This window comes from Pecten maximus, chromosome 9, assembly GCF_902652985.1.
Source record: "Pecten maximus chromosome 9, xPecMax1.1, whole genome shotgun sequence".
NCBI lineage: Eukaryota > Metazoa > Mollusca > Bivalvia > Pectinida > Pectinidae > Pecten > Pecten maximus.
This window is the reverse complement of record NC_047023.1, coordinates 43,184,599-43,248,269: the sequence shown is the minus strand read 5'-3', so window position 1 is coordinate 43,248,269 and position 63,671 is coordinate 43,184,599. Positions and strand designations below refer to the sequence as shown.

The 63,671-nt window shown below is 36.5% G+C and overlaps 1 protein-coding gene across 1 annotated transcript; it reads right to left on the bottom strand.

Annotated features, from left to right (window-relative positions):
• Positions 1-2,953: 2,953 nt before the first annotated feature.
• On the bottom strand, positions 2,954-52,072 carry LOC117334027 (mucin-5AC-like). Its single transcript, XM_033893445.1, has 4 exons — positions 52,009-52,072; positions 50,250-50,773; positions 50,056-50,155; positions 2,954-3,018 (listed from the first exon to the last, which is right to left on the bottom strand). Exons 1-4 carry the CDS (start codon positions 52,070-52,072, stop codon positions 2,954-2,956), a joined length of 753 nt encoding a protein of 250 aa, XP_033749336.1.
• Positions 52,073-63,671: the final 11,599 nt, after the last annotated feature.

Sequence of the window (63,671 nt, the reverse complement as noted above, 5' to 3'; positions counted from 1 at the left end):
CGGCCTCCAAGATACAAGATTCTTATTAATTGTTTGTTTATTTGTAACTCCTTTAGAAAACATCATTTAAAGCTCCTCCGAGTACTTTGCTGAATATTTCTGCATCTGTAATTTTGTGGCACAGCATTCCAGAATGTGTAAATGCATGTATATGTCAATTTAATTAAAATGATTTGATGTTATCCCTTGTGACTTGGAAGCAACTGTAAACTGTTAATTGATCGACAAAACTCGTTGTTGAACACGCTGGGTAAATAAGTGCATGGAGACGTGATGTATTATCTCAAGGTCACCGAGAACTGTGAAAACCTTACTACTCAACAACAGGAAAATATTGAAGCGTAAACAAAGGACAAAACGGGAACATAAGAATTAACCACACGGGATTATTCGGATGTAAGAAGAAGTTATTAGGTGTTGTAAATAGATAGGCGTTGCTTGCTACATATGTATGTCGCCAATACCCGCTATATATCCACGTTTGCATTTCATTACATTATATATGCGCACCTGTGGAGATGACATATTACTGTTAAATCTTCTGATTTTATTTCATATTTAACCCAAAGAAAAAACAATTTCTAACATGGTATTGCTTTGAAAAGTTATTACCTTTCACGGGTTTAATTGCAGCGTTTCCAGGACGGTTTATAGCTAGTGCAGTGTGCCAACTAGTGGTGATCGGAGACAAGATGTAAATGTGTTCCAGTTTGTGAATGTCGTCCAATTTAAGTCCCGAAATGGACGAGATTGATGGGCATGTCAGCATTCGAGGAGCGAGAGTCATCGGTTAACATGTAACAATCAGGCTAGGGTCTACCAAACTTCCGCCATTACAGCGAAAATCCCTCTTTAGCTTTGACCAGTTTCCCGAAAGCATATCAATCTTTATCTACCAAATATCCCTCTGAATAGATCAGCTAATGTCTGACATTTTATAGATGTGCTTCGGAAGCTACCATGATGTTTTCTGGATGTTAAAATCCGTGCTGACTTCACAAACAATTGACACCGTCAGAGGAATACGGTGGTCTGCTATGATGAAAAATGTCAAATAACTTTCGGTTGGTGGGTTTGTTCCCGATTGTTGAAAGCGTGAGACTGTCCACGCGGAAAAAATATACCAGGGTGACGTATTAGACCGTACATAAAAGACTAAATAAATATATTACAGAAAATAATGACGACAAATCTAAACAGGAAATAGACCACTTAATGAAAAGTTTTTAATTCCTTAAAATAAATGTTATCTCAATTAATTGCTGTTAATGCATCATTTCGATTATGTCTCTTCATGAAAACAATTTCAATTATCGAGAAACGGTTCTAATACTAGTATATTTTGCCAGCCGCTATAATGATATCGTTATAAATCGCAGAGGAAAAATTAATAACATGTTCTACATTCCTAAAAACGTAGCATCGTGTGACCTAAAACACACGGCTAACATGAACCATATACGGTACGTGTTTTCCGTTTTAGGTGGGTATTTTACTGTCTTCCTCTCTCAAAACAAGAAAATGGGTAAACAAGCATTAAGGTCTTCCTTCTCCACCATTTTTGATGTGCACATTGCATTTCTGAGCATTCTTGAAAATGTGAAGACAAATATATTTACGGCTTCCTATTCCTCGGTTGATACAATGTTTGGTTTCTTTGAAAATATAAAAAAAAATAACCTCGTCATGACAAATTAAGTATCCACTACAGACACAATTACACTGCGATATTACTCTCCCATGATATCCCAAGGCTTCAGGTAAAGTTACAAAGTCACCATACTTATCAGACAGGTAATAGGATATATAGTATAAATTTAATCCACGACAAGAAATTGGCAAATAATCCGATTTTCTTCAGAATAGACTGGTGAATTGGTACCTATTTTGTCTATATCACGTCTGGTACTTGTTATATGACTCTCAGAGACGTCTATATCACGTCTGGTACTTGTTATATGACTCTCAGAGACGTCTATATCACGTCTGGTACTTGTTATATGACTCTCAGAGACGTCTGAATTTCACTGACGTTGTTTCTGCTTTCTTTGTCTTTATGTTGAGTCTGGTCAAACTGAGTTATTTTACTCATGCTTGATAGATACAGAGCACATTAAAACATATCATGGTGTAGGATGGTACATGTAGTTGTTTGATGAGACGAGTAAATCGTGTCCATGAACTAATTAGCCTTTTTGAATGGAAGACTGGTTTTTGTTGCCACTATCATAATTAACAATATACCTAGACTGACAAGTCAGGTGTCCCCGTTGATGCAGTGGAGACGTTTATCCTTAAGGAACATCTGGTGAAAAAGTCTTTGTACATTTTCTGTGGTTTTTCGGAAAACCAATTAACGACGTTAAATTTTAGAAACTGCATGTCTTGTTGTGGCGGTTTATCTTCACGTTATCTATATAAATAAATCGAACTTTAAATGGAATAACTTAAAAGTCAACAAAATCCTTTTATTAGCGCTATTTGTTCGGATGTTTATATTGTTCATTTTGAGTCCAGTTCTGAACTAATTCACGACCTTCTTATCATTTTTATTCATCATTCGAAAGTGAATCTTTGCATAATACGTGATAAATGATGAGTATAAACATGATGCGTGCAGGTTATTTTAGAAATGAGCAGTCAGGCCGGTGTCTATGACAATTCTATGATCCTTAATTAGTATTGATCCTGATGTAAATCGTGAAAAGTTTACATGAAGTTGACCCTTATGAGATCAGACAGTCGAGCCCTGGTCTAGACTTCAGCCCGTCTTAAATGGTATTTATAGAAACGGGCGGTCTCTGAACATGTCAGCAAATCTTACTATGAAACGACTACTCCTGATGTTAATTGTCCTTGAGGAAAGCGTCTTGTTTTTTATTTTGATTTGACTTGTGGCTTCAGTGATTATTTCAGTTGAATGCTATATATTGCAATACTGATTGCAGTTCGATTATGTATACAGTTTGGAACAATGTTTATTTGCATCATCATCATCATCATCATCATCATCATCATCTACAATGTACCAATTTTTATTTAGATTTTTATATTAAAATCTAATTTTTTTTTTTTTTAATTTTAGTTTAACGAGATATTACATGTAAGGTATAAATATAACATCAGGGACAAACATAGTGTATTTATGTACGTCCCGGATAACATGATATTTATTTTTTTCAGCTTAACAGAAATGTATCTTTTAATTTTTATCCTAAATTAATTTGACTATTCCCTGATTACTGGATAGCAACAGGTTTTATTCCATTTCTGTTACCCAGGTATCCAGTATTTCGAGTTTATGATCCGGACTTAATTCGTTATTATAAAACAAAAGAAATACCGTAACTCTAACTCAAACCTGAGGAAACTAATATCAAAACATCAGTTTGAACAAATGCAATAAGTTTTATCTCGACTTCTAGAAAGAACAAGGGAAACAACACAAGGTTGTCTCTACACACCGTTTTAGTTTATCGACTTTCACCATGTAAATCACTGTCAAACCTACCAAATACATAATAGTAGATCTATTTATTTCTCTACACATCTTGTCCCTTTTGTGAGGGTATTTAATTAGATTTAATGTTTTGGTATTCTCGTGTTGATTTCGTCCTCTGTTTGTCGATGTTGAGTTTTAATGACAGTTTCCTTTGCATGCCGGTGTTTTAGGTTTGATTTTTCTCTCGTTTGTCGATTTTTTTGCAGTTTTGTTTGTTCCCTCGCGTTGCCGATTTTGAGCTATAGTTAAGTTTTATTTGAATACACGTGTTACCGTTTTGATTTTACTCTCGTTTTGTCGATTTTCAGCTATAAATAAATGCCGGTTCCTCTGTTTTTTATTTAAACATTATCAATTTTCAGCTATAGTTACAGTTTTGCTTGAATGCGGATATTCTCTTTCTCATTTTGACATTCATTTTGTCGATTTTTAGCTATAGAAACGGTTTTGTTTGAATGCCTGTAATCTCTTTTGTTTTTACCCTCATTTGGCCGATTTTGAGCTATAGTTACAGTTTTGTTTAAATACACGTGTTCCCGTTTTGATTTTACTTTCGTTTTATCGATTTTGAGCTATAAATGAATGCCAGTATTCTCTTTTTGATTTTACTCTCATTTGGTCGATTTTGAGCTATAGTTACAGTTTTGTGTGAATGCCGATATTCTCTTTATGATATCTACCCTCGTTTTGTTGATTTCGAGGAATGGCTACGATTTCGTTTCAATGCTGGTATTCTGTTTTTAATTCTACTCTCTTTTTGTCTTGTCGATGTAAAGTTATGATTACGGGTTTCTTTGCGTACCGTTGTTCTCGTTTTGATTTTCGGTTTTGCTCGAATGTCGGTATTCTCTTGCTTAACCCCCGTTGATTTCATGCATAAGATGTTCAGCTTGACCAAACAGAGATTTCGCAGTAATCACGTATAAAGGTATGAACGCGTTTAGTGCTTCGCTTTGTAATTTTTTATTGTTGATTTTATTTGTTTTGTATTTGATTTAACTCATCATTTATATAGACGTCCTTCAAAGGTTTATGGAAAATCGCTGAACTGATATGAACCAGATGCCAGTTGACTCATATATTTATATCTCAAGGACATATCTATATAGATCAAGGACATCAATACAGGTCACGCATACATGTCGACTCCACTGGACATTTTCAAACCGTTCGGACTTTAATTCCGACGGACATCCGATCTAGCTCTCAGATAATAAATCATTTTACTGTAACCAATGTCTGTTTCCTGTTGCAGATATATCGTGGTTGCTTCATTTAATACCATTTAAGATACAAGAGACATTCTAACTGGTGTGGGATCGTATTGTCTCTCATGATAGCTAAACATTTTTGACTTAATGCGTTCAATGTTAAATCTTCTCTGACAGTTGTTTATTTCTGTTCTGATTTATCTATACGATGCGTCGTACCAGTAAAGGTCACATCATTCTGGTCGACTGGGACACCCAAACATATTTATAGTGCAAGTAAACCGGAATGGCATTTATTGTACAGGAATGTTTATCACCACCGTTTTTAAAACGTCAATAAGGAAGTTAATCAGTCGCCTAGGGTCGGTTTTAACCGAAACAATGACGTCAAGCTGCAGTCAATCAATTAAGGGAGCTAAAGTAAAAATATGAAAGGCATTGGTGCTGGTAGGGGGATCTGAGGACTGAACCATTATCCCACAACATTCGTCTCATGAACGCTGTCCATTTCTATAACCAAAAGTAAGTTGATGCAAAGAAAGGCATTAGAAAATGGTTTTGTCGTTTAATTAGTTGAGAGAAGGGGTTAATTTTGATCCTTACGAATGAAATCCCAAACACTACAATTATTTCCCCGTTAGTATTATGCACATGTAACGACTATCGGGAGCTTTTTCGTGTGTCGGTACCTGGCAAGTTGGATATTTCGTTTCTTGTGTATCAATTAGTGCAAACTTCTTTCTGAGTTGGAACCAAAACCATCAGCTGAAAAATAGAAGCTCATTTCGTCCATCCCCTTTTTTGTTTGATGGCATTGTGCTTTTGACACTTGATATACTTAAATGCAGGATTCTCCGATCTGATTTATTTAACCTCTGTCGTTTCCTTACGGAACCAAATTTGGGATACAACTTATCCATGGACAGATTTTTCTCCGTGTTATGTGTTAATTCGACTTGTTGCTTATACATATTTAACTCGTTCAATTAATACGATAATTATTCGCAATCCTGAAATGATTAAATGTTACACATCCTTAAAATAGATCGGTTCTGTTGTAATTATGCCAGTGCATTGATGTTTATTATCCCGGCTGAAGTTCAATTATTCCCTTTATGACCCTCTCGATTCAAGGTCCTAGCTGACAGGGTTCCAGACATGCGTCTTTGTGAGGATGATTCCCGTTGTATAACAGACAAAGCCCACATCCGGGCCTCTAAATTGTCTCATTATTATCCAAAGGGGAAGGATAATGGAAGTTAGACTTTGCTACCGGTCTAGTGCACGTTGATGTGTCATTAGAAGGGTGTCGAACAGTCGCCGACCAGGGAAACGGAACTGTCAATTGGACATGCGTCGACACGAACGGAAGTAACCTTGAATGTTAGAGTGATAACAGTCTGGATGTATAAATATAAGCTAAAGGCCGCCTCTCCTGAGATTGTTTTAGCGTTAATACTCGGTACGTATCTTCGTTCGCTAGACAGTAATGGGGCATTAGAATAGTCATAAGCACCTGAAATTTTCCCTGTAGGCTGATCAATGAATTTAGTCTTGTCAGCAGTTTAGTCAATGATTTTTTAGTCTTAATAAACAGGTCTTCCAGGGAAGTGAATATGTCGGTTGCGCAGATAGTTTGGTGACTATTAGAGTTATTGCGATGAAAATGAAAAAAAAATCATTTATAGTAATAGTGACCTAGCATTTGGACAGAATTATAACTACATGGAAAGTTTGTTTGGTGGGACCAATCTTGAGTTATCACAATCAAGGAAACTAGTTTTCTAGTTTTAGTAAGAGGGGCCTTGGCCTACGATCTTCGGACAGAAAAAGCGATTGAAAACAAGGCCGGTTGATAAGGAATATATGCGTGAAGTTTGAGTTTGATCAGCGCAAGGAAACTTGAGTTATCGCACGGAAACGAATTTTCTATTTCTAGTAACAGTTAATTTGACTTGACCTTTGACCTTCGGACCTGACAGGAACAAAAAGCAAACACTTTTGGTAAGGAAATTTTGCATGAAGTTTGAGTTTGATCGGAATATTTAGTGATACCTCTATGTCGCCTTCTTTTTGCAAGCGACACACAAAAACAGATGTTCAATAGATAATGTAATACCATGTGAGGATATTCTTAGAATTCGTTTTGAAAATATAAGATCCTTTTCACGGTTGATATACCCTCACAAAGTAAACCATTTCCATAGAAACTAAGGTATTTCACTTGTCAATGAACCGGCTTTGCCATGGTTAGAATTATTGTGCTCCAATTTACAAACCAATGCAGTTCTAGGTCATCCCAAACTGTATCGATCTATTGATCGGTCGCCCAGTCTAATGGGTATTCAATCACTTGCCAGTCTAGTTTTATTGGCAGATAAGATACCTATACATAAGCCGGACAATCAGCGAGATCCGGGCCTGACTCTGAGCAGTCGATGAAATGGCATGCTGATCTCAGCGAATACAGCACAATGTGTCGTGGAAATCGTAAAAGCAATAAAATGATATCCTCTGTCGTCAGTAACCCCAGGATGGCTTTCTAGGATCGCGTATTAACTTGATGAGTTTATATGTAGGGACGGGATCTTATCGCCGACGATAGATCCGGTACTTAACCAGGCTGGGGATATGATCTGACATCTCTCATACGGAGAAAGGTGATCCATACACAAACATGATAAATGCAATATTGAATTTATCATTTGCTTTAGTTTTGCCTATTTGCAAAATGCTCGTTGTTTAGAGATAGCCAGTTGTTTGGGGGTTATATGAAGGCAATGGTAAGCGGGGAAACATCATATGATGTAGGAAAGATGATAAGATGGCATACTTAACCAGTTTGGTTGATCAAGTAGTGGGAACGTAAGGGTCAGTATAAAACCAACAATTATATTGAACTGTTTACATTGTCATTGAGAATATCAGTGGATATCAGATACTGTGCATACAACATACAAAACAATGGGAATGTTGATGAATTTGCATGAATCCATTGCAAAATCGGATGATACGTCCACAGGCGGTAAGAATTCAAGATGAAAAGTCCTTCAGAACAAATGATCCTCTCCCAAAGCCGGCCCACGCCCATGTGTGTTCAGGCATTACTTCCGATAAAGTATACAACCATTTCCTGTTCCAGTATGAGAAAAAATTAATGATGAAAATCTGTACATCGATCATACTCCGAATAATAGAATTCAGACATTAACCGTCTGGCCGTGATGTGATATTTGTAAACCCTATAGAAAATCACTTCCGTCATTTATATCTTTCGTTTGCATTCTTACACCAGCCTGCGTTCGACGACTCCGGCTATGGTTCATGTATACTAAGGCTTTTCTCGCAGAGATATAAACAGACGCTAAATATAAATGTTTGGCTTTTATCTATAGTACAACATACTTGTAATGACATTAGGCAAACTTAACTTCTTTTTACCATGTACAAGGATATGTAGAGTTAACATTGCATTTGAATCAGACCACTAATGTCAAATGCCGCTTACATGTATTTTAAATTGGTAACACAGCATATGTTTTAAGTCTGAGCGTCTCAGGGTATATCAATTCTCCAAACACCTACCCGATATATTTTCAACTACTTTTTTAAATATCTATTCCATCGCAATAAATTTCCATCCCATTGCCTACTTCCAATAAAACATCAAGTATTCTTATTAGCTTCTCGTTGGCGCAGTCAAAGTTTGCTTTCATTTTTAAACACTGTAATCCTCTGCTCTTTGAAATGTCCTCAATGTCCTCTGCCCGCAGAGTCTCGGCGTAATCGAATCCCTCTTTACAGTCATCAGATTCCCTCACTCATTGTAAGAAGGAATATTGAGATGAGCCGCCCTACCCAGGTGTAGTTGTTTAATACATTTCCCTAGAAGTTACAAGCACCGCTACACTGTACGCGTGTAGGTCGTCAGGGTCTCACTGTCTCAATCAACCTCTCAAGTCGACAGGAAATACCCACGATTCCTTATCATTTAGAATCTCATCCGGAACTCTGTGTTAGGGTTATATGTTGTAGATTTCCCTTTTCATTTGGGGTATCTTTATATTGACATGGAGTTTAGGTTTTTGAATTGGGAGTTCGAAAGCTATATATCCCCTTTGAATCTTTTTCAGAAAAGCACTAAACTTCACTGTCTAGCGAGAGCTAGAAACGACTCTTCAAAAGTCCTAAGCACTGTTGAAACGTACTCACTAACGCGATCAGGAGACGCTTCCCCAAAGTTAAATGTCAATTCATCACCACAGTTCACACAAACCATAACAATCAGCTTGAACACCACTCTCACATAACCATACATCAGCCGTTAGAGTCCCCAGTAGAAACTTTACTTGTCATTTTCAATAACTTCGTCTCTCCCTCGAGTATTGTACCGTCACTTCCTTTCTCCGATGTACTTTAATTCCAAAACCTGGTCGTAGGAATATTGGAGTAATACATTCTCAAAGATGATTAGAAAAATAAAAATAAAAACTATTCCAAAAATGTCAATCATTAAAGTATTCCAGTGCATTTAGATGTCAGGGCTTTGATTTATTTCTGTTCTGGTGCTCTTGTCAAATTATGAATTATACAATAAAAGTCATGTCTTATTTTTGATATATTTTGATCATTTGCAACAACCACATATTTTTACGTCAGGAAATTAAAACTCCCGGGAATAACGTTTGACATGATGTCAAAATCTGACATTGTCATTGTCGGACAAACTTATCTTACCTTTCTATCTAAAACTACATTTTGTTATTAATTTCATTGCCAATATTTGATAACATAAAAAGTATATATGCAAAGTCAAATGTAAGAAATTACTTCGTATTTTTTTCGTTATAGATCAAAGAATGTACCCTTAGGGCACAGCAATAGACAACATTCAGTCTTGTGACTTACTCCCTAGTTTATATATATAAATTAAAGTAATATATATTTATTATTATTATTTCATGATATATCCTTGTACAACACCACTCAACACTTTCTTATTTAACATTCAACTGGAGATAAAAATAATAAGTATAGCTAACGACACAAAGATGTCCAGGAAGAGAGTGATGTAGCTTCGGAATAAGCATCCATCAAATCTAAACACAGTATTCTTTAATGGACTTTATCTTTAACAAAGCAAGCCACTCAATATTTATACTGATAAAATTACACAACCACTTATGTTATACACGAAGACGAGCTAAATCTAAGTCAACTTGTTGGTCGAATGACAAAGAGGTAATACATTTGCCTTTCCCATAGGCGCCCCTCCGAGTCAACTAGGTTGATCAATATAAGATGGTATAACTTGTTTCGCAATTGTTGTAAATTAATCAAATAAAATTACAAATAATAAATTATTGATAGTAAAGAGAAAACGAATAAGTAATGAATGAATCGAATTAGTAATGAAAGAATTGAATCAGTAATACGGTATGGATAAGGAATACAGTGTTCGAATAGGTAATGGGAACGTCTAATTATAAGTTTTGAACAATCTAAAGTGCTAATTAGTACAAAGAAACGAATAAGTAATGAGAGAATCGCAGTTGTGTTTACAAATAAAGTCTTAGTTCATGAAATGAGCCTTTGCGCATGCTCAGCTGAGGACTACGACAGAAACAAGATGACTGAAGCTACACCTAACCGACGGGTTTTAATGCGATACTTAGTAACTGCAGTTTTAAATTAAAAAAAAGAAAGAAAAAATGTCGACATGCTTGAATGTTCAAGTTATATTGGCCAAATCATCATGTTTTCTGCTTGTAGTCAATCACTCGCGCGGTCTCTATACATATATATATATAATATTTGTGTGTGTGTGGGGGGGGGGGGGGGGGGGGGGGGGGGTCGCTACCCTAGATAGGTTCTCTAAGTTAAGGGCCTATTTTTACATTTTTACATGTACATGGCTGTTAATAGGACGTTTATCAAAAAAAAAAAAAAAATGTACATGGCGAGTGTCGTCGATATAGAGCATCAACAATTTTTACGTTTGACATGGTCTCCATGTAAACCTTATTGCTGTGTCATATCTTTCCCTCGTTTTACCGAATTCTGGTTAGAATTACGTGTGTTTTTTCAGACTTGACAATCTGTTCCAACCTTTGAAATACGGCGTTGCCTTACACCGTGTTTTTAATCGCTTTGTAATTTCTCTTTTTTAATAGCTCAAACGAATACCACCTCTATTAATGTGATTGAATACCGTATTTCAACCTTGAAATTATTTTTTTCGGGAATCCATCCTGATTACTTGGAACATCCACTGTTGATAGCCAATTCCCAGTTAAATCGCCCATTTATGAGATGTCCACGAGTCGCTGTTTGAAACAAATACGAAACGTCAGTTAAAATCCAGATAAGGGTTAAAAAGTAACTAATGATGTATTAGCTGGTTATATCAATATGCTAATGAATGTTGTTGTAAATTACTTCATTCTAATCTATAAACCAGATACTTCCGTGTTCCGGCTGCCATAGGTAAATAATGAAATGGATTTTGTCACTCTGACCTTCATCTTTTATTCATGATCAATGTCTGTGGCATATCATCTTGTCATTAAAAAGGTTTCAATACAATTATATATATAAAAAAATCCCTACTTCGTTTACTTCCAGATCGCTCCTGGTAGTGAAATGTTATATCCTGCAAGAATCCATCACTCCTGTTCAAACATAATACAAATATTGATATTTGCAGAATTGTCTGAATTTAATTCATTTTGTCAACATTTGGGGGTATTCTATTTACCCGGACGAATATTAAGAGAGTGGATCTAACGGTACATTATTCATTTATCAATCATCGTGTCTAGTCATTAACTCGAGGACGTAATTAGATTTTTTTTGTAGTATTGAAGCAATACCACCTTTGGGAGAGCTGTAGGTCAGCCCTCTTCGGGGTGGTAAAACCCTGTCTATACACATGTAATTAACTATCTGTGCACTGTCATATCACGATGACATCATCATATGTAAAGAGCATCAAAGCCAAAAAAACACACAAAGATATTTATAATTATATATACTTTATATACATTTATATAAACTATTACCGTCTAAAACAGAAAATGTTATAAAAATGCCAATAACGTTGTTTGAATTCATTTAACAACATTGATTTCATGCACAGCTTTGTGGCGCCATTTTGTTTTGTTTGTGCTAAATTAATTACTCGAGGAACGGAAGCTGGTAATAATATGCTGTTCGTTTCGTTTTTTAAGCCGTAAACATGTCGGAAAATATATTAACCGACAAAGTTTGGAGTTTATGACATTACGTTTTAATGGAAGTTAAGATCTTTAAAGGATTCCAAACGCCAGAGTGTACTTTGGGTAGTGTTGAACTGCGTTGAATGACAAATATGCTCATGTTTGTGCATAAAATGCGCACCGTACCCTATGCGTGAACCTTGTTGTAAAGCTTCTGCCATATCAAGTTTAGCAGATTTACGTTTGTTTATTTCGAACTTTATCCTCCCTTAGACGCAATAGATTCATGTTGCTTTCAGTCTTTTACCGGATTCCCATCCCAGAAGACTTGTCATCACACAAGCAAGTCTGTCAGCTAACGACAAGAAATTACCCATAATACGTTTCAGCTGTCACTCCGGAAGTTGTCTGGGTAAAATGGACGCGTCACACTTTAAAAAGACCTCAGTACACTGTCAAACCCCTAGCTGACATTGGAGATGTAAAATCTCTTCAACACGTTTCAGCGGCAGACATATATAAAGTACCCCTTTGAGGATCAGCGGATCACGTTTAAAAGGCTTCAGTACTTTCGGACGCACGGGGATAACATGTTAATTGCCTTCGTATCAATCCTAAAACTTTTGGTTTCGGCGATTTATCGTAAATTCCAACATATTTATTATCTTCTGCATTCATAACAACGATTACGCCTCGCCGAGAAATTTAACGTCCATGTCCCTTTCTCGTTTGTATGAAGATGAAAGTATTGACCGAAATAGATGAAATGTCAACAAGATCATGGCCTTTCACTGAGGAACAGAATACGTATATTGGAATGACAGAAACATTTATCATGCAAGCTTTGCGTTCGAACTTACCATTTGGACATGGAGATATAAATAATTCAGAGGAATGTGTCCAGGTATATTCCTGAGATCTGTTATTGTCAGACAGGATGGTTCACTTTGTCAATATGGCGCTGTAATCCTTTTCTTTACATTCTTTTACATTCTTTATATCATATTGGAATGAGCGAATTGAGAGCAGATTTAATACGGAAAACACTACAACAGTTTGTGTTTATACTTAAATATAATGTATATACGCGGTTAGAAACAAAACCAATGCAATTTTGTTTGAAATTATTAAACAGGCAATTTCAACTAATTTGAATCTCAGAGTATCAGCTTTTTAATATATCATTATGTCCTCGCATATTGCGAAAAAAAAATAACAACAGTTTCAATATTTTAAGCAGTAGTTTACATCGGAATTCAGAGCTGCAAGCCTTTAAGTCTGAATGTGATTCTGTCGTTAGTTACATTTAAAAATTAACAAAATGTCGGTAAAATTGTCACCAGCTAAATGCCTATTCAAGTATATATGTGTTGAAATAAATTACCTTTTCCATAAAAGCAAACCATGAAAGGTAAATGGCACTGTCCGACAAAGATTTGTACAAAAGAATAACAAGATACGAGACAATGGCAACGTATAGTATTGTACAACATAAGAGTTAGAAACAGCGACGTCAATGATGCTAGGGACATCATAGAGCTGTTTTGTCCCTCTAGGACTCGTCAGTGATGCTAGGGGCACCATACAGCTGTTTAAGGACTCGTCAGTGATGTTAGGGCACGATATATTTTTTAAGTTTTAGGACTCGTCAGTGATACTAGGGACATCATAGAGCTGTTTCGTCCTTCTAGGACTCGTCAGTGATGCTAGGGGCACCATACAGCTGTTTCATCCCTCTAGGACTCGTCAGTGATGCTAGGGGCACCATACAGCTGTTTCATCCCTCTAGGACTCGTCAGTGATGCTAGGGGCACCATACATCTGTTTAAGGACTAGTCAGTGATGCTAGAGGCACCATACAGCTGTTTCATCCCTCTAGGACTCGTCAGTGATGCTAGGGGCACCATACAGCTGTTTCGTCCTTCTAGGACTCGTCAGTGATGCTAGGGGCACCATACAGCTGTTTTGTCCATCTAGGACTCGTCAGTGATGCTAGGGGCACCATACAGCTGTTTTAGGACTCGTCAGTGATGTTAGGGCACGATATAGCTGTTTAGTTTTAGGACTCGTCAGTGATACTAGGGACATCATAGAGCTGTTTCGTCCCTCTAGGACTCGTCAGTGATGCTAGGGGCACCATACAGCTGTTTTAGGACTCGTCAGTGATGTTAGGGCACGATACAGCTGTTTAGTTTTAGGACTCGTCAGTGATACTAGGGACATCATAGAGCTGGTTCGTCCCTCTAGGACTCGTCGGTGATGCTAGGGACATCATACAGCTGTTTCGTCCCTCTAGGACTCGTCAGTGATGCTAGGGACATCATACCGCCGCTCTTTCGTCCCTCTAGGACTCGTCAGTGATACTAGGGTCACCATACAGCTGTTTTAGGACCTGTCAGTGTTGTTAAGGACACCATGCAGGTGTTTCGTTTTAGAACTAGTCAGGTTTTCTCTGTGGTTTTTAAACGTTCCTATTTTCCCATTTAAACTTTTCGCACAATGTAGAATCTTAGAATTTTTACAGGGTGAGTTGACGCGCAAAGAGAACTCCACGCACTAATATGCATTTACAATATTGTTGAGCACTGACAATTTGGCGCACAACATTCATCTCTAAAAGCTCTAAAATACTGTCGCACCTAAAATTCTAGGATTATTATATCTGTTAAACCCACATGGTCTATCATCCACACATGAATCGAAAGCATTCGTATACGAATTAAGTTTATTTTCGTAACCTCTGATATTTTCCAGTTCACTCCTTATCCGCCATGGGGCGTTACTTTTAACTACATTGTACCAACCCATCAGTCGTTATCTTTTAAAATCGGCTTATCGGTATCGGCTTATTGGTAGATCCTCCATGAAGTCATAGACGTGTAGTTTTGACGATATGAAGGTCTAAGACATACCCGGATGTATTATATTGAGATTGCTTAATAATATTAGCAACTATTATACAAATACATCATGGGTATCTGTACTATATTCCAGAATATTTGACCCTCAGTACTGCTAATCGACCGATGTTCTATTGCACAAGGCCGAAGGCCGTGGGAAACAGTTCATCGGGTTGGTACCAATAACTCGACATGAAACAACTGTTTTGTTATCTGAATAAATTCTGGTTGGAGCTTCCTTCGAACCTTTCTGACTTCGAATTAGCAGCTTCGCTTGGCATTACTAGAGATACTGTTTACAAATCACGATCGGAAAGACCCTTTATCGTAGCCAGTCAGCAGTCAAAAATATTGATTGGTCAACAGTCGAACATTCTTAATTTACATTTACATTGAGAGAAAGGTAACATTTCAAAATATTGCATATAATTAAGGAAAATCAAACGCATTATGTAAAAACAAAACTTGTATGAATACGTACCAAAAGTAATGGTTTCAGTACCGTTGTCGGCTGTCGTCGACAAACATGTACCCCTCCTTCCCCACCGGCGACAATATTTGCCGCGTTAAGCTGACCTTATCTACGTGTTGATTTGTTTAAAACAGCAGATGACACATACAAGGTGTTCCAGACTTTCAAATAAAACATTTTATTTGCTAAATTTGTAGTTATGTCGGCCAGAGTTAGATGTGGTGTTTGTGTTGCTGGTACTCACACCATGACCACAGGGACCTGAGAATGTCTTAGTCTGTGTGTAGCTGAACATTCCCTAGTGAGGTTATAGCACTTTTTCTGACGTTTGAGGTGGGATAGGGGGGGGGGGGGGGGGGGGGCGGCCTATATTTGATTTTGGTAAAAATATCACCCCATGTGTAATGCACAACGTTATTTATACCGGAACAAATTATCAGGTCCCTGTAAAAATGACTTAATGCTCCACGATCACTTCGGAGAGCAACGTCTGCAACGCTGTGTTGTAGTCAAAGCGACTTTAAGATCTAACTTAGTGAATTCAAAATATGTACCTACATGTAGCTACCTAGTGTTGTAAAATTATCGAGATTGATTCTCCAAGCAAAATATGCGAAGTAAAGCATCAAAAAGTTTGTTCAACTTCAAGTGCCTCAACTTTAACTAATACTGAGTACTTTGTAATAACTAATACAGTTACATGAACAGTGTAGGTATACTACGTGTTATAAAGAATTAAGTTTTGCTGAAAAGATTAAAGCATCTTAGTAAAGTTAGCAATAAATGTCGCCACGGATTAGAATTGCATTTGTTAAAATACAATAAAATAGCATCCAGTCAATACCGTCGCGTCGTGAAACCATATATTCTGAACTGTTCAAGGTCACCTGATCGGAGCCCTATCATATGTTCAGGTGGTGACGTCGTGTGTCGACCATAACGTTTAGGTATCAGGGATTGATGATTACGCCGTCAACAGCTGGCTGGATATCATATCGGGCGTCTGAAGTTGTTTTATACCCTTTCATATCGTAGTATTATGGTATACTTTTTCTAAAATTGGATCATAAAGAAGGACCATATGATATAAGAACTGCTTATAAATCAGGTGTTTAAATGTATTATGTTTTTATGGATGTATGGGAACCCTCCCCGATCGTGATTGGTATGTCTTGTCTGTACTTGGGTAACATGTAATGTTCACGACGTCGTGTCATAATTACGTAAACCGAATTCGTCATAACACAACAATACTACAATTTAATATTAAAACATACATCATGTATAGCATGTAAATGATGCGCCTGAACAAGTCACATAATAACTGTAGTTCAACCTTAGATAATAATTCATATATAATCATACACAAATTGATAATAATATTGCCGACGCACTCAAATTTTACCGTGTTTTCATATTTACACAGGTTAGCGCATTGATGGCATGGCGCGTTAAAATAAATTTCTAATAATAGAACATCAAAATTTCTGTTAGCACAATCATGTTTAAGCACAGTGCTTTCAGCGCTAAAATACCTTTACCACAAAAAATCTATTTTACAGTATATATCAGTGCGCTAAAATACGTTTACACATCGCTAAAATAGGTTTACCACTAAAATATCTATTTTACAGTATATATCAGTGCGCTAAAATACGTTTACACATCGCTAAAATAGGTTTACCACTAAAATATCTATTTTACAGTATATATCAGTGCGCTAAAATACGTTTACCACTAAAATATCTATTTTACAGTATATATCAGTGCGCTAAAATACGTTTACCACTAAACTATATATTTTACAGTATGTAACAGTATTGTAATCCTGTCCAGGTTTTCTCCGCCTATGTCCTTACTTATCATTTAACTCCCTGGAAGGGTGTCCTTATATCGATCTCTATTACACACATCTCTGATGATCCATTAGATATTTATTTATATATTTCCAATCAAGAAAAACACGACCAAACCGACATGAGAGGAGTAGATTATATCCCAATATAAGTCACAACTGTCGGTGAACCCTTCCGGAAATACGAACCGACATTATACCATATAGACTGTCTGGACCACGATTTCTCCAAGAAATCTTCTCTGTCCAAATCAGATTATTTCTGGACGTTTGTCAGTTTCGATAAGGCGAGTCGGAGTTGTCCATCATTAGGCTAGGTCATGGATCAGGATGTGTGCGTGGCGGTGTGCGTGCGTGTGTTTATCGGTGTAAAACAACGTTAAATGTTCCTAACTTTGCTACCTATAATATGTATTCAACCAATTTTTCATCAGACCAAAAGTAATCCCATCAAATCTATAGAGCGGCATGATTTTGGCATCAATAGTACATCGTTAATTCTTCAAAACAATAAAAGTGCTGCTGACCTGTGTTAGGGCGTACACTCTAGAGGTGATCCAAATGTTCGTGTTGTTCCTGAAGACACGTATTATATATGCGTCATCATGCATCGCCAAAGACTGCATGGCATTGCCTGGAATAGCAGGTTTTCCGAACTGGAAAACTATCGGAGATGTGATTTGGAAATCGTCCAGGATATTCTCACTAATCAAAGAAAGCTGACGTTAAGCTTTGTCCCAGATGATTTAAGGAAGTATAGCCTACAAGCTTAAATTATCCTGTTGTAGTTCTAAATATCTCGACGCGTATACAACAACACGTGAACATTTGTTGACGACCCGGATCGATCTGACGTTATCATCAGAGAAATTTCTAATTGAGAAACACGCCCTTCTTTATCGAGAAAATGTTTTTGATTGTTATCTAGGCTACCGTAACATGTCTATTAACACACTACAGTATAAAGTCAATGAAAAATCACGTCCATCGACGTCATAACTGATGAAATGAAGCATACACAAACTTTTTTTTGTTTTAAAACTTCAGTTATAGAACACATGATGATGACATCGCTCTGTTCAATTAAGCTGTTAATTTTGATGTGGTTTTATAATTTCTATTTTGTGTTTCAAATTCCAAAACCCTTGTCGAGCTAAATAAGTATAACTTTTCAGTAAATAGACGAATTTTAAACTTTGATTGCAGAAATTACCTATATGACCTGTTACCAAACTAATCAATTTATTTATTTTTCCTGTGTTTACGCTTACGTTAGCAGACTGCTTTCCTCTAATTTTCCACCTAATTTCCCCCCTCATTTCTCTCTAATTGCTTTATTGCCGTGCTTTAATTTTACTTAGTTTCACTGAACTTTAGATAATGATTCTCAGGGATTTGAAGGAACAAGTCCTACAGCGCAAGACAACTGACTGTTTATGTCCTTGATCAACTGTCTGTTTATATCCTTGGTCAACTGGCTGTTTATGTCCTTGGTCAAATGGCTGTTTATGTCCTTGGTCAGCTCTGTTTATGTCCTTGGTCAACTGGCTGTTTATGTCCTTGATCATCTGAGTGTTTATGTCCTTATCAATTGTCTCGGTTCATGACGTCTTTGTCATTTAAGTCCGTGGGTGATGCTAGATGCCAAAATTGTGAGAAATCATGAAGATAACTCAGCAAAGATTCTATGATGTAGAAGGCGACCTTTTAACAGACAATGGGAATGAATTCAGGCCATGTGGTTTACTTTATCATAAGTCATATTATCGCTAGTGCTCAAATATGATAGTTCAGTATTAAGTGCGATGTTTTTTTTTAATTAAGATATCCCCATTATTATTAGTCATCTAACCTTGATTTTTGTTCCTCAAAGTTTCAGCTCCTGATTAATTGTGTTCGTATTCTTGAACATCGTGACCACGCTTCTGGTCACTAGCACCACTGAGGAGTCCTATAAGAATATCTGAATGTCACACTTTGGGTCGCTATTCAGCGTATACAGTATCTGTAACTGTAGAAAATGCTAAAAAATCTCTATCCTGTCGCTGTTACTAATACTTAACGATAACAACAATTGTTGATGTGTATATCTGTATATATCTCTTTAAAACGTCAGGAATATTGAAATGTTATGTCAAACTAGCCTATGCGAAACTCCTATGTTCCTATGCTTCATACTGTTTTCACTATACGTTTAGGCAATGCATCGCTTATTTACAAAACTAAACACGATTTAATCAATTACGGGCATGCTAGCTTGGTGTGAACTAGACGCATGTCCTCAGGTATCTCTTGCTCAGTCCTCATGTGGTCATGACTACTGGTGTCTCCAGAGTCACTCTCATATGGTCATGACTGCTAGTGTCTCTGGGGACACCCAATCTCATATGGTCACGTCTGTTTGGGTCTCCGTAGACACATCTGTCGTTCTCGACACGTTTACTGATATCACTGTGTACACAGTGATGATGTGTCTGACTATGATCTTGGCTGTTGGTGTTCTGTCTCACTATGACCCTCGCTGTTGGTGTTCTGTCTGACCATGACCCTGGTTGTTGGTGTTCTGTCTGACTATGACCCTGGCTGTTGGTGTTCTGTCTGACTATGACCCTGGTTGTTAATATCTGTGGGACTATGACCCTGGCTGTTGGTGTTCTGTCTGACTATAACCCTGGCTGTTGGTGTTCTGATTGACTATAACCCTGGCTGTTGGTGTTCCTGGTTACCAGATCTCGTATTAGCTTGCCGTTGTCGTTTCATCCTTTTTTTTTTCCAATACCCAAATAATTTTGAGGCCTTTTTGTATATTTTGCACTATGGACCTTAGTTTGCAGGGCAAGTGAACATTCCGATGCAAACAAATATACGAAAGTGATTTCGAGGATTACATTTGAATTTTGAAACATTCAATCTTACTAATAACGTTTGTATATGTATGTATGCATACTTCAGACCAGATTGAATTCATTTATATCAGTGGGTGAGGATGATTGTGAAATTAATGCGATACGAATTAAACTCATACGCCTAGACCTGCCAAGTTGAGAACGGAAGGGGGTAATCAGTTTCAGCACGACAGACATATATACAGTCACGTTAGCTGTCACTAGAGTACATTTTGATGTCAATCAATTAATCAATTTCGTTTTGCTATACAGATTTCATTTCATCGCGTATAAGTACGAAAAAAACTAATATACCTACCAAGTGAGAATGGAAACGCCCCTTTACAATTCCCTTCACCTGTCCTAGACTTTTGTGTAATCCACAAACAGAACACTGCCAGAGACATATTTGTTCAAGTACAGCTAAGTGTCAATGAATTTATCAATTAGTTTGAAACAAACATTTGGCCTCAAACAGGACAAAGCAAGAACTATGGTATCAAATTAAAGTGACCACTTATAGACGCCTCCTTTCACCTTTGACCAAACAGACCAAGTGTAATATGTCAATATGTTCGGATGTCAATCAATAGTGCTGCAATATACATTTCAATGCCGAATAGGTCACGCAAAATTTTACTTCAGACATTTTTCTAAGACTTTACAATTCCAAAATCAAAAGCATATGGTTCAATACATGTATGACATAGTAACACAATTGACGAAGAAAGGTAAGTTAATGACTCGTGCCTTGACCGAGCCTCTAATTCACGATATACGGTATCTAATCGCCTAGCCTGAAATACCCACAGCTTATACCACTGCGCCATTTCCACTTTTTTCTTTTCTTTTTTAGTGTACTATAACAACGAAAATAATTCCGATGTTTTTAATAAGATAACGTCTGATCGTGAGATCAATAAAAAAAAAAGGACAGTTTACACATACCATTTAAATAGGGCTCAGTGCAACATGATTGGCTTGTCGCGTTCTTGTCTACGGTATTGTCGTGTTCTTGTTTCCCGTACTGTCGCGTTCTTGTTTCTCGTATTGTCGCGTTCTTGTTTCCCGTATTGCCGCGTTCTTGTTTCCCGTATTGTCGCGTTCTTGTTTCCCGTATTGCCGCGTTCTTGTTTCCCGTATTGTCGCGTTCTTGTCTACGGTATTGTCGCGTTCTTGTTTACCCAATTGTCGCGTTCTTGTTTCCCGTATTTTCGCGTTCTTGTTTGCGGTGTTGTCGCGTTCTTGTTTACAGTATTTTCGCGTTCTTGTTAACTGTGTTGTCACGTTCTTGTTTCACATATTGTTGTGTTCTTGTTTACCCAATTGTCGCGTTCTTGTTTCCCGTATTTTCGCGTTCTTGTTTGCGGTGTTGTCGCGTTCTTGTATCACATATTGTTGTGTTCTTGTTTACCGTAATGTCGCGGTCTTGTTTACCGTATTGCCGATTTCTTGTTTCCAGTATTGTCGCATTTAGTTTCCCCTAATGGCGCTTTCTTGTTTGCTTAACCGTGTTGTCGCGTTCTTATCTACCGTATTGTCGCGTTCTTGCCTACCGTATTGTCGCGTTATGGTTTACAGTATTTTCGGGTTCTTGTTTACTTTACCATGTTGTCGCGTTCTTGTTTTTTAGTATTGTTGCCTTCTTGTTAACCGTATTGTCGCGTTCTTGTTTCCTGAATTGTCTTGTTCTTGTTTACCCAATTGTCGCGTTCGTGTCTACCGTATTTAATACGGTATTTCGCGTTCTTTTGTCGTATTGTCGTGTTCCTGTTTCCCTATTTTCGCGTTCTGACGTTCTCGAGTTGACGTATTTTCGTATCGTTGCCTCCTTGTCTTAGTTCTTCTCTAGCACTGAATTGAAATCGAGATAACAGAAGTTCGATATGGGTTTGTTTGTAGGTTTTTTTTATTATTATTATTATTTAATGTCTGTTACTTTCTGACAAATAACCCCCGTATTTATTTGTCAGAAAGAACTGAACTAATGATCATGGGTGAAAATACAAGAACATTGGACCTCTTGATATGACGAACAACACTTGACAAAATATCAGACAATTACATTACTACGTCACATTCAGAGATAAAGACATCAAACAGCATGGCTATAGACGTAAATAAGACGGTGAAAACATACACGAAAATCGATGACGAAATACACGGCAACACAATTATTTGACGATATCAAACTCAACTGATATAAAGCATAACAAAACATGACAAGAATTGAAAAACAGGAGAGAGGAAAATGATGTAACTCAATATATCATATAACAGAAGATGTTGTCAAGAAATTGAAAACAACATAAATATAAAGACAATGTTGAGATGGAAAATGGCAAAAATGAGAAATTGTATTAGGAATTTGATACCATTTGTTTGAGTAACAATGTTTTAGAATATGTTTTATTATCTGTCATGTAGGGAAGATGCCTGGGTATTGTAAGTCACGAACAGTGATATAATTGAATTCCTTCCTGAGAAATTATTTACGTTTATCTGTGTTGAGAACAGAAAACAATTCAAGAATAATAGAAATATTAACTTTACCCGATGATTGAATAGGTATTTATCAGAGAATAGGATTGTCAAATCTCCGAAAACATGTTTTGATCATTCCCTGTCGTGGGTCTTCAATGTTTAAGGAAACATGAAAAAGTCTGAAATTTAATTATGTATTTGGTTAGAACAATAACGACCGGTTTAAGGATTTTAACTCTTCTCCGTCAGTTCTTTCTACCCGGAAACATTTAATGATTGATAACGACACAACAATAGTCAAATACTTAATCTCAAAACAACTAATGCATTAGTTTTGTGATGTGGACAAACCGAGCAATTGTCATTATACATGTAGATAGTTAAAATACCATTATAACTAAGACATTCCTGACAGGAAAGGAATAGGATGCTTTAATTTCCTCCTGACCTTCATCAATATCCCTCAAACACCACACACTTAAAACACTTCTTTCAATTTCACTCCACACACTCTTAAAACAATTCCAATTCTATCAATTTCACTCCAAACATCCTAAATCAATTCCAATTCTATCAATTTCACTCCATACACCTTAAAACAATTCCAATTTTATCAATTTCACTCCATTCACCCTAAAACAATTCCAATTCTATCAATTTCACTCCATACACCTTAAAACAATTCCAATTTCATCAATTTCACTCCATACACCCTAAAACAATTCAAATTCTATCAATTTCACTTCAAACATCCTAAATCAATTCCAATTCTATCAATTTCACTCCATACACCCTAAAACAATTCCAACTCTATCAATTTCACTCCATACACCTTAAAACAATTCCAATTTTTTCAAGTTCACTCCATACACCCTAAAACAATTCAAATTCTATCAATTTCACTCCACACACTCTTAAAACAATTCCGATTCTATCAATTTCACTCCACACACCCTAAAACAATTCAAATTCTATCAATTTCACTCCACACACCCTAAAACAATTCCAATTCTATCAATTTCACTCCATTCACCCTAAAACAATTCCAGTTCTATCAATTTCACTCCATACACCTTAAAACAATTCCAATTCTATCAATTTCACTCCATACACCCTAAAACAATTCCAATTCTATCAATTTCACTCCATACACCTTAAAACAATTCCAATTCTATCAATTTCACTCCATACACCTTAAAACAATTCCAATTCTATCAATTTCACTCCATTCACCCTAAAACAATTCCAATTCTATCAATTTCAGTCCACACACCCTAAACCAATTCCAATTCTATCAATTTCACTCCATACACCCTAAAACAATTCCAGTTCTATCAATTTCACTCCATTCACCCTAAAGCAATTCAAATTCTATCAATTTTACTCCACACACTCTTAAAACAATTCAAATTCTATCAATTTCACTCCATACACATTAAAACAATTCCAATTTTATCAATTTCACTCCATTCACCCTAAAACAATTCCAATTCTATCAATTTCACTCCATACACCTTAAAACAATTCCAATTTTTTCAATTTCACTCCATACACCCTAAAACAATTCCAATTTCATCAATTTCACTGCATACACCCTAAAACAATTCCAATTCTATCAATTTCACTCCATACACCCTAAAACAATTCCAATTCTATCAATTTCACTCCATACACCCTAAAACAATTCAAATTCTATCAATTTCACTCCATTCACCCTAAAACAATTCCAATTCTATCAATTTCACTCCATTCACCCTAAAACAATTCCAATTCTATCAAATTTACTCCATTCACCCTAAAACAATTCCAATTCTATCAATTTTACTCCATTCACCCTAAAAGAATTCCAATTCTATCAATTTCACTCCATTCAATCTAAAACAATTCCAGTTCTATCAATTTCACTCCATTCACCCTAAAACAATTCCAGTTCTATCAATTTCACTCCATACACCCTAAACCAATTCAAACTCTACCAATTTCACTCTATACACTCTAAAACAAGTGTATCAATAAATCGTTCTCTTTGTTAACACACAGTTTCATTAACCAGTTTAACTTACCTTAATATATTCATGCAGACGATTTTGATGCTTCAGAAGTTTAATTGCCATTCGTGTTTCAAAAATTGTTTTATTTATGAAGTTTAATTTACCTAAAAACCATAAAAACGGACATATCATGAAATCAACGCACTCAATCAAGTATGGATACGTCTCTTGAGAGTTTCCGGACGATGAACGGTATGATAAATTTATGCTCCACCCGGAATTAATGGAATAACCACCAACAGTCATATATTTTGACTATTTGTGTAAGCGTGTCAATAATACCCACAACAGACAATATAATACTCTAATATTCGTCGGTATTATGTTCTGTCAAACCACGATGATGAGAACCTTTTATTCCATATAATCTATTTGTTAACATCAAACATCGATAAAAACCAATTACTGTAAAATACGGATATTTCCAGCCTGCATTTCTATATCCATGAATGTTCATTATTTCATTGAAATATTAGCATGCATTTATTTATTACCTTGCATGCAAAACGCGTGTATTTTGCACGTTATCATTAAATATCTATTTTTATAGAATACTGTGGACTAAGGATATAAACAACAGAGAATACCGACATGAAAACGACAATGTAATTCGAACATTTTCTAAAATGTTGTACGCCTTATCACAGACACCCTCAATGCTCTTCACACAAAAACAAAAACAAACAAAAACCGATATTGTGTTGCTGTAAAACTGTATCCATAAGTTATGCTTTTTCCTATGTATTTTATGTACTCACAATATCATGAATATGCAAAAGGATGAATAAAAAGATTTCAAAACTGAAAAAATTACATTTTAAACTCTGTATAACGAGGGCAAACTACGAACAATGTGACCTTGTAAAGTACAAAGAGAACAAGAAATATAGACTTACTATGAGACCCTTGTAAATTACAAAGAGAACAAGAAATATAGACTGACTATGACACCCTTGTAAAGTACAAAGAGAACAAGAAATATAGACTTACTATGAGACCCTTGTAAATTACAAAGAGAACAAGAAATATAGACTGACTATGACACCCTTGTAAAGTACAAAGAGAACAAGAAATATAGACTTACTATGACACCCTTGTAAAGTACAAAGAGAACAAGAAATATAGACTTACCATGACACCCTTGTAAAGTACAAAGAAAACAAGAAATACAGACTGACTATGAGACCTTGTAAAGTACAAAGAGAACAAGAAATATAGACTTTCTATGACACCCTTGTAAAGTACAAAGAGAACAAGAAATATAGACTTACCATGACACCCTTGTAAAGTACAAAGAGAACAAGAAATATAGTGATTGGTTACCTATTGTCTGTGACGTCACCATTCGTAGAGTTACAATTCGAGAAATAATTTGCAAACCAAATGTGATTGATAGAATTAAAGAGATCCGAGTTATTGGTCATTGTTTTGCAATTCCACGCACGGCGGCGCTGTTGCTTTGTTGTGGTGGGGAATCGATAAAATCTGAGACATACGAACATGAATGATCACAGTTTGGGTGGTGTCTTACAGTACCACCTGACCAACAGGCTAACAGTTGTCCGCTCGTTGACAAACTCAACACCAAAGTATATATCTCATAAATAAATCCCCAGTATAAATACGCGAGCTTCTACATAACCATAACTTTGCTATAACCGCTTACTTATATACCATGCTGCTCTCTTTCCCTTTTGGGAAGCGTATGCTAATTCCTTATTTGTTTTCCAATTTACCCAATGTAAGGGACCAACGTGATGTTTTAGTATCGTAAACGCTAAACATACTGAACTATCGGCAGCCAGTCGCTTCCTGTACGTATTTGTTTTAAATACATTGTAACCTTCATTGCAGCAACATATCTATATGAAATACAGTGAAAAGTACTAGCCAAATGGTATCGTTTTTTCAATTTTTGTTCCAGAGACCTCGATCTTACGACCTCTACACAGACACACTGGCATACGCCATATCGTTAGTCCTTTGTTTCTTATTTTTAGTATTGGTGGAAACCATTACAAGCTCGACATGTCCTTTTTGACACTCATGATTAATATCTTAAATCAATTATGCAAGATAGGCACAGTCGCGCTTGTTCGATGAAAAATAGGTATTATCTTTTGTTTAAAACGTTCCATACGCTAGAAATGTAAATATATATTGCTACCAGGATCCATTAAATTTTACTATCACAAAGCATCACAAACATGCAAATGGGTGACGCATGCAAGGCAAGAGACAACAGATACATATGCATTACAACCTTTCTGGGATTAAAACACAAAAACATAAGACAAACTATATCTTGCACGAAGCATTAGGTGCGTACATGACTAACAGGCTTAATTTTAATTCTAATTGATTTACCGCCATGGTGTTCTACGGAAGTCTCCTGCCTACTCTTGTTTTACTTAGCTGGGGTCGGTAACGTAATTGTCGGCATCGCGACAGCGGATTGATGCTGACGAAGTTATATGTTTGTCATAAAAATATGTTTCTTTCTATGGAAGATCATTTTCAACAAACTCGAAACATTTTCTATTAACGGTTTCTAATTCAAAAATAGTTTATTGATAATATAGTACATATTTTAATAAATGGTTAAATGAAATCAACAAATGAATGTTTAATAAGTACATTTGTATATCAGTGTTTTCGGAAATTTATAAATAAGTTTATTATAAAGTTTTCATGCAAAAAGTCTTTGTAATTTTGTTCAAATATACATTGTATATTTATATTTTGTAGCACAGGTATTCAACTTCTCTGTTTCTCATTCTCTCTTCACATCATAATGGTAGCATATGTTTCAAATCAGAGTTCCGATTGCAATAAAGATAGAAAAAAAAACATAAAAATTGTCAGAAGCATCGATGATATGTGTAGTATATTCCGACCATGTAGATAAATATCACATAATTGAATTGTTGTGTATCATTCAACTCAAAGGTATTAATTTACGATTTTTTTTATTTGACAAAGTCATGCTGAACGTAAATAAGACAAAATACGACATAACAGAACAGTTTCAATAAAAACAAACTAAGCAATCTATAAAACTATGAATTCTACAGTAATGATATGGTTAGCAGTAATGATATAGTTAGCAGTAATGATATAGTTAGCAGTAATGAGTTGGTTAGCAGTAATGATATGACTAGCAGTAATGAGTTGGTTAGCAGTAATGATATGGTTAGTAGTAATGCTATTGTTAGCAGTAATGATATGGTTAGCAGTAATAATATGGTTATCAGTAATGATATGGTTAGTAGAAATGATATGGTTAGCAGTAATGGTATGGTTAGCAGTAATGATATGATTAGTAGAAATGAGTTGGTTAGTAGAAATGATATGGTTAGCAGTAATGATATGGTTAGCAGTAATGATATGGTTAGAAGTAATGATATGGTTAGCGGTAATGTTATGGTTAGCAGTAATAATATGGTTAGCAGAAATGATATGGTTAGCAGTAATGATATGGTTAGCGGTAATGTTATGGTTAGCAGTGTAATAATATGGTCAGCAGTAATGCTGACTGAAGTAAAGGTTCACCACAAAATATCCTCCTAGAACAGCTACACGTCCTCTCCGCAGTATGGTCTCATATCAGTGATAAACATCAGCTTCTTGTATGTCGTCATTTACGCCATTGCATCACATCACCTCCCCACTGGTACCGTTTGTGTTGTGTTCCTTTCCTTAGAACAGGTCGCTTTGAAAATCTGAACCTTTGCCCTTGTTGTCAATGAATTGCTTTTGTGTCTATCAGTAGGAACACAGGTAATAACCATCAGAGCAATACACTGCAAGTCAATATAGTAAATATAGGAAGCTATTGCACTTTAGGGCGTCCCTACCTTGACTCCAAGTCTTAATGTCACTGTGAGGTCACCAGGTGCATTCTCTCTCCGGTAATCACTGTTTTAGTTCCGCCAATGACCCCGTACAATAGTTCCGGATTAGAACCTAGTGGTAGGTCTAGTCGATAGTCTCTAATTAAACAGTTAGAAAGAATTGTCAGCTTAAACAGATAAAGGATGACATAATCAACGATTGGTGAAGGATAAATATATTTATGAATATACCACGACACAAGGGCATCAATAAAATATGTTCGCAAATGTGTTAGGAAAACACAAACTAGGACATAGATAAAATATGTACGGAAACATGACACTAGGACATAGATAAAATATGTATGGAAACAAAATTAGGACATAGATAAAATATGTACGGAAACACAACATTATGACATAGATAAAATATGTACGGAAACACAACATTATGACATAGATAAAATATGTACGGAAACACAAACTGGGGCATAGATAAAATATGTACGGAAACACAACATTAGGACATAGATAAAATATGTACGGAAACACAACATTAGGACATAGATAAAATATGTACGGAAACACAACATTAGGAAATAGATAAAATATGTACGGAAACACAACATTAGGACATAGATAAAATATGTACGGAAACATGACACTAGGACATAGATAAAATATGTACGGAAACACAACATTAGGACATAGATAAAATATGTACGGAAACACAACACTGGGACATAGATAAAATATGTACGGAAACATGACACTAGGACATAGATAAAATATGTATGGAAACACAAAATTAGGACATAGATAAAACATGTACGGAAACACAACACAGGAACATTTAGATTTTAACTTTTTTTTTTCTATCAATAAGTCTATATCACTCAAAGCCTTTAGTTCAAAAATGTTATTTATTAAAACTGATACACCCTTTAACCTTAGATCTAAAATAACTGAAGTGGCATGCTTATTCCCATTCAGATTTAATGATGTTTTCCATTTCAACAGTAAAGTGGATATCTTGAATACAGTATATATTATAGTTCTTGTTTCTTAAGCACGAGAAAGCATCCCAACGCTTACTTTTTATCACACAAACCCTGGCAATTTCATGATATTATAGAAATGCCCTCCATCTTACCCTAGGGAGTTCAAAGCAATACATGTCCCATTGTCAATCCTCTGAATCCACTGGAGAGAAGAGATGAAAGAAAAGTGTTAACAATACAAATGAAATGGGTAGGAGGGATAAATTGGGTCAAGCTTACGCAAAAAACATATTTGAAAGATTAATAAAAGTACAGAATAAGTATGAAGTGGTCATACGACCAACTAACAGTCTATTCCTATGTCTCTTTATAATGAAAATGATATTTAGAAAAGTGGTGGTTTGTTTTAGAGAAGAACAAGTAACTGGAAGATAGGAGATGGTGGGATACAGTGTATTGTGATTAGGAAAGATGTAGTGAGAGTGAACCATACGTGTAATGTACATGTAGTTAGGTAAACTGTTTCTTAAGTTTGGTGTAAGGACAATAATGGAGAACAGATATAAATAGACATTACTGTAGGAACAATGGAACCATATGATTGCCCATAGACGGTAATGTTAACGTTTACCACTGTCCTGCTTAAATGGAGTCTTCAACACTGGTCCACTATCTCCTATTTTGAAGAATGCCATCTCGCAAACCTGTAAATAGAATACATCAATTTAAAAATTCTACCAATTTTAACCTTTTATATGGGGTCGCTGTCTTGTAGTGAATTCAGCACCAAATATTCACCTTTTACCAAAAAATACACACTTAATTAACTCCCCCTAACAAAAACAGGCTGGATTTTTTTCTATATATTTACATCTAAATGTACTGCCCAGCCAACACATAACATTTTGGCAACTTCTCTCACCTGAATATTCATTCAGTAGGCCCCGGTGCATTCACATTCCTATTAAATCTACTCTGCCCAAACTGGAAAACCGCAATTCTATTTTTGATTTGCTGTAGGCAACTACGAATTTGATACTTAACAGTTACAGGTTTCAACCACCTACATGGCTCCGCTTTTTGGTAGGATTCGTCCCCACTGACTGTAGTCAGTGTGTTGTCAGTGTGTTACTGGCATGCATTTGGTGTTTCGCGTGCAAAAGTGGACTATACTGCATGAATCGACCATCACATAGCAAGGGGAGGGATTGGCATCAGAGAGATAAATATACATTAAAGACAACGATACAGAGAGCAAACCAGTAAAGTAATTATATAGGGCTAAGATGAAAATACTTCTAATATGTCGAAATAGCGAGATATGATAATAATTTAACTTGTATTTATGTGTTAAATCGATTCAATTCGGAAGTTATCGGCGTATGCCACCGCCATCGGAGGTATAATAATGTAAGAACGAAACTACATCTTTCCTTATGACTACTTACGTTTTCTAGCTTGATGACTTTCCTCCGGAAGAAGCTCATGTCATAAAAACTTCCGAAATGTTTATTTTGAACAAAGGATATACTTTCTGTAGTTTCTTATGTATTTTTCGACGTGCGTCTGATCGAACTCCTGTTGGCCAGAAGGCCTGTGCACAAAACTCGTGAAAAGATATGACGATGTCATTTTAAAGCACAATACGGGGAGGTTTTAATTTCTTTGGATTATATACCATTGTCATTTATAATCATACCATTGTATCATCGTATACAATGCTATATACACTCGTTTATTTTACTCTTGGAATGATATCAGACTTATCAACTTTTTTTCAGACTTCGCAGCAAAATGTAATATATTCATATAAGAAACCCCCTCTTTTTTCAACTGTCGTCCTTACTGATAATTCAATTTACACTAGCCCCTCTTTATAGTATTATAGCTAAGATTTCTGTTGAACATATCAGCATTTTTTGGATTTTCTTTTTTATATAGCTATTTTTCCTCTGTTCCCTTACAAAAACAATTTGAAATATTATATTTATAGGTTTTTAATAATTTTGATACGCACACTATCGTGGAACAGACTCCAGTTTTGTGTTTTACGAATAGGATGACATTTAATTAATCGAAATATGCAGGTCGGTAAAGTAACTTCCTAACAAATTTGTCATATTTCCGCTAGGTGTCGCTTCTGGTGATATTTATATTATACATGCATGTATGTAAATACCAGGTGTCACTACTAGTAATTTTTATATAATTATATGTCTGTACCCCTAGGTGTCACTACTGGTAATTTTTATATAATTATATGCTTTGTACCCTATGTGTCATTACTGGTATCATGGTATAGTATAAACGTGTCTATTTAAGGAGGAGTTGATTTACCTCTGTGAATAATTGTTGTTCTGTTTCCCCTCCTTAATCATATCACAGAAATGTCCTTGTATATACTTTCCCTCCACCAAAGGGTAACTGTATCTGGCATTATACTGAACACAAGCTCAATAACTGCATTTCGTTGTTCAACATCCCTACTGGATTTTAATAGTGTTCTAAATATGTTTCTTTTTGTGTCCTTTATCTAGAAACAAATGTCAAGGACGTTTAATTCATTGTTATATATGTTTGTGCATCTGTAAATGGCTCTGTTAGTTCCTTTGAGAAAATGAAGATGGAATTTTGTAAGCAAGAAAACTTCAGTTAATTGTTACACAACAATAAACTGAAAATTTGTAAACGTAATCATCATCATTGTAAAGTCAGCACAAAATCCATATACAACGCAAACGTCTGAGTGACTCATTCGTTTTGATAGCGAAAGCATTTCAAAAGGAGAACATCGTTTTTTTTATTTGGAAAATGTTCCCTTGATCATACTCGTATGTGTCTATCGAAATTGTACCTGGTAATAATGCTTAATTGTCGGAACGAAGGTAATTTAGAGGTAATTAATGGACTATTACTCACCCAACTGTAAAGCTGGAATTACAAACATTCATCATTTACCAATTGTATTCCAGGTATGTTGTGTTTGAGATTTCCGGCTCATCAAAGTTACGCCCAACTATTTTGTAGTCACATATTGGGCGCACTTGTTTCCTCCACCAGTCTGTCAGTCTCACTTGTACAAAGAAGCACTAAACCCCTAGTTTATATATATACGTCGCTTAGTTAAAAGATCAACACATCATGTAAATCAAACGTTAATGTACGAAACTAATATCAATCCTAAGTATCGAATGTTCTATCAAGCCACAATTACATACTACTCATGGACATCACATGACGAGTTTGAAGTGTGGCGGTGTAACTATTGGAGATTCTGCGAATGGAATGGACTTCTTGTGTTAGTATGATAGAAGAACTTTTGTAAGTCTGCAATGCAGTTATGTTATATTTTCATTTTTGGTTAATCCTTAGATGCACTTAAATACAGTTCTTGTCATCGCTTCGCTATTTTCACCACGGCATTTCTCCTTCTGAGAACGTGATATTACATGGATGGGATTTAGACGATAAAGTAGAATACACTTACTCTTTAGGAACGTCTGGTCTTATGCTCGCAGTGTACCGTTACACATGCTTAGTTAAAGTATTTTCCTATCGACTTTCTCTTGATATTTTTATAAATAAGTGTAAAAACCCAGATGAAAATTTGGTGAAATATGAATTGGCCAACATTACATTTAGATTAAAATAAAATGACAGGTTAACGGGCCTCCTCAATTTCATTGCTTTTTGAAATCAGCAATGTTCAGAGAATGTAAAACGTTCGTGTATATTCTAAGCCCGGACCACTAGTCGTAAGAATTTAAATGTGGCGGAGTTTAAGGTACTAACCTCGTTGAGTAATAGTTCGTCAGTAGAGATTACTATCAAACGACTTTAAAAGATTTTACAAAAGATAGAACCATTCTAATCAATTCTCGATGTTAATTCTCCAAAGACCCGTGGCCCTATCTTTGTGTTGATTTTACCAATAATAACCATTTAGATACATTTGGCATGCATATAGTTAATCTATAAGGGAGGAATTGAATCACAATTGGCCTTGAAATAATATATCACTGGGTTAACACTGGTTTAATGAGTCCATTAATACTTTATATGGTTTTATGGTTTGGGGTTTTGACTAAACCGATAAAGTAAGTCGATAAATTTTGATATATAAGGAGAGAGAGAGAGAGATGAAATATACTTGTAAGCCATATCATATGAAATTTACAGTGTATGAAATGACAAATGCCTTTCCTGTCAGTGGAACGAGGTCGTACCGACAATAACTTTTGTATCGGCTCTCAGACACAAGCGTATAACTCGATAAATATTTTATCAATTCGGGCATGAAATATATGCATTATACATACTTTCAATAAAAATCTAAAAGCCAGCTTTTTTGTAGGAAAAGTCCGTCCATCGAGTTTTTTGTAGCATTAATAGGGAGAATGACTGCCCTCCCAGACATTAAAATGATATTCATGAAGGAACACTACAGATATACATATGAAGTAATGTTAATCCTTGTCTAGTTCCCTTGGACGTATCACATATCAAGCAACGCTAATGAAAAATGACAATAGATATTTGTTTTGTTTGATATATTCTGACTTTTCCGTTAAAAGTGGTATCCAGATTATATACCACCTACATAAATATAAACCTTTCATTCTTGTTATGCCAGTCTTCAAATCAGTTAATATATTCTATATCTTGTGATCAATAAAACCCTGCCTAGTTTACTTATATAAGGTATATCATATACCTTTTCCCCCATTGGTATTTGCTGTATACTTGTAAATTAGCGATTGTAGAGATAGAGGATGTTGGTAGTGTTGACACCATGAGGAGTTCATTTGGACATAAGCCGAGCTCTTTACATAAACATGCAACCAAACTATCTATATCAATCTAATTGTGTCTGTAGTAAGATAAATGCTTTTTGAAACTATTTTGAATGCGAATACTGACAAATATGACATATTTTGGGTATCACCATATTGGATTATTAGATACCCACCTACTTGTACTTGCAAGGCATGTCTTAAAATTACGTTTTTCAGATAATATGAATATTTCTCACTTCCATTTGAAGGACTTATAACAACGGCAATACATTTTAACCACTGTACAACGTACATCTATATAACCCTAGGACGTTAACGTGGTGATGATAGTGATCAAGTTCCTGAACCTCAAGTCTACATGTAGGTATCACAGAGAGCGGTTCCTGACGATATTACCCCCCTCAGACCGTATCATTGCAGTGACAGATGTGTGTTGGCTGTCTACTAGGTATCGATCGGTATAACCACAATTAGCCACCATTTTCCCGAAGATTGTCGACCATTATCGAAAATTACCGAAAATTACATAATATTATCGAATAATTCCGATCAATCCGCTATGCCAATCCCGCTGTATTCTTACATAAACATACCACACGCCCTACGATTTATTGACAGGAATCTCAGCATTAGTCCAATCAATCCATCGAGAAATGCGAGATTCTATTTCCCTCATGTCAACTCATATAACCATATTATTTCGACCTCGAGAGAGCATCGTACATTTATATTTATGTCAATACAGTGCTCAAATATAATTAATGTTTTGACTTTTGAATTGTGCAGGACACTCCCTGACTATACAAATATCGTTATTTAGTTTAAATATATGTTATTGTATCATAAATATAAAAAAGATCGAGCAAACGTTTTCCAACTTTATAAAGCCCTTTCCCAAAAACAGTATACAACACAAATATTTGCACAAGATGGCATTATGATTTACATAAAGTGATTTTATTTTTTGAAAATGTGAATTTAAGAAGAGCAGAGGTAGGGTGATAATTAGAGGGAAATGGAGGGAGAGAATGTAGAATGCTTCCTTCATTTACAATTTATTTTACAATTTTTGAAGAATAATTGGAACATTTTTTACAAGAACATTTTAAAGTATTATTTTTAGACAGAGTGAGTGATCTTACTCGACTCAGCTGACATTTGTTAACAATCAATGATCATCATATATCATGCCATGTTTAGCTTTAATCGTTGTCTTTCCTTTCCTTCTGATATATGCCACATGAATCGAGAAAGATCAAAGACGCTGTCCTTAGTTATATATACATATATATAATTGAAGGAACATATTTAATAAGGAGGGAGTAATAGAGGGAGAGGAATAGTGCGGAGGGAGATACAGAAATGAAAATACATGTATGTTGTATCACGAATATATTACTGAGTGTGTAGACATATTTTTTCGTTTCCTTCCTTTGTTAAATCAGGACTTCAGTGTAATATTAGTTGTGATGAACTCATTTAACTCGCGATACCATTGTACTCTCCGATTTACATACTTGTTACAATTAAAGAAGAAATGATAAGCAGTTTCTATATAGTGTCCACATTGACAAAGTTGGAAATCAATCAAATTAACATGAAATAAGTCGTCATTTAAAGTACTTGATCTACCAGTAATTACACATACACGACATTTTCCTGACATATATACATGTGTAATTGCCAAGATACATCAAATAATTTCCGATATCTAAAAGACCTTAAGCGTGAATGATTGTAAACTACATTGTTTCGTCCTTCAAGGACTCGTCAGTGATGGTAGGGACAACAAACCACATTGCTTCGTTCTCTAGGACTCGTCAGTGATGGTAGGGACAACAAACTGAATTGCTTCGTCCTTCAAGGACTCGTCAGTGATGGTAGGGACAACAAACAACATTGCTTCGTTCTCTAGGACTCGTCAGTGATGGTAGGGACAACAAACTGAATTGCTTCGTCCTTCAAGGACTCGTCAGTGATGGTAGGGACAACAAACAACAGTGTTTCGTCCTTCAAGGACTCGTCAGTGATGGTAGGGACAACAAATCACATTGCTTTGTTCTCTAGGACTCGTCAGTGATGGTAGGGACAACAAACAACAGTGTTTAGTCCTTCAAGGACTCGTCAGTGATGGTAGGGACAACAAACCACATTGCTTCGTTCTCTAGGACTCGTAAGTGATGGTAGGGACAACAAACAACAGTGTTTCGTCCTTCTAGGACTCGTCAGTGAGGGTAGGGACAACAAACCACCATGTTTAGTTATCTAGGACTCGTCAGTGATGGTAGGGACAACAAACTGAATTACTTCGTTCTCTAGGACTCGTAAGTGATGGTAGGGACAACAAACAACATTGCTTCGTTTTCTAGAAGTCGTCAGTGATGGTAGAGACAACAAACCACATTGCTTCGTCCTTCTAGGACTCGTCAGTGATGGTAGGGACAACAAACAACATTGCTTCGTCCTTCTAGGACTCGTCAGTGAGGGTAGGGACAACAAACAGCAGTGCTTCATTCTCTAGGACTCGTAAGTGAGGGTAGGGACAACAAACAACAGTGTTTCGTTCTCTAGGACTCGTAAGTGAGGGTAGGGACAACAAACAACAGTGCTTCGTTCTCTAGGACTCGTAAGTGATGGTAGGGACAACAAACCACATTGCTTCGTTCTCTAGGACTCGTAAGTGAGGGTAGGGACAACAAACAACAGTGTTTCGTCCTTCTAGGACTCGTCAGTGAGGGTAGAGACAACAAACTACAGTGCTTCGTCTTCTAGGAGTCGTCAATGATGGTAAAGATAGAAAGTGCTGCTGATACGAAAAATAGGTCGAAATAAATGTGAAGATCTAGATAGGAAGGTGCAATAGTAAAATTATTTTTTATAATTTTCAATATGGAATTTAAAAAAGAAGGTAAAGTAGATGTGCATATCATGAATCACGTCACTGTTCAAATGAAGGATATTCATTGAGAATGGAACGAAATAATTGAGTTTATTACATAGTAACCTTTACTCCTAAGTATGTTATGGCTTTTATTTTACCATCAAGATTTATTTGTACATAGATAAAGACACCACTGTGGATAGCGCACGCTATTATAGAGCGTTGTAATCTAATAGAAAACGTAATAGATGTAACGTAGTCCCCGAAACGCTGTCACAGGGGAGTATAGCTATACCGTATGTTCACGACGATTATATCATATCTGATAACAGGTATTGTTATATATATACATTATATACAAATACTTCACGTAGAATATCGCGTCAAGAGCTTTATTATTATATTATCCTGCTAAGATTTGAGAATTGAATTTCTTTAATAATGAAGCTGTGTTATCAATATTGTTTTAACATACTTAAACCAAATGTATTTTTGTGATTTTTTTTCTTTCCCGTTCTCGTAGATACTCAACAAAAATACTCTTTGGTGGCTAAAATATAATGGTATAATGTGCTGTATTACTGTATATGTACACCCTATCGACTGATTTGAGAAGTCAACAATCACGCCTTGACAAACAGAAAAATAGCTTCCAATACTCTATGCAGCGAATCAAGGTTCGTAAATACATTTACTATACACTGAGTTAAATATTGTCTATACATTCAATATACAATGAGTCAAATATTGTCAATACATTCACTATAAAGCGAGTCAAAGATTGCCAAAACTTTCACTAAACATTGAGTCAAAGTTTCCATGAACCTGAATCTCATGAAATCTTACGTGTGTGTATAGATGTTTATTTATGAAATGATGATATAACCCTATAAATAACTATAGTTTTGATGGATCAAAGGCGTTTTTTGTTACCAAGTGGTTATATATTAAACACAACAAAACATGTAAAATGTTTACGTTGAAATGCTCAAAGTATTATCCAATCCATACTGTCAGTTAAACAGATACCTTCCTTACTTCAAACGTTCGGAAAAATCGAAAATCTTGAGCCATCCAAAATAACTGCATCTTCAGTAGTTAGGAAGGAATGACATTTTGTAAGGGAAATCAATTCGACGAAACACAAAGGATAGTTCAATGTCAATACTCTCAGCGTTCCTGCTCATTTGGGCAGGATGAGATGAAGCAAACGATATCTTAGGCTCTTCTGAGAATTAATTGTTGAGAAACATTTCGCCAAGGTCAAAAAGAGGAACCTAAGACTTGTTTGACACCACTCGCGTTTCATCATCCAAAAAACCAGGGTAATACGTAAGACACTTGTACATGTTTAAGACAGAATATTCCTCCCTTTTCCTGTTTAGCCTTGAATAGTTCAAAAATTGTCATCCAATTAATATCACACCGCCATTTCAACAGTGGCAATTGTTGTCAATTTGGAAGCTCTTTACAGATTTACTTTCTGAAGAACATTGCAGATAGCTTTTAAAACGCGTCATAATGCATATTCTATATATATTTCTTCCTTAAAGTGAGATTGAATGTCAAATTCCACTCTGGGAAGGATTTTCTTGAGGTGAATTACAATAATTATCAGAATTAAGAGATGTTGCATTTCGATGTCATTTGAAAATCACTGGTATTAATGAGCGGCCTCCAAATTGATCTGGAATGCTGAGATAATTAGAAACTAGGCGCCGTTTTAATACTAGAGATCACTTTCTGTTTTACATTTCAAATTCATTTAAAGTTTTTGCACCGGAAGCGGAAGGGCATTGCTAGGTTTTTGTTTTGTTATTTGGCTGCATAGTTTCCCATGGTTGTATATCTAATGACCACTTGTAGCTCATTCCGAGAACGATCTCGATGCACCAGCCCAGACTTGTTTTTATTAGAAAGGTTAGCCCTCCGTAAAGTGCCATTTTAAAATACTTAGCAAAACAAATCGTTATGCCTGCCTGAAGCATAACATCACATTTAGAGAGCGGTTTGTTGAACATCATACATCAGCCATGTTATAACAATAAATTGCTGCACTGGAGTATTAGTAAGGGGGGTATATATCTAATGTTTCACCGACTAATGATTTATGCAGAGAAATAAATTAATTAATCAAAAGATACATAAATAAATAAACATATCAGAGATCAAATGTCTATTTTTGTTCTTTTGAATTGATTTCTGCGAGGAGTATGCAGTGTGTAAACAAATAGATACAGTTTCTATTTCTGTCTTTTTCTGACTGTTGCTACAGCGGCGATGACTTTCTTGTTGATATCGGATTAATATTTTTAGAATAATTGTAGTGTTATCAGGTCAGAAAGTACGTATAGGACAAACACACAGCCACATGCTGTCGGCAAAAACGCACGTGCAGTCGTATGTTTGGTATGTAATGTACGTGTAAACCATATGATGACGCTATCATAGCATTAGTACATAATACTGGGAATTTGTACATCGTTAACATAGCTATCATCCCAAAAATAATGTGGTGCGTGATATATATATATGTTATAACCAATATGGCCCTGATTCCGTACTTCAGTATGTAAGTGTCATTTTCCATTAGATCATGTGTATGTTTTATTCAATGTAAAATGTCCCCAAAGGCATGTCGTGGATATTAACAATAAAATCGTGGACACTTTGTTTTACAAAAACCAAGCTGAGAATTCGGACTAAATAATATTTCAATTGCATTTAATGAAGTTTCTATTAAAGGTCTTTTGAGCATTTTGCTCATCAGTATAATCGACAAAACCAAGTATCATTACCCCAAAAATATTCTGACGCACAATTTTGTGAACGAAAAAAGTATTTATATATATACAATGTTATCATGGTGGATGAAAACACTACTTTACCATTGGTTCTGCGCTTTAATTGTTTTTGTATTTCCAGAAACACTTCTGTTGAGTTAACATATGAAATATTTATAATTGAATGCACATGGTGACCTGTTAAAACCAGTACATTTTCTAATAATTCCAGTGGAAAATGGTTGCCGATAAATTCATTTCACCGAAGAGATTTTTTTCATCTGTTAATATACTTAACAACATCGCAGCGTATGAAATATACGATTTACAGATATACGTTTTGTATTTACAGAACGTTTGAAAATAAGGGAGAAACTGTGATTTGCAATATCAAAAATACATTTTAAAACCTCCGTAAATTACCTATAATCTATTTCACTAAAGATGTTTCCATCATCTGTCAATCTATTTAGAAGGCATCACACAATATCCAATGAACTCTTTATACATAATTACAACACTAAGGAAGAGATATTATTCGACTTTAGAGATAATTAAAACTGCATGATACGCTTAATAACGCCAGTTATATAATAATGGAAAAAATGTGTTACCTTGAAGAAATGATTATTTTATCGTGTGTATGTAATTGATTGCAAAAGAATGTTAATCGCATTAAACTGTCCCGTGAAAATGTTGGTCTGCAGACGAGTGAGTAATTTAGAGAGTATTACGTTTTAAAAAAACAAAAGTTTATTTATTTCAACAATTGCGAAACAAGTTTATCAACTTATATTAGTTACACTTGTTGTCCCGGATGGAAACACGTGAAGGGTCTTACTGTGGGAGGGGGCGGGGGGAGGGGGAGCCGGAGTACACGTGAAGGGTCTTACTGTGGGAGGAAGCCGGAGTACCTGGAGAAAACCCACGTGGTCGGCCAGGTGACCCCCTAACCTGTTCACGTCCGATCAGGGAACCGCCTAGGCGAGAGGCAATTGTCTTACCTCTGTGCCACCGACCAATCTTTTTATGCAGTGTCGTAATGTGGAATTTACTGGAAACAAAGGCTTTAAATGGAACGTTCCATGATAATTTAATATATGCAGTTATTTTGTTCTGAACACACAATAAAATTGTTAATTCGTTGAGAATGAATAATTCACAGAGTTCAAGTTCACGTCGTAAATATTTAAGAGAAAAACAAAATAAGTTGAGCGATTTTTGACCAAGTACAAAGTGTAAAGCAAATCTTATTTGACCTATTATACAATAAATCATCTTTGCACTTTGGCGTCTGCGAAGCAAAAAAAGCAATTGTGTACTTGCTTCAATAGGGAAAAAAACATATTGCACAGGTGTTATTGTATGGTGTTACGAAATATAAACCGGGCACAGGTACAGTATGACAGGTAGATATTCTTAGAACCAAATGCACTTCTACCATTGTATTCTAAGGACATAAATGGTCGGCCGGTCGGCCTTTAGTGAAGTGGCTTAATACCTTCATATCTCCTCATAGTGACAGGAACGTAGCACCTTCATGCCCACATTCTCCGCTAATAGCGAGCCGTTGTTCTAATCAACGATAATTAGCTAATTATAACATCTCTCGACGGGTTTTTGTAATATTTCCAAATCAGTGATGTCAAAATGGCGTAACGAACTCTCGTTGGCTATGGAAACCAAAAGGCACCAGACAATACACGTATACAGTACGGGAACCTAATGGCAGTAGACAGTAATTTATAGACTACGGAAACCGATAGGCACCAGACAATACACTTAGACAGTTCGGGAACCTAATGGCAGTAGACACTACATCTATAGGCTACGAAAACCAATAGGCACCAGACAACACACTTAGACAGTTCGGGAACCTAATGGCAGTAGACAGTAATTTATAGGCTACGGAAACCAATAGGCACCAGACAACACACTTAGACATTACGGGAACCTAATGGCAGTAGACAGTAGTTTATAGACTACGGAAACCGATAGGCACCAGACAATACACTTAGACAGTACGGGAACCTAATGGCAGTAGACAGTATATATATAGGCTACGGAAACCGATAGGCACCAGACAACACACTTAGACATTACGGGAACCTAATGGCAGTAGACAGTAATTTATAGGCTACGGAAACCGATAGGCACCAGGCATTTGTGTAACCAATGTAATGGTATTACCAATAACAGCCAAAGCAATGACATTTGACCTTATTGGTACTTTATCATGACATTAGTCGGGTTTTCTTTCGATAAAATCAGCCTGGGTGAACATCCTAATGCCAACGCGACCTTGGTAAATTTTATCTACTGACAGAGAACCTTAACTATCTAGGTTAGTGATCTACAAATGTATTTGTATTATTTTTCTTATGCGATATTGAGTTAGATATATAAGATGCTAGTGAGCTCTTGCAATACCGGGTGGCCCCCTTATCACTAGTCAGATTGACCTAAATAATGCAGTGTAACTTCTGGGTATCTGTACTACTACACAGTTGTCAGCGTAACTTCTGGATATGTGTACTACTACTCGGTTGTCAGTGTAGCTATTTGTAACGGTGCGGATTGGATGTACTTGCTGAACTCTATTGTTTACACAGCATACTCGTTGAACAGGTGCATTAATCGTATGCTAACGGTGTCAATTGATATTCATCATTGTAACTCGTTGAACGGGCAATTTGAACACTTGAGGTATTCTGGTATGTAACAACGGCAGTGTAACTTGGATTGTATACTACGGTGTCAGTACTTTATTGTAACTACAAGGGCAGACTCTGATATTTGTACTATACAGTGCAGTGTAACTTCTGGATTATGACCCTACACGGTTGTCAGTTAACTTCTGGATATTTGTATTACTACACGGTTGTCAGTACTGGGTATTGATACAACTACACTGTCAGGAACTTCTGGTATTTACTACTAAGGTGTAGGTAACTTCTGGATATTGTATACTACACGTTCAGTGTAACTTCGGATATTTGTACACTACACGTTGTCAGTGTAACTTCGGATATTTGTACTAACTACGGTTGTCCATCACTACACGGTTGTCATTGTTACTTCTGGATATTTGTACAACTACACGGTTGTCAGTGTAACTTCTGGATATTTGTATTACTACACGGTTGTCAGTGTAACTTCTGGATATTTGTACTATTTCACGGTTGTCAGTGTAACTTCTGGATATTTGTATTACTACACGGTTGTCAGTGTAACTTCTGGATATTTGTATTACTACACGGTTGTCAGTGTAACTTCTGGATATTTGTACTACTACACGGTTGTCAGTGTAACTTCTGGATATTTGTATTACTACACGGTTGTCAGTGTAACTTCCGGATATTTGTACTACTACACGGTTGTCAGTGTAACTTCTGAATATTTGTACAACTACACGGTTGTCAGCGTAACTTCTGGATATTTGTACTACTACACGGTTGTCAGTGTAACTTCTGAATATTTGTACAACTACACGGTTGTCAGCGTAACTTCCGGATATTTGTACTACTACACGGTTGTCAGTGTAACTTCTGGATATCTGTACAACTACACGGTTGTCAGTGTAACTTCTGGATATTTGTACTACTACACGGTTGTCAGTGTAACTTCTGAATATTTGTACAACTACACGGTTGTCAGCGTAACTTCCGGATATTTGTACTACTACACGGTTGTCAGTGTAACTTCTGGATATATGTACAACTACACGGTTGTCAGTGTAACTTCTGGATATTTGTATTACTACACGGTTGTCAGTGTAACTTCTGGATATTTGTACAACTACACGGTTGTCAGTGTAACTTCTGGATATCTGTACTACTACACGGTTGTCAGTGTAACTTCTGGATATTTGTATTACTACACGATTATCAGTGTAACTTCTGGATATCTGTACAACTACACGGTTGTCAGTGTAACTTCTGGATATTTGTATTACTACACGGTTGTCACTGTAACTTGTACAACTACACGGTTGTCAGTGTAACTTCTGGATATCTGTACTACTACACGGTTGTCAGTGTAACTTCTGGATATTTGTATTACTACACGGTTGTCATTGTTACTTCTGGATATTTGTACAACTACACGGTTGTCAGTGTAACTTCTGGATATTTGTATTACTACACGGTTGTCAGTGTAACTTCTGGATATTTGTACTATTTCACGGTTGTCAGTGTAACTTCTGGATATTTGTACTACTACACGGTTGTCAGTGTAACTTCTGGATATTTGTATTACTACACGGTTGTCAGTGTAACTTCCGGATATTTGTACTACTACACGGTTGTCAGTGTAACTTCTGAATATTTGTACAACTACACGGTTGTCAGCGTAACTTCTGGATATTTGTACTACTACACGGTTGTCAGTGTAACTTCTGAATATTTGTACAACTACACGGTTGTCAGCGTAACTTCCGGATATTTGTACTACTACACGGTTGTCAGTGTAACTTCTGGATATCTGTACAACTACACGGTTGTCAGTGTAACTTCTGGTTATTTGTACTACTTACACGGTTTGTCAGTGTAACTTCTGAATATTTGTACTACTACACGGTTGTCAGCGTAACTTCTGGATATTTGTACTTACTACACGGTTGTCAGTGTAACTTCGGATATTTGTACACTACACGGTTGTCAGTGTAACTTCCTGATATTTGTACTACTACACGGTTGTCAGGTAACTTCTGGATATCTGTACAACTACACGGTTGTCAGTGTAACTTCTGATATTTGTACTACTACACGGTTGTCAGTGTAACTTCTGAATATTTGTACTACTACACGGTTGTCAGTGTAACTTCTGGATATATGTACTACTACACGGTTGTCAGTGTAACTTCTGGATATATGTACTACTACACGGTTGTCAGTGTAACTTCTGATATCTGTACTACTAAACGGTTGTCATCGTAACTTCGGGATATTTGCACAACTACACGGTTGTAAGTGTAACTTCTGGATATCTGTACTACTACACAGCTGTCAGTGTAACTTCTGGATATTTGTATTACTACACGGTTGTCAGCTGTAACTTTGGATTTACAACTACACGGTTGTCAGTGTAACTTCTGGATATCTGTACTACTACACGGTTGTCAGTGTAACTTCTGGATATTTGTACTACTACACGGTTGTCAGTGTAACTTCTGGATATTTGTACAACTACACGGTTGTCAGTGTAACTTCTGGATATTTGTATTACTACACGGTTGTCAGTGTAACTTCTGGATATTTGTACTATTTCACGGTTGTCAGTGTAACTTCTGGATATTTGTATTACTACACGGTTGTCAGTGTAACTTCTGGATATTTGTATTACTACACGGTTGTCAGTGTAACTTCTGGATATTTGTACTACTACACGGTTGTCAGTGTAACTTCTGGATATTTGTATTACTACACGGTTGTCAGTTGTAACTTCCGGCTATTTGTATGTACAACTACACGGTTGTCAGTGTAACTTCTGGATATTTGTACTACTACACGGTTGTCAGTGTAACTTCTGGATATTTGTACTACTTCACGGTTGTCAGTGTAACTTTCTGGATATTTGTATACTACACGGTTGTCAGTGTAACTTCTGGATATTTGTATTACTACACGGTTGTCAGTGTAACTTCTGGATATTTGTACTACTACACGGTTGTCAGTGTAACTTCTGGATATTTGTATTACTACACGGTTGTCAGTGTAACTTCTGGATATTTGTACTACTACACGGTTGTCAGTGTAACTTCTGGATATTTGTACAACTACACGGTTGTCACTGTAACTTCTGGATATTTGTACTACTACACGGTTGTCAGTGTAACTTCTGGATATTTGTACAACTACACGGTTGTCAGGTAACTTCCTGATATTTGTACTTACTACACGGTTGTCAGTGTAACTTCTGGATATTTGTACAACTACACGGTTGTCAGTGTAACTTCTGGATATTTGTATTACTACACGGTTGTCAGTGTAACTTCTGGATATTTGTATTACTACACGGTTGTCAGTGTAACTTCTGGATATTTGTACTACTACACGGTTGTCAGTGTAACTTCTGGATATTTGTACTACTACACGGTTGTCAGTGTAACTTCTGGATATTTGTATTACTACACGGTTGTCAGTGTAACTTCTGAATATTTGTACAACTACACGGTTGTCAGCGTAACTTACTGGATATTGTATTACTACACCGGTTTGTCAGTGTAACTTCTGGATATTTGTACTACTACACGGTTGTCAGTGTAACTTCCGGATATTTGTACTACTACACGGTTGTCAGTGTAACTTCTGGATATATGTACAACTACACGGTTGTCAGTGTAACTTCTGGATATTTGTACTACTACACGGTTCTGTACTGATATTTGTAATCACGTGTCACGTAACTTCGGATATTTACTACTAACGGTTTTTCAGTGTAAACTTCTGGTATTTGTACAAACTACACGGTTGTCAGTGTAACTTCTGGATATCTGTACTACTACACGGTTGTCAGTGTAACTTTTGGATATTTGTATTACTACACGGTTGTCAGTGTAACTTCTGGATATCTGTACTACTACACGGTTGTCAGTGTAACTTCTGGATATTTGTATTACTACACGGTTGTCAGTGTAACTTCTGGATATTTGTACAACTACACGGTTGTCACTGTAACTTCTGGATATTTGTACAACTAAACGGTTGTCAGTGTAACTTCTGGATATCTGTACTACTGCACGGTTGTCAGTGTAACTTCTGGATATCTGTATTACTACGCGGTTGTCAGTGTAACTTCTGGATATTTGTACAACTAAACGGTTGTCAGTGTAAGTTCTGGATATTTGTACAACTAAACGGTTGCCAGTGTAACTTCTCGATATCTGTATTACTACACGGTTGTCAGTGTAACTTCTGGATATTTGTACAACTACACGGTTGTCAGTGTAACTTCTGGATATTTGTACAACTACACGGTTGTCAGTGTAACTTCTGGATATGTGTACTACGTCACGGTTGTCAGTGTAACTTCTGGATATGTGTACTACGTCACGGTTGTCAGTGTAAGTTCTGGATATGTGTACAACTACACGGTTGTCAGTGTAACTTCTGGATATTTGTATTACTACACGGTTGTCAGTGTAACTTCTAGATATCTGTACTACTACACGGTTATCAGTGTGACTTCTGATGTTTATGTATCGGTTTGTCGAATTTAAGTCGTGTACATGTCGATATACAGATATATTTACTCCGGGGTTTCTTCCAATATCTTGTCAATATTGTACGGCTCAAATGCCATGCTAGACAATGTCTCACATTTGAATTCAAACATTCAGATAGACATTAAATTCATAATGTATGTCAATCTTTGATCATCTGCTTGTCAAAACTGACGTATATTTGTCAGACGCCAGACTATCCCTTACCATTACGTCACAACTAAACATTGATACGGGGCCTTAAGACAGACTAGTGTAGCGAGAACACATATTTGTTTGAAAGGATTCCCACGTGACCCTGTCTTGGCATGATCTATCAATGGCAGGCATGCGCACTGAAAAGTATTGTCAAATAAGATTTTAACGTGTATATATAAACTGTACTTTATTTCGACAGCAACTCATATATTGAGGTTTTGTTTATATAGCAATATAGTACATCTGGAATATAAAGAGTAGAATTTTGATAACATTTTTTTTTTTTTGTCAGCGAATGAATTATTTTGTCGTTACAGCTGTCAAGTTCAAGTTGGATTATGAATGTAGGATGTTAATCTTTGTGTTAGTTTTTATTGTCAGAAGAACAGAAGACCTATTCTTCGAACATTGAACTTTTACTTTTTTGTCCCCTTAAGTCTGTTACTGCAAACAACACTACGAGCGGCGTGAAGCCAATTTTAGTCCTTTGCTTGATCTATTTTAGCAGTAATTTTGTTTTGACATTCCAACTTCAACTATGACTTTTCTGTAATAATATCCGTCTACAGCCTCTTCTAACGTGAAGTTAATGTTTATTTATAAACGGTACGATGACGTCACTGTCAACACTCACTGTCTTCTGCATCTCAGTTTCTTACTTTTTACAAATTCTCAATAATTGTACCTAGCCGTGAGGTCTTACGAGCCAATCGCATTAATTGTACACGTTGTTCTTATTTTATGATATTCTATAGTTACTAAATTTCGAATCACTATATCTTTTTATCTCTCAAAATATATTTTTCCGCTCTAATATGTCTCTCGGTACTGTCACATTTTGGCGTTGAGGTGTGCGTTGAGGTGTGTGTTCGTCTATGAGAATGGCTATTCTCCGCACCTTTATTCCCTAGAATTTCCAGCAAGTCCTAGACGGATTAAAAAATCTGTATAGCACAGATTTATTCCTTATTCGGTCTATAGAATTGTGTTTCTGAATTCAAATCTGATATTCACCTGTGAATCACTCCGACAATACTTCAACATACTGCCAGGTTGACTACCCTGACTAATGTGGTAACAGTATAAACTATGTGTCAATAATATTGACGAAATTCGTAAGTTAGCAAGATATGTATATGATGTCAACAAAGTCAAAGTGTAATTAGCATACTATAGACATGTCACCTGTATTTTATCATGTTTTTGTGCTTCAGCATTTGTCAGAATTAATTCGGCCGTGTTCTCCGCCATTTTGTATGCATGAATTGTTATATGATATATATGTATCTTGGAATCCTATATGCTATGTAGCATTTGGGAATAAATTGAATTGAATTCAATACCGTATATACATGTACCTATAAATCACCTTATCGAGATAACAAAAAGTCAACGTGCGTCTTACGCATGTACCAATCTGGGGAAGTTGGCCATCTTTAAAATGTAGGATTTCTTCCGTTCTGCTGAAGGGACATTGAGGAGACCAACATCGTTCTGATATCCAAATGCAACACTAGCCTTTGTTTTCATGTATTTGAGCTCAAATTGTTTCATCGCTCCACCTTAAACTAAACAACGCGCCGTATCTACACTATAAAACAGGTGCTCGCTTTAAATCAAAACTTCAGAGATTTTTAGTTATTTGAAAACTCCGAATTTAGTCCAGTCAAAACGAGAGTTGATATTTGTACTCCAGTCTTCACATGTGCTTACCTTTTGAAGATGAACTATGCTTTTGATCTAAAGAACACGTGCAGGTTCGTCTTTACTAATCCATAGATTACAGATAACACAAACTTAAATGTTCCCCATTTTCAAAATTTAGATATCAACTGAGTGCACAGTGCGTATCTTATTGGTTAATTATATTTTGGTGTGAATTAGTAAAAGATATGAAATACGTTTCCTTTTTCCGGTAGCGAGATATGTTCACGGGGTTGTAAGTTCAGAAGTTTTCTCGCCATCAGTCAAGTAGAAATATGTTTCATCCCATAGAAGGAATGTAGATGTTATGACATGTTAAGATGTGCGGATATGTTTCTGTCAGTGCCAGAGTCTGTTCCTGTTTTCCTTAGGAAGCTGGTTCTGTTAACAAATCGCCGTGTTATGAGATTTACACCCGGCGCTGACCATTGGAACACACCATGACTGGCCGAAATGTAAGGTCAAAAAAGCTCTCCTGGTAATGAAATATCAACAAACACAGCACTTAGCGGACCGCTGCTATGTCAACATTTAAAATATACGGTTTCAGTTTATGCTGTGAACACAGCGTCTACGCATTGAAACATGTCTCCTTGCTGTTGATTTTGTTTATCAACAACGAGGAAGAAATCAATTTTAAGATCATATTGTTTACACGAGTTCCATTTCACACGTCGCTACATACGTACATTGGCGGGAAGACCATAAGCATAAAGCATGTTAACTCCAGACACAGTTTGTCATAAATACCGCTGAGAATCTTAGTCAGAAACGCGGTGGGCATTTCTCTATTATTTCTTAGACCAAGGGTCTCGTTCGCAGTGTCGTAACAGAATCAATGGGAGTGCGGGCGCCACCTAGCGAACTAAGGTAGTCAGTTCAGGGTTAGACTTCATTATCACTTTGAGTGTTAACTGTTAGGGAAACGTCGCATCTGTTTCATGTAGATAACAGACATCACATGACATCAGGTGTAAGTTTTAAAAAATTAGATGTAATTCTTAAGTATTATACTAGACTTACATAAGTGTATAGAATTTTAAAACACCCATTAAGATACCGTCCATGTCGAAAATGAATGTTACTGCATGGTGGGGCGTGTTCGGGCTGAGCGTGTACGGGCTGAGCATGCTTGGATTGAGCAAACTGGCTCCCTGTCTCTAAAATATTAAAATTATTAATAAAATCGAGCTTTAATCTCTAGATTACATGTATGTCTGATTCTAGACAAGCAATTCTTAACACAAAAAAAACTTTGGAACTGGTGGCCAATCTAGGGTTGAACGTGTTGGAGCTTGTTGGGTTGGGCGTGTTGGAGCTTGTTGGGGCTGAGTGTGATGGAGCTTGTTGGAGCTGAGTGTGATGTAGCTTGCTGGGGTTGAGTGTGTTGGAGCTTGTTGGGGCTGAGTATGTTGCAGCTTGTTGGGGCTGAGTATGTTGGAGCTTGTTGGGGTTGAGCGTGTTGGAGCTTGTTGGGGTTGAGCGTCTTGTAGCTTGTTGGGGTTGAGTGTGTTGGAGCTTGTTGGGGCTGAGTGTGTTAGAGCTTGTTGGAGTTGAGCGTGTTGGAGCTTGTTGGGGCTGAGTGTGTTGGAGCTTGTTGGGGCTGAGCGTGTTGGAGCTTGTTGGGGCTGAGCGTGTTGGAGCTTGTTGGGGCTGAGCGTGTTGGAGCTTGTTGGCGTCGAGCGTGTTGGAGCCTGTTTGGACTGAGTGTTTTGGAGCTTGTTGGGACTTAGCGAGTTGGAGCTTTTTGGGGCTCAGCGTGTTGGAGCTTGTTGGGGCTTAGTGTGTTATAGCTTGTTGGGGCTGAGTGTGTTAGAGCTTGTTGGGGCAGAGCATGGTGAAATCAAGAAAGAGAAAATAGTACTAAATAGCCGTGTCTATATAGAAACTAAGATGTATTGATACAGAAATAGATAACGTAGAAATCAGGAGCCGAGTTTTAGGCATTTAATAACAGTTATAATATTCGTTTGATAGATTTTATCCGTAATGACAACTCCCTGAATACGGATAAATATCCCCGTCCACCAACTCGTCAGTCTACTATAGTAATCCATTAATGAGAGATACGTGTAACGGAAGTGGATCATAATGCTGTACGTCTTGTTTTGTATATAAACATACAGATTAACTGTGGGTCTGGCGAATGTACGCTTGTCGTTGAACTGAAGCAACCAACTAGAATATGTAAAACGTCTCTTGTAATTGTTTTGATGCATTTTATTGATTTGGGAAATTGTATCTCCAGTCGTTCTTGTAATATTAAGGTATATATACAATGTACCTATATAGTGAAGGTACAGTGTATATTCTTTTCATGAGGTATATTTTTTTTAAGCGGGTTTATTATTTTATCAAATATATTCTTTTTATAAGGTATATTCTTTCATGTTTTCATTTATCTGACTTCTCTTTTGGATTTCCATATTTTCCCCTTAGCTCTATTAGATTTTATCTTTAAGATCTATCTTTTCTCTTCTTTAATAGCAACTGTTTTATTCCATATGTCACATTACCTGCCTTTTGGTCTCGAGTAGAGAGTTAACCCATGTCAGAAAGACTTTAGGTTCTTCCCACTGGTCGAAGTATACCTGTAATATCTGTAGTCACTCCTGATAACGCTCAAAGGAAAATCAATTTGGTTCGCCCGTCGTCAATGTTATGTGACCGGGTGGGGTGACCACACACACAAACTCACCCTACCACAGTCTCCCAAAACACACAAACTCACCCTACCACAGCCTCCCAAAAACACACAAACTCACCCTACCACAGTCTCCCAAAACACACACAAACTCACCCTACCACAGCCTCCCAAAACACACACAAACACCCTACCACAGCCTCCCAAAACACACACAAACACCCTACCACAGCCTCCCAAAACACACACAAACTCACCCTACCACAGCCTCCCAAAACACACACAAACTCACCCTACCACAGCGTACACGCTTTGATTCTAAGAGATGTTTCAAAGTTACAATAGCGCAATTACATGTATTCACCTTACAGAACAGAGAGCACAGAACAGGATCCACATTCAGCGCCTCCAGCTCATAACAACAGGTAGACATGTTTGTCTCATTTTACTCTTTGTAATACCTTGTGTGTGTTGTTTTTATCTATAGCGCACAAACGGTATTATATCTAGTATATATCACGTGTCGTGTCATCGCAGTTCTGAAAGAATATAACATTGTTTTTAATGTGGTTAAAACTGGATTTTTATATGTTATTACAGTAATCACTGGCATAGAGAAAAAGCTAATTCGATCAATATTTACGCTTTTTAATCAAATCAAAACCATTAGACTTTATGTTTAAATTGCACACGCAATTTCCCAAACGCTTTGCATTAACTCATTTCAGCAAATTGGATTTTTGATAATTTTAACCCTTTCAGTTTTAAATGGTTTAATGGGAAGGGCTGCTCATGCTTGTGTGTAAATAATGTGAGGAAAATTGGTTTTGGTGACAGGAAAATCCGGAATATATAAACTCTAACATTCAAATCGATCCTGGCTAAGAAAGATCCGGAATATATCCGTGATAGGAAAGATGTGCAGGGAAATTAAATTCAACGGTGTGATACTGACAGTTTTTTTATGGTATTAGCAACAAGCGAAAAACAATCTACCACCAATTGCATCGGAGCTCGGAGTCGTGGTGGACGTGATGTTTGTGAACTGTCGAAAGTTCTTTGATTACAACGATTTCTCAATTGAAAATCTCCCGGCTGAATGTTGAACACTATACAATGATCAAAGGCAGCTTTCCTCTACATCACTAACTATTTGACGAAAAGTACTGTCAACTTGTCCTCTACATCACTAACTATCTGACGAAAAGTACTGTCAACTTGTCCTCTACATCACCGAACTGTATGGCAAAAAGCACTATCAACTTGTCCTCAACAGCACTTACTGTATGACAAAAACACTGTCAACTTGCCCTCTACATCACTAACTGTATGACAAAAACACTATCAACTTGCCCTCTACATCACTAACTGTATGACAAAAACACTGTCAACTTGCCCTCTACATCACTTACTCTATGGCGAAAAAAACTGTCAGCTTGTCCTCTACATCACTAACTGTATGACAAAAGCACTATCAACTTGTCCTCAACAGCACTTACTGTATGACAAAAACACTGTCAACTTGCCCTCTACATCACTAACTGTATGACAAAAACACTATCAACTTGCCCTCTACATCACTAACTGTATGACAAAAACACTGTCAACTTGCCCTCTACATCACTTACTCTATGGCGAAAAAAACTGTCAGCTTGTCCTCTACATCACTAACTGTATGACAAAAGCACTATCAACTTGTCCTCAACAGCACTTACTGTATGACAAAAACACTGTCAACTTGCCCTCTACATCACTAACTGTATGACAAAAACACTATCAACTTGCCCTCTACATCACTAACTGTATGACAAAAACACTGTCAACTTGCCCTCTACATCACTTACTCTATGGCGAAAAAAACTGTCAGCTTGTCCTCTACATCACTAACTGTATGACAAAAACACTATCAACTTGTCCTCAACAGCACTTACTGTATGACAAAAACACTGTCAACTTGCCCTCTACATCACTAACTGTATGACAAAAACACTGTCAACTTGCCCTCTACATCACTAACTTTCCTCTACATCACTAACTGTATGACAAAAACACTGTCAACTTGTCCTCAACAGCACTTACTGTATGGCGAAAAGAACTGTCAACTTGCCCTCTACATCACTAACTTTCCTCTACATCACTAGCTGTATGAAGAAAAACACTGTCAACTTGCCCTCTACATCACTAACTGTATGACAAAAACACTGTCAACTTGCCCTCTACATCACTAACTGTATGACAAAAACACTGTCAACTTGTCCTCTACATCACTAACTTTCCTCTACATCACTAGCTGTATGAAGAAAAACACTGTCAACTTGCCCTCTACATCACTAACTGTATGACAAAAACACTATCAACTTGCCCTCTACATCACTAACTGTATGACAAAAACACTGTCAACTTGCCCTCTACATCACTAACTCTATGGCGAAAAGAACTGTCAGCTTGTCCTCTACATCACTAACTGTCCTCTACATCACTAACTGTCCTCTACATCACTAACTCTATGACGAAAACACTGTCAACTTGCCCTCTACATCACTAACTGTATGACAAAAACACTGTCAACTTGTCCTCTACATCACTAACTTTCCTCTACATCACTAGCTGTATGAAGAAAAACACTGTCAACTTGCCCTCTACATCACTAACTGTATGACAAAAACACTATCAACTTGCCCTCTACATCACTAACTGTATGACAAAAACACTGTCAACTTGCCCTCTACATCACTAACTCTATGGCGAAAAGAACTGTCAGCTTGTCCTCTACATCACTAACTGTCCTCTACATCACTAACTGTCCTCTACATCACTAACTCTATGACGAAAACACTGTCAACTTGCCCTCTACATCACTTACTCTATGGCGAAAAGAACTGTCAGCTTGTCCTCTACATCACTAACTGTCCTCTACATCACTAACTGTATGACAAAAACACTGTCAACTTGCCCTCTACATCACTTACTCTATGGCGAAAAGAACTGTCAGCTTGTCCTCTACATCACTAACTCTATGACGAAAAGCACTATCAACTTGCCCTCTACATCACTAACTGTCCTCTACATCACTAACTCTATGGCGAAAAGCACTGTCAACTTGTCCTCTACATCACTAACTGTCCTCTACATCACTAACTCTATGGCGAAAAGCACTGTCAACTTGTCCTCTACATCACTAACTGTCCTCTACATCACTAACTCTATGGCGAAAAGCACTGTTACATATACGGAACACAATTGTCAATTCTATCCACCAAGCTAAAAGTTCATTTATTTTGAAGGTTCTTCATTTGTACAAGTACATGGACGATTAATTGTATTTTTGAGCTTTCTTTAGGATTTCATACTTTAAATCCGAATGTTTGGGTACATATGTACACAAAATAGCACTCACGGGGATTTGTTGAAGGTTTATAGTATGAATAATCTAGTATGTAAACTATTTAATTTTCTTTTACCATAACTGTAGTACATGTATATAGGTGGAGATGGTTGTACATTTGAGTTGATATAGTTTTTGAACAAATTAAGGGTAGGCAACGATCGTGCAGATAGATCTTACAAGTTCCAGCTACGAATAGTGGAAGGTATAAACGAGAGATTCGTTTGAGAAAGCCCAAAAGGTGGAACTCGATAATCACTGTTATTCCTAACAGCGTATCTGTTATTTTCTGCAACAGTAGATGGAAGATCATTTAAACAATCCGGAGATAACTTATAATGCATTTTATATAAAAGTTGGAGTTTTTTACGTTTTCGACGATTTGAAAGAGTATCTAAACCAGTTTCAAAATATCTTCTATACGCGCATACGAGGGAAGGCCTGTTATGATACGGGCAGCTTCCCTTTTGAGCTTTCTCTAACAATTCATTTTCAAATTTAGTACAACCATACCATTTTTCACACGTATATTCTAAAACCGGCATGATAAATTATTTATAAATTTTTCAAAAGGCTATTTCGATTTAGCAAAATTTTCAATCTTCTTAATACTTTTATGTTCTTCATAACCGAACTGTATATGACAGTTATATGATCCCCCCATTAGGCGATCGCATGGCTATCAGAAAAATGTTAATCTTTTCCATCAAATATCAACTTAATCTTAATCTTCATTTTAATGTCAATAGAATTTGAAATAAATATTACCTCAGTTTTCTCTGGGATTAAAAGTTACCAACCACGTTTTAGACCACACGTTTAATGATTCAAGATCCCTATTTAAGACAGTTTGAATTTCAAGATTTGATAAAGAAGACGTTAATAGAGACGTATCATCAGCGAAAAAAACGAGCAGTCAAGGACATCAGCAATGTCATTAATGTAAATTAAAAACAAAAGTGGACCTAGAATCGAACCTTGAGGAACCCCTGCTAAATTCGAACCTAAATATGTAAATAAGAATTATTTAAGAATACTTTTTAGGCGTCTGTCAAATAAATAATTTTCTAACTAGGTATATAATTCACCACAAATTCCATAAGATCTTAGCTTTACCATTAAACCTTTATGCCACACACGATCAAAGGCCTTTGAAATATCACAGAAAACCATACATATATGTTTCTTTTCTTCAAGTGAAATACAAATGTAGTGGTAAACTAACAGTTGAATGGGTATGCATAAAACCAGATTGGTATTTGTAAAACAATGAGTTATTTATGAAATAGTTAAACAAATGTTTGTAAATTACACGTTCAAAAACTTTACCAACAGTAGATAAAAGAGAAATCGTTCTATAATTAGAAGGTTAATGGCTGTCTCCTTTTTCGAACAAAGGCGTGACCAGGTGTTCCGAAACTATTAGCATCTTCAGCCTGATAGACGACGCCCGCTGTACAAATCTAGGTAAAATTTGGATCCCAACGTCCTATCAACAGCTAAGTTCATTTATGGACGGCCTCCTCTGTGTTTTGTTTAACGTCCTATCAACAGCTAAGTTCATTAACCTCTCTTGTGTGCGAGATTTATGAGTGTGATGAAGTGAGGAATTGATGCCGACTTTAAAGTGATGGCTAACTTGAGCATACTGCCGAAGACATCCAGCAGGACACCCCAACTGGGCATATCATGCTGACAATGGACGAACCAGTCGTCCCACTCAGAAATGCTGAGCGTTTAGCAGGAGTAGCAACTACCATTTTTATAGACTCTGGTATGTCTCGACCAGGGGACAGAACCCAAATGCCTTCCTCAAAGGGGCGAACGCTCAACGAAAGGTCAAAAGAGAGGCATTGTCAAGGGAGACAATAGGAAGAAAAAGGACGTTTAGTAAGAAGAGAACAGATAAGATCCGAAGTTCAGTCGCCTCTTCCGATGATGCAATTGGGGCAGCAGGTACAATACTTACAGCCTGCGTGCAGAACAGTTGTGACAACCGAACCACGAGACATGTGACTGAATATCGAACATATGGACATATAAGGTGAAACCTACATGTGGCACTGATATAAATCAGGCAGTAAACACACAAGTAACACATTGTGTTATATGACTTTGATATTTCATTTTCTCTGATTGGTCTAAAGGTCGCTCAGAGGTTTTGACAAAATCTTATATTAACCTGAAAATAAAGAATTTATTCACGCGAGGTTAATAGAAGAATCCAGTTACCTCGGCTAAAAACAGCCAAGGGGCTTCCCGTGACGCGTCATATTTTTGACCAGGGAAAATGCAGATAATTCGTCTTCGGGTTTGTTTACCTGTGTAACAAAATGACAGAAAGCGGAGAAGCAGATACAGCTCATCTAACGAAAACAACGCTTTGCTTCCATTTCTGAAGAAGGGTTGAAAACTATTTTGGGTGATAAGGATTCAAAGAACACAAAGAGATCGACTGAATCAGCAGTTAAAGCTTTTAAGGATTATCTGCAGGAAAAAGGCTGTGTTTATTAAGTGCTGCATTTCATTTGTAACAAAATGTCGATGAATTTCTCCTATAACAAAACAATTATTCACTTTTTTTCATGTTAATACGATGATTTGTCAATCTTCGAAAGGCTATATTTCCGTCGGCCTCCGTCTTCGGGAAATATCACCTATTTCAGGTTGAGAAATCCTCGTATTAACCTGAACAGAGGTAAATAATTATATAATATATACTTATATACATATTTACGTGCATCTTGTAATCGGTACCTTATAATCCTTTCCCTACCTCGAATCACCACAGTCTTGAGGCATAGATACCTGGATACACTGTACTTTAATTACATATCATAATTTTCAGATAGACCAATTTGAGGAAGGATACAATAATGACCCTCCCATCGTATACTAATCTCCCACGAGGCATTGGTATTGTCATTACACTTACATATTATAAAGTAGGTACATATGCACCAAAGTACATAGTCATTAAGCTTCCAAATACCTTTCTGTGATGATTTTAGATAAGTTCATATTTACTATTTCATACAATTATTTATGGTAATTTATTCAACAATGCCATGCATAATGATATAATAATGATAAGTATTTATTTATTTCATCCTAGCATTTAAGTGATTTTTATCAAATTTTCATACAACACCTGATTAAAACTGTAATTGCGCATACAGTGAAAAATGGATTATGAACATTATGTTGTGTCGTGTGCGTACAAAAAAAACACATATGACGTTAGATTTACGAGCTGCAAGTTATTTCTTCACGTGCTGTTGGAGTGCAAATACTGCAATGTAGTGTTGAAGGATTCTCGGTAGGGGATACAACTGAACTCATAATTCTTAGAAAATTAGTTTTCATAATAACAATCCTTTTTAAAAGAAAATCTTGTTTGTAAATCATAAATAATGCAGTGCCATTATCGTATCAACTCTATGTAACCTCTGATTCCAATTAAACCCCGTGTGTACGTAATTACTGAACACACTCACACACTTAAACCATGTTACTACCACATTTTGATATTTAGTGGAATAATTCTCCCAAAAACCTCAGAAAGCGAAGACACCTAATTCACGATGTAAAGCAGAGTTCCACCATATATTAATTAAAACTCGACGTGGTTTCTATACGCCAAAGAAGTTTTAATCACTATGACCGGAAGGCTTTGCACTTTGTGATGCATACGAAGGTTTAAAACCACATGTTTAGATGTTACCTCATATGTCTAGCTAATTAATTAAATCTTACCTGACTCCGTTTATTGGCGTTTTCTCGAATATTAACACCATCAGATTACGTTGCACTTCAAACAGAGTGTGTCAATGAACATTATTTCCTTCATTACTGGAAAACATAGTTACTTTGACAAAAGCATTATTTTAACAAGTTGTCTCGTCGTTAAAAGCGTTACTTTATCATAGACACGTAAACTTGTAATATTGTATCTGCTGCAGCAGTTTATAGCAAATGTATTTAGTCGCCAATTCGTATATTTTGTAATGGATCTGTATTTGAGCTGGTTACAAGCTATTACACCTCGCCACCAGATTTTGATCCGTCTCCCGATCTATTTAACATTTCCTCAGTCCCCTCCAAGGTATCAACCCTTCAGGTCCTTAATGTCATGACCACGACCTAGAACGATAAAATAGCTGGTATGATATGCAGTTTAAGTAATTTCTTGGCTCTCGAATTGTCCATTTGTATTGGAAGATGTTAATAACATATGTCTTTTGACCAATCCTATCGAGACTGTCCGCGAACAAGCAATATTAACAAATATATCAAGGTATTTATAGAAAACCTTTATACCACCAGCTGGGCGGATAATAGTGTTACATCTGTTATATATCAGTCACGTGGTTAAGGTAATCCGATCGGTCTAATTAACACCATTGTCTCCGTTTCGTTACGGTTCTTCGGGGAATCCGGCGACAATGTTCACACGACGACATTTCGAAATGTGTTTAATAATCATGTTGAGTTGATTTCTCAACTTAATTTGTTGATGACAGTACAATGCAATAAAGCGTTAACATATGGCCATTTGTATAGTAATTCATCTATTAAGTGAGAGGAGGAGGAGGAGGAGGAGGAGGAGGACGTAATTTTGATAGGTTATTTGAAGATAGGTATTTTGTATTTTGGTAGAATTAAACGATTCTACTCAAATTCGATGATTTGTTCGCCGTCTTCCATAGCGATCGAAGACGAATCTAAACGGTGTAATGTCAGAATGTCTGATGACCATGCTACGATAACCAGGTCACCCTTTAATCGGCACTCAATCAGTAACCAGTGTTTGACGAAGGGCAATGGCGTGACGTCACGAACAATCTCAAGTCTGCTGTATGATTGAATTATTGCTACATTCGGATTTACTGTGACCTTTTGACCTTGACTAAGCGACCTTGTAGCCTTTGAAATATTGCAGATAAGAAACGTCAACCCGCCAACAATGGTTCACGTGATCTAATCTTGTCTGGCGTTACAACTGGTCTTATTGACGAACATCCACCGCGGGCCAAACACTGGTCAAAGATGACCCCTCAATAATATACAGGAAAATCCAGACTAATTGAAAATCAATTTAGTAATTATCTATAGCAATACATTAAATTCTTAGTCTTGTTCGGAGACGTCTCATTCATCCACGTTAGCCTTGTGTCAATAGTTACTGACAATCCATATAGGGATAAGATTTATTTATGTTTTTTGTCTGAAAAAGAAATTTGTTTGCATTTCGCTATAGACAATAACAAAGGGGGAGCACTCTAAATATGGTAAAGCGGTAAGATAAACGAGGATGGAAATAACATCATACCAACCCTAAATCAGTGGAAAGGCTGAGACAAATCTGTTGGAGAGGAAACTAATGGTACCGAGGGAATGACCTGTGTTTGTTTTTGCCTCGATGGTGTTTTAAGTACATCATGTATAATAAGAATATGTTAAAACACATTACAGGGGATGAACTCTCGATGCTGAACTAATGCTATGACCCCGTGTTATCCTATCTGACCGCAATATACATTAATTTACTGGAACAATGATGAATAACCTGTACGATACATGGACCGGTGGCTGACCAAACTCTGGGGTCATTTGTCCGGAGTAACGTATCGTACACCAGATGATACATAGTGTTGCTAATGTCTCGTCTCAATATAGACATGTTTCTCACCTTGTGTCTCATTAAAACTGCTCTTCCGTCTCATATCAAATAGCCACATGTATCATCTCCATACTTCCTGGTTGGTAGTAGACCCGAGGGAGTTATTTTTCTAAGTTCATGTCATCAAATTATATTTTTCACGCTATAAATTTGCATAATGATAATGGGAATGAGTAGATATGTCTCCTGCTATGTCTTGACACAGCAGACATATGATGTGTCGTAATCACGTCATCGTCCTAACGTCCAGAATGTGACGCCGTGGTTATTTTCTCGTGTTATAACTGTGTTAGCGTAATGCAAACACGAGGAAAACTTGGAACAAATGCGATACAAACAAAATAATGTAAATTTCAAAAACAATAAACAACAGAAAAAAATCTGTGTCGTGTTAACGTCAAAAAGAGGTATGAGGTATTTTATGCACGTACTTCCACGAACCAATGATTCCGACGAGGCTTCGGAAAATGGCACAATAGTGACGTAATCTTCAATGGCTCAGCAATGACATAAGTTTTTACCGGTGTTTCTGGCATTGTTTAGGTACCACGACATACTATCTGAGGCTCATATAACAGACAGCTGTCAACGTCTGTGTCGGGAAATCCATTTTTAACGATTACAAATACACTTTTGAATTTTAATACTTTGAAACAGGATAGTTATGAATTAGACTTGTGCATTTAAAGATGACTGTTCATATTGATGTAAAATGGAGGTAACTAAACTGAAGTGAAATAAACCCTTGTCACATGTTTAATGGTTTTGTGTCGCTCTTGTGTATCAAATTTATGAATAACATTAAAGCATCATCTTGAAATACCAAAAATATCGCGTGAGCTTTGAATTTACAATTCTATCTTGTCTTCATAAATTTTGATTTCGGGGCACTCGCATTTGCAATTTTCCGCATTAGTTTCTTGTTTTTGATTACATTTAATATTCTGTTGACAAGATACTGTTTTATCGAAAGCAAATAAAACTAAAAACTGACTTGTAAACTATTGAATTATATTTACAAATCGATGAGGACAAAAACTTAACAAAAACATTTCTATGTAAGTATTTTTGAAAACTAAAATATAAGACAATATGATCTGGTGTTTCTGAAGGTGAAACGTCTTTTGTTTAAACGACGACAAGCAAATCTAGGTCAAATTCGGATAATATGACGTTATCAAAGTAAGATTTTGGTTTGTTTTTGTTTAACGTCCTATTAACAGCCAGGGTCATTTAAGGACGTGCCAGGTTTTGGAGGTGGAGGAAAGCCGGAGTACCTGGAGAAAAACCACCGGCCTACGGTCAGTACCTGGCAACTGCCCCACGTAGGTTTCGAACTCGCAACCCAGAGGTGGAGAGCTAGTGATAAAGTGTCGGGACACCTTAACCACTCGGCCACTGCGGCCCCTTCATCAAAGTAAGAGCTAGGGTATTAACACAAAATTGATGTAACAAAAAGGACCACCTTCATCACAAAAATTAAAAGAATTTTTGAAACTGTTTATTTGAATATTAAAAGTATTTAACTTTTTCAAGTTAAGGACAGATCTCTCGAACAGCTCATGGGCTCTTGAAATTTTACTAAATTACATTTTTACGTTGTCGAATACATTTGTATGTATTCGTTATAGTAACTGTATTTTCGGACTATTTCATTTAATGAACAAACATAAATTTACACTTTCAAGGCCAATCATCCAAGTCGGCCGTGAGTTAATGAGACTTTATTTTATCACTTAGACATTGTCTAATAAGCATGCTAAAGTTTATACAAATCATAGACACACATAAACCGCCTACCTTCCTTTGAGAAAAGATTAATGTGTTTCAGACGGCTGGATGGTTGGCAATGGCTGTAGTGTTTCTCATGGCTTTAATTGAATTGTTTTCATTCCGCAGTAGCTTCGTTTGTTTTACGTCTAATTGAGGACTGTATAGCCTGGGACAGCTGCCCATATTGTTTACCCAGCAATTACCTTCTTCTGTTTTATTTACTCCGTGGGGTTGTCCCCTACTTACAGAAAACATGGCCATGAATCTTCCATTTTACACGTAGATCGTTTCTGCATGGACATCTTTATGATATATCCTGTCACATTAAAACACAAGTCTGTCGAAAAGTATTCTAAATACCTACATATACACGATCATAAACAAATCAGTTTATTACCACTGCACATGTTCTATATTGCTGCTAATTACGTTTCCGGGAACTCAACTTCTCAATGTACACACCGAAATATCATTACTTGTCGAACCGGATGTATATAATTTGTAGGTGCATTATGGGAATTCATTAACATGTGATCATGTTCTAACCAACTCTTGCTAAGAAACATAAGTTATTCCGAGGAACAGATCATCAACGGTTTAAATTAACTACTATATATATAAATATATATACATATAGCTGATTGATGAAAATTTCACGATAACAATCGGGGCTGTTTTTTCTGATATAGACAAAATTAATTAATATTTTTGACAAAGAGAATATTACATTGTAGGTATTTACGTACAACAAAGCCAGCAGTACTAATTGGCTGCTTGCTGCTGTGTTGAAATCTGACAGACATTGGTGCGTTTAGCATGTGATACTGGCATCCTATAATTGCTATATTTATATCGCTGGTCACGTACATGATAACACGTTAATTGATATGTATTTACCACAAATATGCACTCTGTTCATTCTGTGTATTACTTAAATTGAGTTAAGCTGAAAGAAAATGTGAACAAAAAGAAGGAATGGATAAAAGAAAATACCTGTAATGTAAAAGTTGGCCTAGGTGGTTGTACGTTAATAATGTACTCCTCATCATTCCCATTTTTGAAAAGTTTATTATAGAAGGGATGATATATTACATATGAAAGTGTGTACATTACTGCCAGGTGAACGATAATGGATTTAAATGAGTAATGGGAGCTCTTTTGAGTGATATGTACTGAAGACAGTGTAGCTAT

Coding starts and splice junctions, on each gene's coding strand:
- LOC117334027 (XM_033893445.1), bottom strand. CDS start 52,072: ATGTCTACCTGTTGTTATGAGCTGGAGGCGCTGAATGTGGATCCTGTT. Junction 50,774..52,008: donor TGTTCTGTGCTCTCTGTTCT/GTAAGGTGAATA, acceptor TAACACACTAAG/CCCCAACAAGCTCCAACACG. Junction 3,019..50,055: donor ATTCATTTTCGACATGGACG/GTATCTTAATGG, acceptor GGTACATTGTAG/ATGATGATGATGATGATGAT.